General features: G+C 37.5%; 4 protein-coding genes across 8 annotated transcripts in view; 2 read left to right on the forward strand and 2 right to left on the reverse strand.

Annotated features, from left to right (window-relative positions):
- Window positions 1-2,977, reverse strand: part of CLEC7A (C-type lectin domain containing 7A) — a 14,371-nt gene extending 11,394 nt beyond the window's left edge. Inside the window, exons 1-3 of one of the 2 annotated variants that reach the window (XM_079143172.1) lie at window positions 2,773-2,977; window positions 1,214-1,312; window positions 1-40 (exon numbers count right to left, since the gene is read on the reverse strand). The exon at window positions 1-40 is cut by the window's left edge and continues 98 nt beyond it. In XM_079143172.1, coding sequence (XP_078999298.1) covers window positions 1-40; window positions 1,214-1,312; window positions 2,773-2,875 — 242 coding nt within the window. In that variant the 5' untranslated portion in view covers window positions 2,876-2,977. The remainder of the gene's footprint in view (window positions 41-1,213; window positions 1,313-2,772) is intronic. The other variant, XM_079143173.1, reaches the window with a different exon arrangement.
- Window positions 2,978-15,040: 12,063 nt separating this feature from the next.
- On the reverse strand, window positions 15,041-25,316 carry OLR1 (oxidized low density lipoprotein receptor 1). Of its 2 annotated transcripts, XM_079143161.1 has the most exons (6): window positions 25,238-25,316; window positions 20,797-20,898; window positions 18,908-19,153; window positions 16,191-16,330; window positions 15,923-16,038; window positions 15,041-15,625 (listed from the first exon to the last, which is right to left on the reverse strand). In XM_079143161.1, exons 1-6 carry the CDS (start codon window positions 25,311-25,313, stop codon window positions 15,475-15,477), a joined length of 831 nt encoding a protein of 276 aa, XP_078999287.1. In that variant the 5' UTR covers window positions 25,314-25,316; the 3' UTR covers window positions 15,041-15,474. The 2 variants fall into 2 exon arrangements, with proteins under 2 accessions (XP_078999287.1, XP_078999286.1); XM_079143160.1 differs by lacking the exon at window positions 25,238-25,316 and having other exon boundaries at window positions 20,797-25,216.
- A 5,949-nt stretch (window positions 25,317-31,265) lies between these two features.
- TMEM52B (transmembrane protein 52B) lies at window positions 31,266-40,451 on the forward strand. Of its 3 annotated transcripts, none has more exons than XM_079142472.1 (6): window positions 31,266-31,367; window positions 31,761-31,900; window positions 33,762-33,805; window positions 35,427-35,465; window positions 35,956-36,122; window positions 37,081-40,451. In XM_079142472.1, exons 2-6 carry the CDS (start codon window positions 31,817-31,819, stop codon window positions 37,323-37,325), a joined length of 579 nt encoding a protein of 192 aa, XP_078998598.1. In that variant the 5' UTR covers window positions 31,266-31,367; window positions 31,761-31,816; the 3' UTR covers window positions 37,326-40,451. The 3 variants fall into 3 exon arrangements, with proteins under 3 accessions (XP_078998598.1, XP_078998599.1, XP_078998597.1); XM_079142473.1 differs by having other exon boundaries at window positions 31,311-31,391; XM_079142471.1 differs by lacking the exon at window positions 31,266-31,367 and adding an exon at window positions 31,374-31,525.
- Window positions 40,452-51,763: 11,312 nt separating this feature from the next.
- Window positions 51,764-60,291, forward strand: GABARAPL1 (GABA type A receptor associated protein like 1). Its single transcript, XM_079143034.1, has 4 exons — window positions 51,764-52,126; window positions 56,467-56,545; window positions 57,523-57,641; window positions 58,929-60,291. The coding sequence occupies exons 1-4, from the start codon at window positions 52,037-52,039 to the stop codon at window positions 58,992-58,994; spliced, it is 354 nt and encodes a 117-aa protein (XP_078999160.1). The 5' UTR covers window positions 51,764-52,036; the 3' UTR covers window positions 58,995-60,291.
- Window positions 60,292-71,819: the final 11,528 nt, after the last annotated feature.

Below are 71,819 nucleotides of genomic sequence, written 5' to 3' on the forward strand. Positions count from 1 at the left end.
TTTTCCAATTGATTGCTGCCTGAATTTGATCTCCTAAATGCTTTATATACCAAGAACAATAATAGTGACAGAAAAACAAAAGAAAACCAAGTTATTCTGCTACATTTAAAAATTAAAATTCTGAAACTCAAATTGTATTGGAATATAAAGGGACACATCATTGATGACAAATAGATGCTATATTGTTGGTGGAATGGTAAAGTGATATATTTGATTGATAGAATAGAAACAAATAACTTCTATAAAGAAGTAATGAAAAAGAAAAATGAATGCAGAGGAAAGAGAATGACAGATGCAGTTAGAGGCAAACAACATGGAGTTAACTGGAACCATGAGAGATTGGAAACAGTGAAAAGTCTTGTATTTTTTTCTGTAGTTATAAATGAGAGCTCCTGGAGAACCTGTCCGCACCTATGACATAAAATGTACTCAGTAGACATTGACTAACTAAGGAATCTCATGAAGACTCTCTGAAGGAATTATACTACTTTATTGGCAAAAGAATTCATGAGATATAAAATCTAAGAAAATCTATTCATCCATCACTGAATATCTACTTAGAATGCAGTAAGGGCCTCAGGCAATTCCTGGTATATTCAAAGGAGCTTATATTAATAATCAGGTATAAAATAAGTCCCATCACTCATAAGACTCATTAAAATAGCACATAATCCCTTCAGTGAATTTCTTTTTCATTAGAAAGATAACATCATATTGTATTCCTTCTCCAGTTCCACAGGTTTCCTTCCATTAAAGTTATCCTTCAAATTCCACAGTTTTCAAACCAGCTATTCCAGGGAGACAGTAAAGGACTATATATAGTTAAGGCTATGAATTTTTTAGACGGATCATCTAAATTTCTAATCAACACCCCACTACTAATTACTTATGACCCTGTAAAAGTAAAATAACCTCCAATCTCTTACTTCCTTTATAAGTAAAATAGGAATTAATAGCAACAACTCAATATGGCTGATGATGTACAGATTACATTAGATCACATTTGCCAAGTCATTAAAAGAATGCCTAGCACATATTAAATACTTACTGTCTGTGACTATTATCATTATTATTATTTTATTTTATTTATTTTTATTTTTTTGCAGTGCTGAGGATTGAACCCAGGGCCTTGTGCTCATGAGGCAAGCATTCTACCAACTGAGCTATATCCCCAGCCCTGTGACTATTATTAATACCACCCCCGAGTACTCACCCAGGACACCCAGGACCACAGCGATCACCAGTGTTACCAAGCATAAGATTCCCAAAGTCACAGCAATCAGCCGCCAAGGAGGAGATGCAGCCTGAGCACCTGAGGAGCCCGAGGGAGCAAGAATTGAATGCAGAGGATGATGAAAGGTAGAACACTTTAATCCCACAGTTTGTTAAACTCCTGGCCAATTCTCAAGAGAATCATTCATCACTGATGCCTACATAATCTAGACATTTAGGGTGAGTCTCCATTTTTCCCCACCTTTAAGATACTTCTTCAGTTGCTGGAACTGTAACTGTCTATAGGTCCTGATACTACTCAGGTCCATGAAATCCCACCCATTCTTAGAAGAAACAGTTTAATATAGGGGACCTAACACTGATTACCAAGGATAATCTTTCCTTCTCATTTATTTGCTGCCTGACTTAGACATATTATTTTCTCTTTTGTTTTTCATTTCTCTTTGTGAAATTGGGATAATAATACCTGAGAGGATTCATGTGGAAAATAAATGAGATGACACATATAGAAGCACCTCCTTCAGAAATCAGCAAGCACATATAGGTCTCTCGTTATGTGTCCACACATATGCATAAACATACTTGCCTCACTACCTCTTCCCTCATCCAAGTTTTCTGCTCTTTGTCAACAAGTTGCATAAAAAGAATTGCATAAGTGGTGATGAGAGGGAAATAGCTGCACAATGTGAATACCAGAAAGCAGAAGAAAGCAAAATCTGATGTCAAAGCTCATGAATTGTCTCCTTCTTGAAGATAACAGATAACTGATTTTGTATCAGCATCACCACATCAAAAACATCTCTCTGCTTCTTACTTGTAAGTACTGAGAGCAATTCATAGAATTGTCAAACAAGAGATTCATAGGGGACATTAAACTACTCATTCTGTGAAGGGATAGATTCTTTAATGCTCTTTTCAATATTTCCTTCCATTTACATTTTGTTTAGTTTCATATCCAGCTAATGGGAGCTTTTCATCTAATATATGTTTTCCTTCACTGACACTCCAAGAACTTCCTTCAATCTCTTACCATAAAAAACACATCAGTTTTGAAATTCTAAACCTTATGACTTCTAACTTCCCTTTGGTTTTCACCATAAAATTGTTAGATTTTTGGCTTTGTCATGTGTCTTCTGTCTTTCCAATCTTCTCTTTCTAATCTCCTATTTTCTGATGTTGCTCATATGCATTTCTACAGGGTTCCTGGACCTCCCTCCTACAATTGATTCTTTTCTATCAAACCAGGAACAAGTAACTCTATTGAAATCCTTTAGCTTTGTGTAGCTTCACACTTACTGTCAACATCCCAGGGATGAAATGTCTATTCTATAGAACAAACTTCATTTTCTGCCATGAAACAAAATTTAGATAACAAATAGTTAGTCCCTGAATACATTCCATGACAAGAGTCTTAATGAATATTCAAGTTATCTGCAGTGACTTCTAAAAATCTTTAAAAATGTATCAATGAAGATTTTCCCTACTTTTAGTATTTTAGTTGCTAAGAATGAGGATACTAAAATCAGTAGAAAAAAATACCTTTCGTTGAGACCACTGGTCTTCTGGTGATGCCTTGAGAGGTGAAGTCTAATCGAGTATACCCATCTTCATCCACATTTTCTAAATCAGAGTGATATTCCATTGTCTTATGTGGTCCCTAAAAAGACACAGTATGAGAGAGTTATTTATTTCCTTTTACCTCCCAAAATGACTGTCCTTGGGCAAAAGAGGATCTATAAGTCAAATCATGTGGTGTAGGCATTACTGAGGTTTAACAAGATGAGATTTAGTCCTTCCAGATACCCAAAAGCAGGAAATGAAAACTCTGCTGTAGTAATTTCCCATTTTTACCTTTATATTCTATTTCTGAGTCTATAGACTCTTATAAAATTAAAAGATCACTTAGTAAGTAGCTAAGTCCTTGTTCTAGACAAAGTATAAGACAAATGCATGAAGTCTTATGCTATCTTCATGATTCCTAAAACTGAATTTGATACCATTAATTGACTTGGCCTGTGTAAACTATTAAACAATTTTGATACCTTGGGTTTACTATCATTTTGTTATAAATGTACATGCATGCACATATTCATGTATTTTTTCACCCAGAAAACACTTATTAAATGCTCAAAGTACTAGTTGGCAGGAGCTAGAGATGCAAGGAAAAATGATATCAGTGAAGAAGTTCATTGTCTAGTGGAAGAAACAATAGGTAAAGATAAGAATGATGCTGCAAGGAGGTTCATTATTGAAACAACAAAGAGAGGAAATAGTTCTCATTGGGATTCATCAGAGATGAAAAAGACAAAGCAGTAATCATCATTGACCACTGACTATGAACTATGTGCTAAACATCACTTATGCTTTCTTATTCAATCTAAGCATTCCGAAAACTCTATGTGGTAATATAATTCCTATTTTCAAACAAAGAAAATGAGACATTGAAAATTTAGTCCTTTGCTGAGGTTTAAGAAGAAAATTTTAAAAATTTGAGCAAAGAATTAGATCAGATCCTTTTGCTGCAAAACTCATGGTCTTTTCAGCTATTCTACACTACCTTCTTTCCTTGTTCAGTACACTGATACTGCCAAGTAATTGCTTATGGAGCACTCTGGGACCAATATATTATCTTAATTTTCTCATTTTGTTCCCCATTCAAATTTTCATTGAAATGCTCAAATCAATCAAATGAACATACTCACCATTGCTGGAAACTTAGGAACCCAACTCACACACCTGATCAAAGTGGGCAGAATGCAGGGGACATTTGACTACAGATGAATAAAGTCAGACTTTAAAGTGGTGAGGACATTTTTCAGTAATACTATGTCAGCATGGAAGAGGGAACTGAACTGAACTTCTCCAAAATAAAAATCTGAAGACTTTCGAAAGGCACTAAGGAAAAGGCACTGGGGTGACTGGGATTTGTTAATTGACACTTATTCAGAGGAGAAAAGAATTTCTTCTATCTTTATGTCAGGAGGCAGTGGTGCAGGTTGAAAAAAGGTGTCCACCATCTAAATTGGCCCTTATTCTCCCACAGTGCCTGGGAGAAAGAGTAAGAATTATCTTCCTGAATATTTGCTTTTCAAAGAAACAGGTGCTTGAAAAAACTGTTCTGTGTGGTAGATTTACATCGCAAAGGACAAAAATGGATTTAATATTGCAAGTCTTCTAAAATAACTATCATGAGAATAGATTCAGGGACTATCTGTCTGTCACCAAATTTTAACTAGAAGGAAAAGTAAATTCTTCTTATCATAAAGAGCTTCCTCAGGAAGGCTGCCAGGAGTCATCTTGTGAACAAAGCTAGAAGCCATGGCCGTCAGTCGCATCTCTTGGTGCAGAGGTTTGGGAGGAGATAATATGCCTAGGACTCTGCAGTTCTCACTGTCAAAACACTGATCAAAATCTAAGAGAGCTTATTGCAGAATAAATAAATGAACTTCTCCTCCTTGCCCAGCCTACCACAAAGTCTTACCAACTTCTTGCTGTTGCAAAGATCTGTTGCAAAGTAATGGTGTCAACATTCATCAGTAGTCCAGTTCAGTAATACAGTCTTTGGCAAACAGGGTGATTCAGGACACCCTACTCCAAAAAGTGGCTTGTTAGCATTTGAGAAAGCAGCAGAAGCAGGAATATCACCCTCAACTTGGTTTTGATCTTCTCCTTGATATGAGTCATAAGATTGTCATTTGACAGGTACTCTTTGAATATCCAGGAGAAGGGAACATACTTATCTCTGAAGACAAAAACACAAAGAGGTTTGAAACAAATAGCCCTTTCTAAGTCCCTCTTCCTGGTTTTTTATCATTAGATCATATTTCCTTTGTGCAATGTAGGGGAGAAAAAATATCACCTTTTCTTCACTCATCAAAAAATTCATGACCAAGACCCCTACAACAACAACAACAACAGATCAATGAGAGAAAGCATACTCATTTTAAATGACACGCAAGAGCCTTCCAAAATGAAGACCTACAGACACAGGACAAACTGTTTTATGGATAGTCATTCAGAAGTCTGACTGGAGGACAAGAGGATAGCAGCTAATGGTAAGAGACTGAGGGGAGTTCAGTAATTCCTGTTTGTTCACATTCTTTTCTGTGTCTTCTTGTGACATTCTCTCCTGTGTATAGGTCAGGACACTGTCAACTGTGGGTCTTCAGGGGAGAGAGGAAGGAGAAGGTCAGAAAGTGAAGGTCTAGAATTTATGGCATGCATCAGGGAGGAAAAGAGGGAGAATTTCACTTTCTACAGCCCACTCCAGGAGAGGAGAGGCAGGCAAGATCTGCCTACTTTTGCAGTTTTCCTGATTTCCCTCTAGCTTAAAATATTCAGAATGCGAGGGTACCATATTTTGGGCGTGACCTTGACAACAATTTTATTTCCCAATGACTGTCTACTCTTCGACAAACTTAAACATAAAAATACAAAGATTTTCTTGTTTCTTTAGGTCTTCTTTTCCTTATGAAGATTACTCTGACACATACAACATATTAAATGGAAGTACGTGATTTTCCTATATTAATCAGTCTTGTTACAGGTACCTCAGCCATAAATGTAGCCATCAGTGTGGGGAAAAAAAAGATCTTTCCTCTCCTATAATGAGTACAAGAAATAAAAACACTGGATACCTTGGCCCAAGGAAGAAAGGCCAGCTTACTAAATACAACCAGAGAACAGAAATAACAGACTACCTTTCAGGCAGTAATAAGAAGTTTTTTCTTACTAGTCAATTCAGATCCCCAAAAGGAAAGACTTTCCCTACATAATGACTCTTATAAACTTACATAAACTTTCATCTTCTTTTCCTCATTTTTGTCTTTCTTTTCTTTTTCTTTTTTCTTTTTTTTTTTTCTTTTTTTTTTTTTGGTGGAAAGTGCCTTTTTGTCTAGGATAAAACAAACAACCTGAGTAATCACAAAGATGATTTGCAAACTAAAAATCAAAATCCTTGGCAAATTCAAGATAATGGGTGGAAGACCGTGTATTCAGAGAAAAATACTCCCTATTAAATACTAATGTAAGAGGAACTGGGAATGCGGCTCAGTGGAAGAGCATTGCCCAGCATGCGTGAGATATGTGAGGCTCTGGGTTGGATCCTAACACTAAGGAAAGAAAGAAACTTATGTCAGCTGTAGATGAAAAACAAACCAACTTAACCAAGTGGCAAACTACAAAAACCAAAAACAAGCAAACAAACAAAGACAGACAATAATAATTACCTAATTCATATAGTCAGTGTAATATGATGAAAATTGCACCAAAGAGTTAAGACTTGCCTGTGTTATTCATTGATGTTTGCTAATACTCTAGGATTGTTTCTGATTCATCATAGGCTATCAGTAATTTGTTGGGTCAATATATAAATTACTGCATTCTTGCATTTATATATATTTTATAGATATTAAAGAAATACTTTTCAAAAAGAAATTATCATTCTTAATGTTGATCATTATCTGATTAAGTTAATCATCTGTATTTGATATAAAAATAAATAATTTATAAGTAATAGTACATAAGCAATATATATGTCTCCATGTATTATAGTCTGAAATCCATTGTTCATTACAACCAGTTTTAGTTTATAAATTTCAAAATAATAGGCACTCAGCGGGCCTGATGGTACAAGCCTATCTATAATCCCTAATCCCAGGTACTCAGGAGTCTGAGTCAGGAGGATTGCAAGTTTGAGGCCACCTGGGCAATTTAGTGAGATCCCATCTCAAAAAAATAACAAGGGTTAGGGATGTAGCTCAGTGGTAGAACACTTGCCCAGCATGCATGAGTCCCTGGGTTTCATCACTATGACTTGGGGCAAGGAGTGGAGGAGGGGATTAAGCACTCTGATTTTACAGGTATTCTGAGTTCAAGATCTAGTACAATGTCTTAATCATCTTCTATCTAATGCAGGAAATAGATAAGAAAACAAGCAATTTACTTATGAAAGTCATCACACTAACCAACCAGTAATTTCAATTTCTAGTTCCACATTACAACTGAGTTGTCTCTAAATTGCTTTTGGAAGACAGAAAGAAAATAAAAAGGAATGGTAAAGAGTTTTTAAAAGTAGAGATAATTAATTATTTTAACATTTATATTATTTTCACTTGACAAATCATAATTGCTTCACACTCATGGAGTGTAATACATATTTTAATAGGTTATACAATGTGGAATGGGTTTTGTATGTATATTTTTTGTTTGCCTTAAGTGTTGTTCCTCTTCTTCTATTCACAGTGGCTCTTTTTTTCCCCAATGCATTTATTTTGTTACCATATTAGCCATCTATATTTCAGTCAGATATGTTGACTCTATTTTCTTTTTTTCCTATATCATGTTTATTAGAAAAATATAATAGAACGTGAGACAGGAGAACCCAAATAGGAGAGTCTCATTGGCTCTTCCAGTACTGATTCAACAAAAGCCTCCCTGTAGTCATTTGTTTTGTATTTGGGAATTGAATATACAATTTCACTTAAAGAAAAATAATTGAGCTAAGGAAAAAAATTGAAGTCACTCATCTGGTATATTCCATTCATTTTTAGAGAGAAAACAGCCAAAGATAAGTGAATTGAATCACTAGCACAGTTTCTAAATTCAGAGTCCATGTTCCACCTGATAAACACAGCACATGGTGTGGTTGCTCCTGTGAGTGACTAAGTGACTCTAAAGGTGTCATTTTAATTACTGTGTTTGCTTCCTCGCCAGTACAATGATGATGGACCTTAAATCTCTACTGGAACCCCAACGTGAATTAGAGAGGTATAGGAAAATTGATAAATGGAAACATACACCCTGTGGAGTGCTATTTGAGCTCTTAGTATGAATTAATCAAAATGGTTTAACAGCCTCAGGCAGGAGTGACTGAGGGACTGGTGCCATCTGCTGTTCTGTTTGGGAAATTTCAAGGCAGATTAGAGGAAGTTAAGGTATTTTCTTCATTTGACAGTAAAGATGAAGAATTTAAGCAGGTGGGACATGAATCATGATAAAAACGCTACTTTCATTTTGCTTAAAGTTATCTATGTTTCTATTTCCCTAAGGAATTATGATTGCTAAAAGTTAGTTTTTGTTCTAAGCTCCTGCCAAATTCCTTCAATAATTACCATATGTGCTTATTTTATTTTTAATTTTAATTTCTGTTACCAAATTATAAGTTATCAAAAGTAAGGGAAATTGACCTATTTAGTACTAACCTAGTGACTATAGTAGCTCTGGTACTATATTAAGTAAATTAATAAAATTATATATATTCAGCTTTTTGTTTTGTTTTCCAGTACTGGGAATATAACCCAGAACCTTGCTTGCTGGGCTAGCACTCTACTACTAAGCTCTGGTACAACCCCAGCTCTTTTTCTTCATATATTTATTTTATTTTTGAGATAAGGTTTCCCTAAAGTGCTGAGTCTGACCTCAAATTTGCAATCCTCCTGCCTCAGCTTCCCAAGTAGCTGGAATTACAGGTGCGTACCACCACACCCAGCTATACATAACTACTTTTAATTTACTTCTTTATTTTCTTCCTCCATGCTAGACTGTAAGCACCATGAGAATAGTATCTATGTATGTGCATTACAATCTGCACTGTTAGCACTAAAAAAAGAGCCTTCCTGTGAATTAATCCTCACTAGAGAATTGTTGAATGAATGAATAGATGAACTAAAAAAGAGAGAAAAAATCCATATTTTTGTCAAAATAAATTAGAATAATTTTTACAAAGCAAAAATATTTGAGACTATGATGTCGATATCTAATTTACTGAAAAATATAGTCAGCTTTTAAAAAATTACATAGTAGACATTCTACATCATTTCCAAAACATAACATATGTGCTTAATAAGATGGGCATGACATTTATATAAAATGATCATTATTTTAGTATTTAGGGTTTGCTGTAATAAGATAGTGCTACATAAACTATCTTAGAAAAGAGCTTAGTAAGGACAGATGATTTCATATTTAGAAATATATAGAAGTAGATTCTTGCCGTCAGTTTTATGGGACACTTTACTGAACATAAATTATTTATATTATTATTGACTTGTTTATTTTCTAAGAGTTGAATTATACATTATCAGCTTGGGAAGAGAGGAGACATGTGGCCATTGGCTAGAATATAACATGAACAATTAAGTTTAAATATGTTATAACCAAGAGAGAATTTAATAATTGTGAAAATCCTCAGGTTGCCTTGAAGTCCAAGAACAAGTGATATGAATAATACTTCCATTTAGAATTCTGAATTTCCCAACTGTATTAATGCTTAGAATTTGTCACTGTTCGCTAATTCTTAAAATTTGCTCCCAGGAAACCAGTGGTCTGTCAATTGTCTGGTTTATGGTCTCTTCCACAGGCTAATGCTTTGCCCACTGTGGGTTGAGATCATAATAGGGAGGGGTGGGGTTTCAGAAGATTTTGGAAGTAAATACAGGCATAAAGGAAGTACATTTGGAAATATTAAGATAGAAAGACTGAATATTTCAAATTTGCCCATATTTTCGTGCTATGTTTAAAATATTTAGCAGACTCAAGAAAATGTACAGATTCTAAATGCTGCCAAAGCAAAACAGGTTAAGGTTGCTGCACAAAATACTCCAAATTAATCCAATCTTTAAAATTACATTCATTTATACATCTTCTACTCCTATGCTTATGTGAATGTTCTTTTTTAAAAAAATAATTTAGTTGTTGATGGACCTTCATTTTATCTATTTATTTATATGCAGTGCTGAGGATTGAACCCAGTGCTTCACACATGCAAGGCAAATGCTCTACCACTGAGCTACAACCCCAGATGGTAAATGTTCTTCAGAGCCCTAGCAAACCTCAGAAAAATCTCTACAATGAAAAAAAAAAAAAAAAAAAAGAAGAAGAAATGTTTAACATTACTTTTTAACGTTTCATTTTCTATTACTGTCTATTAATTGTACAGAATAATGGGTTTCATGGCATATTCGTAGATACAGGTATCATACTTTAATCATATCTGACCTGTTTCTCTGACTGCCTTCTTGCTCTCTGACTGTCTCTTCCCAACCTACCCACATTAGGCATGAGAAAAAATGTGATACTGCCCTGAGTCTGGCATATTTCACTTAGCATTATGCTATCCAGGACTGCTACTTTTTATGGTTAGAGAAACATGTGCCAGTACAGACTACATTTCACAGCACACTTTTGAACAAAACAACAAAAAGAATTCTAAGCAATCTTTACATGTACAGTTGAACCTGAGTTAATAAGTCTTCGGGTTATCTTTGACCAAATCTAAAGACTTATTAACTCGGCTTGACTGTAGGTTAAGAATCTACTAACAAAAACAAAACATTTTTAGGGTGTTAAAAAAGACAGAAAATAATGAATAAATAGTTAAGATTTCTTGAACTCTTATGAAATTCTAGGCTCTATATGAAGTGATGTATAAACATTATCCCTTTAAATCTCAAGTACATTAAGAAGTAGCTACTAGTGTTAGTCTTGTAAGGAAAAATGCAGCTCAGCTCCGGACCGTGGTAGTTCCAGCCCCTCCGACAGAACTGGCGCTCCGTATGCCGGGTCTCAGTTGCGGCTCAACAAAAGCTCCCAGAAATCCACAATTGACCCAGGGCCTCACGCAAGAGACTTTATTACACGGAGGACTAGAGCAACCGCTCAGGGGTTGAAAAGAAGGGAAAAGAGAAAGATGGCGTGGATGCTTCTCTCAGATATTGGAATCTCCCGGGCTGGAAGGAATCAATAGGGGAGGAGAATGCTTGCAAGCTGACTGATGAACCAATAGCTAGCTAGCATGTTCAGACTGACAAGCTAGGACATAAAGTGGGAAGCAGGAAATGCCTGAAGAGTAGGCTGGAAATTCCTGTAACATAAGGGGGGGTGGGGGGGAGCATAGATTGACAAGTGGTTGGGAGGCATGGAAAATTGCTGCACCTGAAAGGGCTGGGTATCAGCTTTGTATTACAAGTCTCATTTTCATTTCAGGAAAAAAGTCATCAAGAGGATAAGAAACTTGCCTCAGATAACAAAGAAAGTAACTGACTAGAGTTTGAATTCAGATTAGTCAAATTCAGAACCCTTGTGCTAGACCATTATGTTCATTTCTAATTAAATAAATGCATGCATAATCAATAACTTATTTACATCAGAATCAGGAAAGTTTTATGAAAGGAATGAGAGAATAAATATTTTGAAATTTTGAAGTCACAATCTTTGCATATATATTTAAAAAAAATTCTCTAGGGATATAAAAACCAATCAGCTCACAGGGCATTCAAAAACAGACTGAAGGGCAAGAGTCATAGAGATCTGATTTAAATTACATCAAGAACGGGAACACTTAAGTAGCTGGGCAGTATAAGAAGCAGTATATAGAGATGTCTCCAGAAAAGATGGGATCAGGAAACTTGCAACTGAAGTGCTAAGGCTCAGGAATCAATGTGCAGTTGTCTACCGAGATAGGAGACCCAGGCGGTAGTAAGCGTGAATGCAAATGATTCGCAGGCACTGTCAGCATTGCTAAAGAAGATAGCCAAGTCAGTTTTGAACTAGAAACTACCAGACACAAAACAGTCAAGAAATTCATCTGCCAGTTTTAGACTAGACTTTTTTTCTGGGAATGCTCTTGGCTCAACATATCCTTGTTCAGTGATACAATAACTCCAACAAAATGGGAAGCTTGAAAGTACCTACCTAAAAAAAAAAAAATACCTAACTACAAAATAATTATCTTGAACTCTCACTTAAAGTCAGGATTTTGTGAGAAGGACTGGATTTATCTTCAAGTCAACCATAAACAAAAATGGAAGTATACTTATTTATAGATGATATGATTCCCTATATAGAAAATCTAACAGACTATACAAAAAGTATTATTTGGAGAATGAACGGAGTTTATCAGTGTTTCAGGATACAGAATTAGTACAAAAATCCCTTGTGTTTCTATATACTAGCAACCAGTATTTGCATATCAAACTTACAATGATAATGTCTACTGTAACTTCAAAAATATGAAATACATAATGATAATCTAATAAAATGGGTAAAATATCTGTACAGAGAAAACTACAAAACTTTACTTAATGAATGCCTAAATGAATGGAGTAATGTACTTAGCTTAGAAATCAGACAAATCATTATTTTTGAGATGTAGTTCTCCTTAAGTTTATCTGTAGATTCAATCATATTCAAAATTCCAAAAGATTTTTACAGAAATAGATGTCAGTTCAAAAATGAATATGGAAATACAATGACATAAATCAGCCAAAACAACTTCTTTGAACAAGAATAAAATTGAAGGATTGTCAATATGTGATTTCAAGATTTACTATAAAAGTGCAGTATTCAAAATAGTGTGCTGGTAGTGGTATAAAAATACATCCATAAAAGAGAGTAGAGAGTCTTGAAATTAATACACATGCATGAATAGCAGTACTGACAAAGGTGCAAAACAGTGCAGAGAGGAATAACCTCTCAACAAATGTTGCTAAAACAATCAGATATCCATGATACTGCCAATTACTGAGTCCTGCTTCCTCAGGTGTTGAAGTATAACACCAAAGAAGTATGCGGGGGCAAGTGTAGAGTAGAAAGTAAGCTTTATTAAAGAAAAGTAAAAGCAGACTTCTCCTGGGTGGAAGAAGGGGACCCAAAGGCTGATCTATAGGATAAGCAAATCTTGTCCTTTTTATAGGTTTTATTCTCCCATTCTTTCCCCCTTCTCTCTTTCCTTCCTGCCTAAGGGATTAGGCCCAGTTTTGCATAAAGTGAGAAGCAGATGGGCAGGGGGAGGGCGAAAGTAATTCAGGCAGGTAAGGGCTCAGGGGACATCAATTAGTATTTCCTTGTCTGTAGTCCTGGACAAGGGAAGGTAAATTGGTTATCAATGGGTTCTGCAGGTCCTTGACATTCCATTTTCCCAGGACAGTCCAACTTTCAGAGGCAGATGGCTTTCATGGCCCCCATTTCCTGGATCTGACCCAATCCCCTATTTCAACACTAACTGCCTCTCCCCAATTCTGGCTTCATCCACATGTAAAAAAGTGAACTTCAATGCCTAACTCATAAATTACTCCAAAATGAGTCAGAGACTTCGGTGTAAGTCCTGAAACTGAAAATTTCGAAAAACAAAACAGGAGAAAAATTTTGTGGCCTTGAGTTAGGCAATGAATTCTTTAAACAACAGAAACATGGAAGTGCACTTCATCAAGATTGAAAACTTCTCCTTTTGTGAGGGCACAGTTTAGAGAAGGAAAAGAAGCCAGACAGAAAAGCAAAATTCTTGAGTAATATATCAGATAAAGGACTTTTATCCCAAATATACACAGATCTCAAAACTAAAAACTAAGTACACAGATAACCCAATTTAAAATCCTCAAAATGCTTGCATAGTTTCTTTATTAAAAAAAAAAAAAAAAAAACATACTGATGGTAAAGAATATAAAAATGTTCTATATCATTTACCATTTGGGAAATGCAAATTAAAACTACACTGATGTACAATTACATATCTGCTAGAATGACTAAAATTACAAGATTGACAAGGCCACATTTTGACACAGATGAGATGAATTGAATCACTCTAACACTGAGAGTAGGAATGTAAAAGGGCAATATTTTGGAAAATTGTTTAGAGGTTTCTTAAATAGATAAACACATGCCTACTGCATGATTCTGGCATTCCACTCCTAGGTATTTACCCAAGACAGAAAAAATTAGATGTTCATACAAAGATATGTATACAAATGTTAATAGCAGCTTTATTTGTAATTATCAAAAAATGAAGACAATCTAAATGTCATCAACAAGTAAACAGATAACAAACAGGTGGTAGTATTTTTATACAAGGAGGTACTCAACCTTAAAGAATGAAGTGATAAAAACAAGGTGGAAATGCATGAATCCCAAAATAATTATACAAAGTCTACAAAATGCAAACTGATAACAGACCGGGTCGCTGTCTGGACAGGAAACTGTGGGAAGGGCATGATAAATCTTTTAGTGGAGATGAATTGTGTTCACTATTTGGATTGTGGTGACATCTTCACCACAAGGGAACATTTTTATATGTGGGAAAACATCAAACTGTCTAATTTAAATATATTCAATTCATTATATGTCAATTATATAGCAACCAAGCTATTAACAATAGAAAATATCTCATTTTCCCAAGGAAATGTGTATGTGTATATATATTTATTTATGATGCTGGATAAAGGCTTCCTTTAAAAAAGAATAGACTGTGAATGGGGTGGAAAACTCCGAAAACAGAAGAGAGATTTCCAATTTCATCTGTTTCTATTCAGCAATATTATCGTATCTGACTCCATTTGTTCCAGAATTGAGTGTCTTGATTTTTGGGTCTTGTATGTTTCCAAAAGACAGCATAGCAAAAGAGAGTTGTAGAGGAGAATGTACTTTAGGGGGGAAAATTCTATTATTATTGCCTCTGGGTCACACATCCTGTGATTCTAACAAATACTGTTTTGAGGGGTTAATGCTATTATACCGTTCTTTAGTAGAGAAAAGATGAGATAATGACTGATTCAGAAACTGATAATGGGTTTGAATTAGTACCTATAAAAGACGTTGCAATTGCTAATTATTTCCTGGGGCACCACAATTGTTCCAAAATGTGTGGGGGAGGTGGTATGCACATGTGTAAATGGTAGAGCCTGGAAATAGGTCAAAATTAAAAAGAGAATGGCTTTTAAAGTTGAGAATGTGAGCTTCTTGGCTTTGGTGCATTTCTCCAGTTCTCCTTCATGTGCACTGTTTACAGGCCCATTCCCCACCCCCCCACCCCCCCCCACCCCCGCCACCTCCTTTTTTTTTTTTTTTTTTTTCTGCCTTCTGCCTACAGTTGGGCAAGTTCTCTATGTCTTCTTTGCAGTATTAGAAGGTGGGGGAAGGCAGAGAAAATTGAGCAGAGGGTTCCCAAGGTTGGAGAGAAGTCAAATTTTAAAATAGAAAAGGGAAGAAGGGTTGAAGATTAGCAGGGAGGCTTGGGACAGACCAGTTGAAAAACGACAGACGATGATAAAAGAGTGAATCCATCACTTTTCTTGTAAAGGCAGTAGGCATCTGGATTCCCAGTCTTAGTTTCTGAAAAAACCCTGTCTGTCTCTGTTACCAGCTGATCACTTGCAGTTCTCAGGACTGTCATAGTTTGTACCTAAGTGATGAAGAGTAGCTTAACTTCCAGGGTAAAATTTAAAGGCCTTCTTTTTTTTTCCAGATCCTTCAAATTCCCTGTGCTTTCAGTAGAATTGCCTTCTTCTGACATATACTGAATGCAACTAAAATGCAGTTTTCAGCAAAAACAGCTCCCCGTTGTATATATGCACAGGTGCCTGAAGGGTACATCTGGGAAACGGCACCCTGGAGTCTAAATCTGCAGGCGAAGGAAAAACAAAAAAAAGTTAAATTTACTGCCACCTTGTGTCAGGATCTTAGCTTGGTCTTAAAGATTCAAATCAATAAATATGGGAAGAAAAGCTCTAGAGAGATCTGAAAGTGTAAGTGGGCAAAGCCCTCTGTGAGAGAGGTGAAGAAGGAGACTTAGACAAATTTTCCAAGGTTCAGTGTGGCAAATGAGGACAATAGTAGAATGTGGCAGTAACTTCAGAAGTAGATTGGACAAGGAACAGAAAACTTAAACAAGGGGCATCAAAAGGAGTAGGAAACTTACAAGTGGGACATCAAAGGAGAGCCATCCTCCCAGAACCATGAGTACTTGGGTTTCCTCAGTGACAATCCCATCCAGAACGGGAAACTGGAATGGGAGATTGCTTCCTGGATGAAATTCTGTGGAGAGTAATGTCTCTGAGTTGATTGAACTGCTGTTACAAAATAGCTATTTTGGTTCTCCAACAAGTGAACCTCCCCCCAGGTCCTAAACCAGATTTATGTTAATATCAACCAATGCTCTAGCCCCATAATTATTCATAAACACTAACCAGATCATCAGTGTTATTAATTTTCAGCAACTGGGCATCCAGAGACAAGCAGTTCTCTCGGCTTTTTTCCCAATTAAATGGTCCAGAGGGAAATAGGTAACAACTTTCTTCATGCCAGATCCAATCTTGAGGACAAGGACCTGGGAAGTGTTGTATATCTAATCAGTGAGTTATGTTTGAATACAAGTATTTCTATAGTTATTTAACGAATTATCCCCTTAGTCCTCTCACATGCGTACCATTTCTTCTTCATTAAAATATATCCATACTCTACAAATACCTAAATTACATCTTAATTTCAATTTTCCTTGTGGCATAAACCAAGATGATTTAAGAATAGGCTTTATCAAATAGGATAAAGCAGGAGGGAACTGAACAAATAAAGCAGGAAAGTGATTGAGAAGGACTTGGAAAAGGTCAGGTTGAAAGCAACACATGCAACTTTCTTAGCTTCTTAACGTGCCTGTCTTATTATGAAAGTGTCAAAAATATCAGTTTTGTGGTTGAAAGAAAGTTTAGGTAAGTTTTACAAGCTTTAACAAAATAAGAAAGACACACTCAAAATGTGGCATTGAAAACAATCCTTTTTTTTCTGTGTGTGTACAAAACATACATGTAACATTACATAACATTACAACACTGTATAAAATATACATAATTACCATATAATATTATGAGATATAAACTTGAAAAAACACAAATTTTATTTACCATGTGCCAGAAAGCACTGGAAGTACTTCATATATATGAACTCGTTTAGTCTTCAACACAAGTCATTGAGGTAATTTCCGTTAATACTCTTCATTTCTCAAATAGAGGGAATAGGAATTTGAACCTAGTCAGTCTAACTTTCAAATCTACATTTTTAATCACTGTGACACATTACCTCTCAAATTTCTAAGTTTGAACTCTTTAAGGACACATTGCTCAGTGAGACTCACAAGACTTTCTGAAGCAAAATCTTAGGGTCAATGTGGAATCTGCCACTTTTAACAAGTGCCTTGCAAATGAAGGTCTGAGATCCATTATTATTTCTGACACTAAGTATAAAATCCATTACTGTGATGCTCCTGCATCTCACCAGCTGGATGACCTCAAGCAAACACATGGTAGATCATCACTCTCCCTCTTCATATATGCATTGAGACACACTCTTATCTATAAGACAAGTAAAACCTGCCTTAAATTTGAGAAAACTGGCATATTTTTCCATATGATATTTTAGTATTTTTATATATTTATTGAGAATCTTCTCAAAGCTAATTGATGAAAGCAAAACTTTATTTAGTATCTCTTCTAACTGTTCTTTATCTGACACTGTCAAGGAGTGGCATACATTACCTGGTGTATCTGCCAGCACTGGACATATCATTTATTATGTTTGATTAGTTGTCTATGTTGACATCTCTGGAAGATGGTTCTAAATGGTCCTGACACATATTTAATCTCATAACTTGCACCTGATAAAGACAGAACTGTTTCACAGCCTTACCTGTGAAATAAACTGTTGGTTGGTACATAGCTAAGTCTGCTTATGTAAACATTCCTGTCCTTGATATATAGCCTTATGGTCCTTAACTCTTCTCTGAGACTCATCATTTATTTCCTTGAAAGCTCCCTTCCTAAAAAGATTAAATATATGTAACTAAATATCAGTCTGTCTAGAAATTCCTGCTTATTTTGGAAATTTAAATTACTCTGTAAACAGTGAAGGGACTTCATGCAAAACCACTATCATTTTTATCATTTAATTTTATCTTGGTCTCAATTTTTGTAGAAAATGAAGGGACGGGTATCTGTGAACTATTGTTATATCATATTTATTCTAAGAACTTACATATTTGAACTTAAGTGAGCTGTACGAGCAGTAAGCTAGAGAACATCTGTGTATTAGTGGCACTTAGTTACTAATCCTGAGACCAGGGCACTCATGCACTTCACAGAAAGCAATGCATCTCTGAAAGTGACTCCATCTCACAGCTTCAAACCCTCCTAAGACTAAAATCATAAACCTGTTTGGATTACACACCATAGAAAGACTAAATAATGCAGATAGCTTCCATAATAATATCAAAGTTAAAAATAATCTTGTAGATGCTACTATTTCTCCCTGCCTTCTAGATTCTGAGTCCTGGGCAGTTGGAATCAATTTAATTCTTTTTACATAAAGGGAGTTTTTGGACCCCTCATATTTTTATCTATCGTGAAGTATCTACGTAACTCTTCCACAAAAGCCTACCTCAATTGATTCTATGTAGATTGATGAAGTGCACTTTCACATAGTATTGCAGAATGAAGTCGAATGCAGAAGTAAGGGTAGAGTTGCAAGGACAAGAAGACTCCTTAGAAAAAGAAATCTGATGATTAAGATACGTTGGAATACAAAGAGGTAAGTATCTATGGCAAGCAGTGAGGATGACAGGGTTCTTCTAGACAAATCTAAAAACTAGAATTTTTTAAAAGAAACAAGTTCTTTTTTTTAAGGAAGAAAATCTTAAATCCACCAAAAGTCGCAGTTAATTAAATCAGATGTATCCAGGATTTGACGTGGGGTAGGGTAGAGATGACAAAAATAGAGAACTTCCAGGTGTAGACCATTATGAATGAATAATGAACGATACATATGTCAGTATGACAATTCTGTGCCTAGAAATAATTATAAAAAAATGAAAATTGAACAGAAAACCTGCTACTCCCCCTCTTTCTTCCCACAATACCTGAAAAGTTTTCCACTTTCTTCAGAGCTTCTTGGAGATTCAGGTTTTGCTGGTGAAGCTCCATTTGCTTTTTGGATTTTTCATCCAGCTTCCAGGCAAGGGTTTCTATCATTTCCTTGAGTTCCTTCTGTGACTTCTGAGAAGCATTTTCTGCCTGCTGCTGGGCTAAAATCTGTCCCTCCAGGATGGTTTCCTGGTGCGTAAGGTTGGCTTGGTGTTGCTGCAGGAGATCAGACACCTGAAATACTACATCAGAGCTGAATCAATTCCAGCCCCCAATATAGAGTCACTTAATTTTCACAAAATCAAATAATCGATTTTGACAACGGGTAAATGTCTACAATAACATTTTATGAACTGAGAGGCAAACAGCACTTCAAAGTCTATTGGAAAATGATTCTGATTTCACCAGAAATTATGAATTTGGAAATTATTCAATACTCCTGTAGTGTCTTTTTAATGTAAGGAACTTTCTGATACTTATGGTAAAAAAAATTACCAATAGTTTGGTTTTTCTATTGAGAGTTATACACAAATTTAAAAAAAAAAATAAGTCACAGCACAGTGAAATAAATAAAATAGAGACAATCTAAGACAGTCAGACACCCACCAGACTCAGTGACTATTAGCAGGAATGTCACTAGTGGTTTAGTCTATTTGTGTCTTAATTCCTGTGCTATATCTCCTCTGTCTCCTCCCATTTTGTCTACCTTTCCAGACTTCCTAATTTTATTTAATGACCAAAACCCTTACCCTATTTTGAGATAGTCACCCACAAAATTATTTTAAGTTACTGTGTCACTAGAGTCTCAAGACATTTTTTGATTTTTGTTTTTGCCATAACACATTTTAGGAAGGGTGGAGATGAAACTAAGGTTGTGAAATCAAGCAGCAATGAATGTTATGGGTCAAAGATCTCAGTTCTAGAAGATTGATGGTGCAATCCCAAGCAGATCCCTTGCCTTGAAGCCAGATTTGAACCTGTTGGAAAGCGATAAAGCCTCAGAGAAGATTTCTGCCAAGCAGTGCTGCCTACTCTCGGACACTTCTCCCAACCAGTAAGAAAAGGCCCTTAGTGTTGAGGGACTGAAAATAAAGCTGGGTATGGTAATGCATGCCTGTACTCCCGCTACTGAGGAAGCTGTTGCAAGTTCGAGGCCAGCCTCAGCAACTTAGCAATGCCCTGTTCACAAAATAAAAATTAAAATGATCTGGGGATGTAGCTCAGTGATAGAGCACCCCTGGGTTCAATTTCTAGAACCAAAAGAAAATAAAAATGTCTTATGAACTTGAAAAACTCAGAAGCAAATAGCACTTCAAAAACCTTAATACGTTAGATCCCACTCAGTTGCAATAGCTGGGATCTACTATCTAAATATGCAGACAAACTAGATGGATGGATATGATTTTCTTAGCCACTCTGGTCCTTATTTTCACTTCTGCTTTTTCTATTAATACACCCTCTTTCCTAAATGATCATGTTATAAATTTAAAGTACATTTAGTTTAAAATGCTTTACTTAGACTGTTTCTGATTCTTAAGAAGGGTATTTAATCATCTCCATCGAACCTCAACAAGAGTTAATGAAATTCACCTTGGGTTTGTTCAGGAGAACTTGTGGATTAGTTCCTTTAAATAATTTTACTCCCCATCATTCTTGGATTAACATATGCTTTTTCGTCAAAGTTATGAAAATTTAATAAACCACTACCATGTATAATCATCATCTCATGCCTCTAATCCATTTGAGGGATTAACACAATATACCCATTCATCTTCCCACTCACTTTAAATACCTTTTGCCTAAAATGAATCTGAATCAAGGCTGTTTTGTAGTTTTTATGAAGCAAATTCAAACCCAGACTTATCCTACCTATTTTAGCACTTACATTTCATCCCCAGCATTATGATGGTCACCAGTAATCCCGTGCAAAGGATCCCCAGAGTTATAGCAGCAGGACACCACCAAGGAGAAGAAAGAAAGTGAAGACCTAGAGGGAGAGAGAGAGAATCAGAAACACAGAAACGACGGAAGCAAGTCATCAAACCATTCTTTGGATCTTGTCTGTACTTGACTCCTTCTCTCTCATCCTCCCAATGGCTCTGCAAACAATTCTTCATACTTACAGATGAAAAATGTGAACAACTAAAGAATTTAAGTAATTTACTCGTGGTCACACAACTGGTCATTTTAAGAGCTGGGATTCAACCAGATATCTGACTCTAAATGTCTGATTCTGAAGTCAATACTTTGTCTAGACTATTTATTCATTTTTCTAAATATTTTTTAGTTGTCAGTGGACCTTTGTTTTATTTATATGTTGTGCTGAGAATGGAACCCAGTGCAACACACATACTAGGTAAGCACTCTACCACTGAGCTACAACCCCAGTCCTGTCTAATCTCTTTATAATGACTCTTTTTTACTGAAAAAGAAAAAAAAAAAAACATATATATATTCTTTCTTTGTTCTTTTTAGATATACATAACAGAATGAATTTTGACACATAATACATACATGGAGTATAATTTATTCTATTTTTATTCAATTTAGGATCCTATTCTTGTGGTTGTACATGATGTGGATTTACACTGGTCATGTATTCATATATGAGTATAGGAAAGTTATGTCCAATTCATTCTACTGTCTTTCCTCTTCCCATCCCCCTCCCTTCCCTCATTCCCCTTTGTCTAATCCAATGGACTTCTATCCTTCCCCTCCTCCTGTTCCTTTGTTGTGGGTTAGCAACCACATATCAGAGAGAACATTTGGCCTTTGGTTTTTTGGGACTAGCTTATTTCACTTAGCATGATATTCTCCAGTTCCATCTGTTTACCAGAAAATGCCAAGATTTAATTCTTCTTTATGGCTGAGTAATATTCCATTATGTATACAAACCACACATTTTCTTTATGCATTCATCTGTTGAAGGGTACCTAGGTTGGTTCCATAGCTTGGCTATTATGAATTGAGCTGCTATAAATATTGATGTGTCCATGTCACTGTGGTATGGTGATTTGAAGTCCTTTGGGTATAGACCAAGGAGTGGGATAGCTGAGTGAAATGGTGGTTCCATTTCAAGTTTTCTAAGGAGTCTCCAAACTGCTATCCAGAGTGGTTGCACCAATTTGCAGTACCAACACCTATGTATGAGTGAAACTCCCCTCCCCCCCACCAGCATTTATTGTTACTTGTATTTTTGACAATTGCCATTAGGACTGGAGTGAGGTGGAATCTCAGTGTAGTTTTAATTTGCATTTCTCTAATTGCTAGAGATGTTAAACATTTATTCATATATTTTTTGGTCATTCGCATTTCTTCTTCTGTGAAGTGCCTGTTCAGTTCCTTTGACCATTTATTGATTGGGTTATGGGGGGGGGGTTGGTGTTAAGTTTTTCAAGTTCATTGTATATCCCATTCACAATAGCCTCAAAAAAAAAAAAAAAAAAAAAAAAAAAAAAGAACATGAGAATCTATCTAACAAATGAGGTGAAAGATCTCTACAGTGAAAATTACAGAACACTGAAGAAGACCTCAGAAAATGGAAAGCTCTCCCAGGTTCCTGGATAGTCAGAATTAATATTGTCAAAATGGACATACTACCAAAAGTACTATATGGAATTAATGCAATTTCTATTAAAATTCCAATGACGTTTTTTATAGAAACAGAAAAAACAGTCATGAAATTTGTTTGGAAAAATAAGAGACCCAGAATAGCCAAAGCAATCCTTAGCAAGAAGAGTGATGCAGGAAACATCACAATACCGGACCTTAAATTATATGACATAGCTATAGTAACAAAAACAGCATGGTATTGGCACCAAAACAGATATGAAGACTAATGGAACAGAAGACAAAGAGATGTACCCACATAAATACAGTTATCTGCTACTACACAAAGGTGCCATAAACATACATTGGAGAAAAGACAGTCTCTTCAACAAATGGTGCTGGGAAAACTGGAAATCCATATGTAGTAGAATGAACTGGAACCCCTAACTATCACCTTGTACAAAACTTAACTCAAAGTGGATCAGGGACCTAGGCTCTAGACCAGAGACCCTGCACCTATTAGAAGAAAAAGTAGGCCCAACCCTATCACGTTAGCTTAGGAACTGACTTCCTCAATACAATGACTCTTTAAAGAACTCTCAATCCATCTTGGTTGGCTCAACTACATCCACAGCACAGAGAGCCTGAAGTTGTACTATAAATCATATAAATCACAGTGTTTATAAGTAACACAATATAAATAACAGATGTCAAGCAAATAAACTTTAGTAAATGAATAACCTGGGATTTCCACAAAGAATCCCATGCATGATTTTATGCTGAATTCAATTTTTATTCCACTAAAATTACATCTCGAACTTGGGGTTATTGACCAAAGAAAAATAGGAATGAAAGCTTGATATTCACTTGGTTTATATTAATAACATGTCCTACAACTATATTATAAAACTGTATTAATAGCATGTCACACCAACTATAGACCTGTTATTACAAGAGAAAAAATTATAATTGTTATGAAAACAAGTCATGAATACCACAAGTATATGAAGGTCTGCTTATGTTTGAGGTTCAAACTCAAAAAACAGAGGTTACTAGTTCAGCAGGAAAACATCCCATACAAGGAATTTGGTCTCCTCTTCTTGTGAAATAAACGAAGAAAGCACTGGTATTTTTCACCTCTATGAGTAAAGAGGAAAACTGAAAAGTTGAGTAATTTCCTTAAGAATATACAGATAAAACCCAAACATAGGTCTTTAATCCAGTTTTCAATAGCCAGACTGCATGGAATAGTTACATCCCAAAATTTCCAGTGTGAATGTGTAACCATCCAAGTCAATCAATCGTCAAATATTCACAGAATTCTCGAGTGTCAAAAGAAAAATCAAAATTTTTATAGGAAAGAAGATAACTCATTTAGTGATTCAGTAGTTATTATCTCCTTGCATGTGTGTGGCAAACTGGCAGAGAAGAAGTAGAAAACAGTTTCATCTCTTGCAAATGATGCCTAATCCTAACTGATATCTCTGTAAGTCCCAACCGATCTATCTCTCTGGTTGGTATTCATTCCAAATTACAGGACATCAAATATACCCACCACTCTTGAATGATGAAACTCCTGAATTTTTAGAAGAATAAAAAAAATCACAAGGACCCACATGTGAGAAAGAAACGCACATTTCCTATTATCTAGAGGACCCTTTGTTCTGCATAGACTACTAATTCACCCCCTACTCCTATTTTTTATTTTCTCATCAGAAAGTAATCAGGTCCTTCGAAGTAGATAACTTATCTAATCAGGATCCTGAAAAAAGAATTAATTTTACAATTACATCAAAAGTTAGGCACTCAACATTTACTACATGAATAATGAATGAATGATTGAGTCGATGGATGAAAAATGGATGGTTAACTTGTAAGTCTACCAATAAATGTTTCATTGTTTTCATTCCAAGTTAGTTGACTGACACAAATGTTACATCATTCCATGCTCACCATTATTTTACCCATTGAAAGAAATTTCTGTTTTGTTTATAGAAACATGGTCTGAAATTTATTCAAATTTCTTACGATACTTCTCTATCTTCTTCTCTTTTATTTCCTTTTCTTCAGAATGAATATAAAATAAACGGGAATTTATCCAGGTTGCCTGTGGAGTTGGGCTTATGAATTAATGTATACCTAAGTGGTTTAATTTACTGTGTGTGTCAAACAGAAAGTATAACTTTTTTAAAGCAATTATATACAATAGAATATAATTTATGCTAAACCATACTGTGTGTCACTTAACTTGTTTTGGATAATTCATAAAACATTTCAGGTTTTTGCAGTGTCTCAAGAATATACAAAAATTAGGACTATATACACTAGATGAATTTGTTTTCTAAACATCTCATGGGATTCTGATTAAATGGGAGTTTGTGATACAGTCCTAGCTTTACTATTTACTAGCTCCATGAAAGTGGGGGATTTCATTAATCCCTCTGATCCCAAGTTGGCACTTAGTAAAAGGGAGATAATAATATTACCAATCTCAAAGTGTTATTTGAAGATTCTGAGAAATAAACATTTAAATAGCATAGAGAAGAGCTTGAAGTAAATATTCAGTATAAGTTAATCATCATCATCATCATCACCATCACTACCACTATTATATTCTACTTGTTTTCCTTAAATGGTACTAATTTTCATTAAATGGCATTAATTCTATTTTCCTACACTTGGATGTTTTGTCTTTCTAACTCCTTTCTTCAATAAATTTACATTTCTGAACTAATCCTGGAATTCTTTCTCTGTACGAATTTGCCCACCCCTAGTACCTTTAGCTTTCTCTCCATTTAACTTCTGGTCAGGCTGATCCTTCCTAGGCTTCATTTTGAGGTCATCAAAAGTCATTTCCAAATTCACTCCAAGAATGAGAAAGTGTAGCAGTCAAGGACTTCAACAAACTAAGAATGCATGAGCTTCTGCTGGAGTGTTTAAATAGCTACTGTTATCTAATAGAAAATGACTCAATCATCCCCGGGAGGAAAGGGAGGCTTTGCTTCATATTGGGAAGTTGACTGACGCAAATTCTTGGTTTATATCTATTGCAGGTGGGGAACGTGGTGATTCTAATATTTCACTAAGCAATTTATGAAAGGAAAAACTGTATTTTCCATGAGCCTTAGAGGGGAAATGTTGTACATACTTATTAGATAAGATGCTAAAATTCAAAATGAGTAAATCACACCAAATTTGTGGAAGAAGGTGCATTTGGTCCAATGTTCACATTTGCTTGTTAATTTTACTGTGGCAAACTATACATAGTGTCTTATAATAAACACTTTTTAAAAATTCTGCTTTAATTAACAATAGACTTAGGCATGTGTGGTGAATCACAAATGACTTTCCAGCAGGTGCCCTGGGTAATTTTAAAACTCAGTTTGGGGTACTATTTTATCAGTGGCAGTATAACTTAGCAGCAGAGAGCAGTCTTGAACTACATGTTAGTTTCAATATCTCCCTTGGTCTTCCATCTTGGGGAGTTACTTAACACTGATCTATGTCTCTGTCTGTAAGCTGGGGATGATGTCTACTTGATAATGTTGCTACAGGGATTCAAATGAGACAGTGAGTGAAAGTGAAAAGTCTTGTATTTGAAATATAATATGAACTCAATAAATAGTTGTTATAATTATTATTAGTTCTAATATTCAGCACAGTTAAATTGCCCAGCAAAGAATACATTTTGGTCTAACCAATGATTGACTTGAGTCACAAACACTCTGTGCACTCTCCTTAAGTATGTCTATATGTATTCATGGATAAAATCCTCATCTATTTTCCCTTCACAAGCCACTCATTAGAAAAGAAATATCTCTTTGAAGTTATGTGCATTTAAAAAAAAATCCTTATCTCCTAAAAATGTTTTCTGAAGTATTTACATAAAAAATAATGTGATTCTAAAGTTTGCTTTAAACCAGGTCAGGAAAAAAAAAAAAAGGAAAGGAAAAGAAGGAAAGGATAACTACAAGAACAATGGAAAAATAAATAAAATCTCTAGGAAATTAATTAGTAAAAATTACCAATTAGGATTCCATTTTCTTCCTTTCCCCTAAGTTTTTCTGTATTCTCTATTTCTGTGCATGGTATCAAATACCAAATCAAAACAGCTTCTCTGCAATTTAATGTTACTCTATGACATAGTTCACACACAAAAAAACTATCAGCATGTAGCAAATACATCCTTATCAAATCAGCTGGTAGCAAGTCAGTGTTACTTACCTCTATCACCCAAACCCCTTGCCAGTTCCCTGGAATGTTAGGCAGGAAGCAGGGTCCTGACTGGAAACATTTCTGCAACCACCATGGTGACTCAAACATGAGTAGAATCTTGGAAAATTTCATGTAATAATGAATTAATAGATACTGAAATGAAAAGAACACTTTATTATTCTCACATGACTCAGTAAATTCACATGCCACTAACTTTTCACAACATAAAACATAACCATTTCAGACATACTATTCGCTATGGAATTAATTAAATTTACATAGTTGTATAACCAGCACCACAATCCACCTCCAGAACTTTAAAATCTTCTCCAACTGAAACTCTGTATCCATTAAATAACTCCTGTGATGGTTCATTGTATGTATAATCTTTTCTGGGCCATTGGGTGCCCAGAATAGGGTGTTTGGGGATGGAATGAACATATTAATTAGTAAAATATACCAGATTTCAAATCATAATGTGGGTGGATCTCTTCCAAAAATTGGACTGACTGAAGAACAAAAAGACTAACCTCCCAACAAATAAAAAAAATTCTCCAGCAGATAGACTTTGGGCAAAAACTACCTCTCCAACTCTTCTGGATCTTCTTTACCTGCTGGCCTTTGGAGAGAAATTGTACCATCAGCTCTCCTGCATGTTGCCACATTTGAAATCCTCTTGAGGTTACCAACTCCCAGGAGTAGTGGATCCTCAGACTACTGGCCCCCACTGCTGATTTGGTCTTATCAGCCTCTGTAATCACTTGAGCCAATTCCTTAGAAAAAGTTTCTAAATGTATGTACACATCCTACTGGTTCTGCTTTTCTAGATAACTGATTAATACAACTCTCTACTCCTTCCTCCTCTCTGGAAACCACTATTCTGTTTCCAGATTTAGCTAGAACTATGTGCCTGTGCTAACTTCTCATCACTGTGACAAAATACTCGAGATAATCAACTTATAAGAAGAAAGGTTTATTTTGGCTCTTATGATTTCAGATGTTTCAGTCCATGGTCTGTTGACTGTTGTTTTGGGTCTGCAGAAAAGCAGAACATCATGACAGGAGAAGCAAAGCTGCTCACATCATGCCAGACAGGAAGTAGAGAGAGAAAAAGGAAGGAAGGATCCAGTATCCAAATGTCCCCTTCAAGGTCATGCCCCCAATGACCTAATTCCTACACAAGGCCCCACCTCCTCAAGGTTCCAACATTTCCCAATAGCACTACAGGCTGGAGATCAAGCCTCCAACACATAGGCCTTCTGGGGACATTCCAGGTCTACACCATAGCATATCTCATATAAGTAGAAACAAAATATTTGTCCATTTTTGTTTGAGTCATACTTAGTATAATATCTTTAAGTTTTATCCATGCTGTTAGTATATCAGAACTTCCTTGTTTTCTAAGGCTGTATAATATTCCCTGTGTACATATAGAACGAATTTTTTTGTTCATTCATCTGTCAATTGTCATTTGCTTCTCCTGTTCTTAAACATTCATGGAGATAGTTTCTATAATCCTTGTGTGGCAGATACCTGGGAAGACATGAAATACTTAAGAAGTCTCCAATTTTCTCCTCTTCCTTGTATTCATGGTCCAATATAATCTCTTCCCTTTGAGCATGAGCAGGACCTGTGACTTGGAGAGCAGTGAAAGTGGTAGAATGTATGTGATCATGCATAAGTGATTACGTAAGATACAGTGACTAGTATGCTAAACTCTGTCCCTCTCCTATCTCTATTTCTCCATCTAGATGTAGAGAAGCAATCTTACACTGATACAAAAGTCACAAAGAAATCATTCTGCCTGAGGGAACTTGTGGGTGAATCCTTCTTCTACTTGAGCCTTCAGATGAGAATGCAGGTCAGAAGCCACCTTGATTTCAGCTTTGTGAGACCCTAAGCAGAAGATTCAACTGAGTTGTGCCCATGCTTCTGATTCACAGATGCAAGACAACAAGTATGTGTTGCTTTATATTATTGCTCAAATGGCTCACGGTAATAAGTTACATAGCATATGAACCTCATTCATCCTTTGATAAACTGAATCCTTCTGCCTTTTTCAACTTCCTTAAATCTACTCCCCTTACTGACTTTTAGTGCCTGTGAGGTTGCCAGTCAATATCTATGTTATGATCTTGGCTCATAAGACAGATGCTTCCCAGAGGTTTTAAGATGGTACTAATTTGTGCCATCTCATCTATTCTTGAAATCATGGTTTTGGCCCAGTCCACTGATCAGCTCTTTATAGCTGATGCCTCAGAGCAATCATAATCCTGAATTCTATTTCACTGAAACCCAGAGAGGGGGGTGACCTGAGTTAGCCAAGGTCAAAAGGAGAATAACCAAAGGAAACAAAAACAAGCACTTCTTTAGCTCAACTTGTTACAGTGGTTGTACAACAATTCCCTGAAGCATAAGCAAGAGGGTGCATGCACTTGCACCTTGCACTAGTTCAATCCAAGTCCTTAACAGCATGGTGCAAACTAATGATTCACAGGCTTAATGGAACTACACAAGGTTGTATAGGATTGTAATGAGGTCATTCCCCACTGCTGCAGCTCCTTGCCCTTCTGTTCCTAACCCACGTGTGCCTTCTTCAGTACTCTTTCCTTTGTCTTCACTCCCTATATGGAGGCTTTGATAAAAATTGACCTCAGTGTTAAAACTGTCACAAGACATAATCACACTCATCAGGATAAAAAAAAAGTTTTATTTCTCCAGGAAACACTTTGGTGAGAAAAAAGAAATGGCAATAGTAATTCCAAGAAAGAAAAATATCGAAGCAGTCATTAACAGAAGCCTATTTTGTTCAAACCTGTTAGGAAGCTGGAGGGCAAAAAGATGATGGCAGTCACATGGCAGGAAAGTCAATGAGGGGAAAAGCCATGTTAACTGGCAAACCTGTTCATGCAGGTGGAAACTGGCCTGGTTGCAGGAGGAGAAGGCCAGACTAGTAAAGGAAAACACTCAAGAGCTAGATTGTTAGAAAGAATAGAATGCAGCTTAGAGAGGGAGTGGTATAAAAATACAAGAAGCATAGAGGACATTATCCAGCATGTTGGAAGTGCAGATCATTTGTAAAATAAAAGTTTAAATCATCTTAGCTAACACATAAAATACTTATCAGGACTATTGTAAATATTTTATACATATTAGCTTATTTAATCTCTATAAGCCTACAAAGTAAATATTATTATTCCTCTTTTTATGTAAAATAAAACTGAGTCAATGGAGATAAGTGATAACTTGCCCAAGGTTGCAGAGCTAATAAATGACAAAGTAAGTAACTAATTGCAGGCATCCTAGCTGAACTCTAAACCACAATGTTTCAGAAAGTAAAAGGAAGGGACAATTTCATGATGATTTCCACATACCTGGTTTCAATTGAAATATTCTATTCAAAATAACTTCTTGTCTCTGATTTTATTTCCTCTTTGAAATAATATCTAAAGCAGGTAGAGTGGGCACTCCACTCCTTTATTAATGGGACCACTAAGGACAGGGAAAAACTACATATTATTGAGCTTTTTGAAGGACCACAACTTAAGTCCTGCTCTTCCTGTCCTGTAGAATACCTTCCACCTTGCCAAGTTTTCTATCAAAACTTGGAATAGACTCTTCATCCCAATCCAAACAGCCTTATATTTTAAAAAAAGAAAGTCAGTGCTCACAGTTTTGAAACTGATAGATTTTAAACAACCAGCATCACACCAGGGTATTCTCTATCTTACTTCACTAAGAAAAGAAATAAAGTTTACATTCTCCATTTTCATATCACATTTTTATGGTTGTGAGGGCCCTTTAGAGTATGTTTGGTGCAACCCAGCAGTATCCCCTCAACAATCCCATCATAGAATTTAGACTTCCAGAGTCTGTAAGGATTTAATGGGGTTTTAGTTAATTCTTATGAGATAGATGCATCACTGTAAACTAATATCTAATTTTCTTATCATATACTTTGTATTAAGTAAAATAACTCATCCATACAGTATTTATTCATTCTTACAGATATGCATCTTTGCAATTATTTTATATCCTTTCCATATGTGCTTAATTTTTTCAGATCTTAAGTTTTATTTTCTTGAGAAGCAAGATTTTTTTTCATTTACTTTTAATTTTATTTATTTATTTTGAAATGGGGTCTTCTTATGCTGTCCAGGCTGGTGAACTCCTGGGATCAACTGATCCTTCTGGAGTAGCTGGAGTAGATGGAGTAGCTGGAGTAGCTGGCACTAGAGGTGCATGCCACTGTGCCTGACTTTTGAGTGGCAAGAACTATTTCTTAATCACAATACTACTTTACCAAGGGAGGGGAATGTAGGAGAAAAAGAAGGAAAAAGAGAAAATAACAACAAAGAAACCCCAGAATCTAGTTTTTAAAACCATGCCTGTGTCTAACTTTTCAATGGGAAATGGACTTAGTGTGGACAACGAGACCATTAACAGCACCTGGAAAGTCTAATTTCCAAGCCTGCCTACTCAAAAGATGGGACAACTTTCCAGTTCATCTGGCAACCTTTCAGCCCTACCCCAATGTTTAGAAATAAATGACCCAGAACCAGGAGAGTTGATTATCAACATAGAAGGGGAGTGCTCCAAAGAGGAAGAAGGGGGGTCGTGAATCACATGGAGGGGGTGAGAGGAGATTGGAAGGGTGACTTTCAAACTTCAACAGTCACCTGGAGTGCTGTGGTGAATGACCAAGAGAATTACTAGGTTTTTGAAGAAAAGAACATATCTGGTCACCAGCAATCTGCCTTTGATCTTCTTCAAAGTCAAATTTCTCATCACCAATTAGAACAATATCTAATTCAGAGGACAAATGTGTCCTTTTAGAATGTCTTCCTTCTGTGGGTAGTGAGGAAAGAAAGTTAAAAACGCAGAAAGGAGTAATAGTAGAAAGAAAGAAGGCAAAGGGAAGCAAATGTGAGGACTATAAAACAGAAATAGAAAAGAAATAGAAATCAGGAGGAAAGAAAGACCTAGACAACAAACATCAGAGGGAGTAGGAGGAAAGAGAGAGAAAGAGAGACAGAGGAAAACTGACTTATTACTGAGAAAAGCTTCTTTCCTTAACAATTCTAGATCAAGACGTCAATGATGGCTCAGAGCATGGAGAGGAGGCAGCAGATACTCAGAGCATGATCCTGAAGAAGCAGTTGTTCAGCCTGATGGGAGTCCCAGCCCAGGTCGTGATGGCCTCTGCCCTGGCATATTTCATCCAGGTAAGTTCAGTTACAAGGGGAAGGAAAAAGGTATTTTTCCCCCTCAAGTAAATCAACTCTCAGAAGAAGCTGGGAGGAAATGGAGTGAAAAGACAAATATAGAACTTAGCCAGTAGTGCAGTATTATAGGGTTACACAGATGCATGTATGACTGGTGGTAATGCCTGTGAAAGAGGGGACAGAAATTAGGGCGATTACAGATACAGGTAGACTATGGTACTTTAGAAGTGCCACTTACATGTGTTTCTTTTAGTATCTTATTACCCATTTCTTGAAATTCCAAGTAAATTATACTAGCTACTTAATTATACTATATGGAATTTCCCACATCAGCTCTCATACTATTCCAGCAGTTTGGATACCTTCATTGCAGGAACAAGTTAAAAGGAAGAGGACTGCAAAAATTCTTTGGGCCCTTTTGTTTCTCTCCCATTAATCAGAAGTCTGTGAGTAATCCATTACTGGGAAAGGTGTCATGAACTGAGGGGTTCTGAACAATTATCAAGGAGCAGTTTGGGTAGCTTAGAATTCTAGAAATGCAGAACTGGGTTGTATCATATCCCTGTTCAGGGAGTGACTGTCTGTGTTGCTTCCTATGTACAGTTAACCAATATCTGGAAATCCAATTTTTCTTTCTTTTTCTGGTATTTTCTCTTTGCTTCCTCATCTCTCTGTTTTCCTCCTCTCTCTTTCAGTTCTCTTTTCTTATTTTTCAATAAGCCCCTGAAGAGTCATTTTATTCTCCAAGTACTTGGGGTTTCTCCTTCCTTTAATGAAGAAAGTGAAATGGAAGTACACAGAGATGGGCTGAGGAAACACAGAGAGACATTCTTTGTGGTAACCTCTTTTAGATGAAAATGAAATGATAGCAGGAATCTCTGAAAGTTGGCTGCAGAGGATGGTTGTTAGTCCTTCTAGAAATCTTTTTTCCTTGATATATCTTGAATATGCATGTTCCCCTACCCCCTTACTCATCAACATGAATTCCCAGTAGGTACAAATGAAATATCAGGTTGTTCAAGATAGAAATGCTTTCTAGAACTAGAGTTTACCTAAAGGGGTCTTTGAAGAAGGAAGTCACCTGAGATATAAGAATGAAGGAGTAGAAGTTTTCTCTGTTCTGTTTTGTTTTCAAGGAGTACAAGGAATTGATAACAATGCCAAAGGTTGTTAGAACAAACTTGTCATCAGCTGTATCAATTCATTCAACACATGTTCAGGATAGAGTCTGATTTGAATTCTGGCTGCATCAATGGGTATACATGTTGGTCACAATACTTTAGACCCTGTACCTTAGTCCCTTTGTCTATCAAAACAAGGTTAAAGATATCAACCAACAGGATTATTGTAATGAAATGTTATGAAATATTAAAAATTCTTAGCAGTCTGACTGGCAAATGGTAGATATTCAGTAGTAAGCTTTCTTTGGTTCCTTTCCCCTTCCCTGCTTTTTATGGTGAATTATGGATGTACTTTGGGCATAAAACAGGGCAGTGAGGTAGAATTCAATTTGCAACTGGGCAGGAATAAAGAGAACAATCACGATATCCTGAAGGACAGATCAAGAAAGTTCTAAGACAGACAAACTGGTCTAAATGTCGGCCTCTCATTCACCACAGTGGTGATGCTTACCCACTAACAAAAGAAGAGATATTTGCCCTTCCAGGTTCTCCCATTTCAAGTATAATAGCACACATGGGAGTGATAAAAGTAACTGTCCTAAATATGAACTGACCTTCTGACCATGTCCTCATCTTTACCAATTGATCTAACAGAGCATAGCTCTGAGAGGTGACTGATAGGCTGCTGAGCACAGCAGATGAAACAGTTTCCCTGTCTGAGACTATTTCCCTTCCTACAGCTTCGCGGGGCAAGATGTGAGGAGAACTGTGCCAATGCTGAGCAGTAAGTATCTGAGAGTCCAACCTGGGAGGACAGAGGGTCAGACAAAAACATCAATACCCAAATGCAGGTCAAAATGTCATCAGATGTCTATGACTTCCCTTTATTTCTACTTAAATGGACATCCACCTACAATCAGAGACATGTATGTCATCCTAAGTACTCAAAATAACACTGCTGACAGTACGTTTTCCTCAGCTAATCTTCCCATCAAAGCAGAACAATGAATCTCAATTTATATAATCACAGAGACTTGCAAAAGACTTTCTTAGCCATGTTTCTCAGTGACTCATCAGGATTCAATATCTAATCACTGGTGTATCTATTTGGGTGATTTCCAGAGAAACATATTCTAGTTTTTAGAACATGTTAATGTTTATTTCAGACTTCATTTAGCTATCGCTTTGATGGAGTTATCCCTCAATCTAAACCTGCCACAATTAGGTCTCATGCAGACACAGAGCACATAAAGATAAAAAATGCAAGAGATTCATTCTACTTGGAGGAACTATAAGAGAAGATAAAGTAGAGAGTGAATAAAAGACCTGTTTAGACTGAAGGAAAACACATTGTTAGCCATTGGGAGGGTTTCCCAAGAGCTAAGAAGTCTGGGAACCTGGGGGAATTGGTGATTTTAGCCTTGGTTATTTGTCACATGTGCATTGGACCTTGGCTACTTGACACACTATATCTATATCCTGGGAAGAGTCCTTTCCCATAGAACCTGAGTCTGATGAAGAACTAGAAGAATTTTGAACAAATAGTAAATGTGAAAAAACCAAGAGGAGACATTGTACAGTATAAAAACAAACTGTATTTTTTATGAATATATAACCAAAGTAGGGATATAGAAATGGGCTTCAATAGATCTCAATAGGACAAGGTATTAGAAAATATCATTAAATGACAAAATATACATATCTACAGAGATGCACACATACTTTCTCCTTCTTCTATTCCTGATCTTATCTCATTCTTTCTCCCTTGCAATTCCTATATTTTCATTCCTCCAGAGGAAATTTAAAATTATCACAGTTAATTCAGAATATTTAGTTCACTATCATCATAGCAGAGTTAGACTCTGCTTTTTACTCCCTCCTTTTCAGCCTCAGTGAATATCTGTATCAGTTTTGACCGTGGATGTGATACTTTAGGTCCCTTTTCATGGTGAGGGTGTTGTAAGAGTTTATGAAACATGAATTCCAAACTTGATAGCTTTTATGCTCTTAACTGAAATTTTCTTTATGTTTACTTTTATTGACCTCAAATATATGCAAATTTTAATGTTCATATCCGTTTTCGAACTTACTCTTTAGGAATTTGCATTCCAAGTTCCTTCCTGGCAATTTTCACCCTAACTATTTACAATAGCCATGGATACATTTTCTGTTATGGATACACTTTTCATGACCACACTTTGGTTTGATTTATAGTGATTTATGAAATGATTTGCCCAATGCCATCTATTTAAAACATTATTAGGCATTACATTTCACAATAAAATTGACTAGTTATATTGAACTTTAAATAATATAACCTGTGATGTGTTTATTATAGCATGGTATCATGCTGCAATTTATATTTCTGATTTTTAATGTAATAAAATTTTATTGTTTCTTCATAGTTGCCTGACCACAGACTGGGTACACCTATGGTATATATGGTAAGTTTCAGTTATAACACCTACAAAAATACTTCATTTTTTAGGCACATTAACTTAAGTTTTAATACACATTGTGACCAGGAAGAAAACGTGCATACCTGACATTTCACATCGTTCTTTCCTCATCACAACCTATGTGATAATATGCCAGGATTTTCTATTTCATTTTGATCTCTTCAGCCAACATCAAAAGATTATTGTGTACCTCCTTGGAGTCTGCTTGAGAAATCTCTCTACATTGGGATTTAATTCAGTGAAGTCAAAAGCAACCCCTTCAACTTGTCAAAAACACCTTATTATTTGCTCTAATGAACTGATTTAGTCTTGCTGACAAAATAAGAAGGTATATAGCCTTAGAATTAAAATCTAATAATTATTCCATAAAAATATCCATGAGAATCGAAAGACTGATGTTAAAGGCTGATGACGCCAGAAACAAGGGAAACAAGTCAGGTCCCAGAGCTTGGACCTGCGCCATGCACTCTTGCAGGTTGCTAGTGGTGATTGGCGCGTTGCTGCTCCTGTGTGGCCTGACCTCAGTTTGTTTCCGCTGCTGCTGCCTGGGTCAGCAACAGGGTGAAGATGGGGGCCCGCCACCCTATGAAGTGACTGTCATCGCTTTTGATCATGATAGCACCCTCCAGAGCACTTTTACTTGTGAGTACGCTGGCCTTATGACATGGGAAAGGAATCTAGGTTGAAAGGAATGATTCCAGGGATACAGAAGTATAGAACCACTGATCAAAGACTATTAAATATTCTAGGACTAGGGTAGTTTTAATTTCCAGAAGTCCAGAGGTGAAGGGACCTGGGCTCTCACTAATGCTGTATTCTCAACTATTTGTCAGGACGATAGAGTGAAGAAAGAAGTGAGATATTAGGAGATATATTGGAGATGATTTATAGAAAAAAATCACCCAGTTTATAAATAGTTATTTTGCTAAAACTATTTTATGTTCTGAACATATCCCCTTTTCAAAATGTCTCAGATTTTGCGAAAACCTCTATTTTCTATTATCTCTTCTATTTTATATCTTGAAAGAAAGTAGTGTTGCCCACTTTCAGTTCTGTAGTCTTCAAATCTTAGTACTCTAGATTTTAGCCCCAATGTCCTTTTGATGATTATTATAAGACACTCTCATTTTTTCCCTTCTGTTCTTTATATTTCCTAAAATTAGGGAGTAAATACAAAGGCAGAAAACCAGACCCTGATATTTATTTTAAAAAGAGAACACTGTGATATGCTGTTTTTCACCCTCCTACCTCCCCTTTACTCTTGGCCATCTTAGAAGTGACAAATAGGGCCAAAATAAATATCCCCAAGGACGCTGTACTATCATGGGTTGGTGTAAAGGAATCTGAGTCTCCAAGGGGAAGGGGCAGGCTTGTGAGCTATGGGAACACAATATAGATTACTCAGAGACATCAGAGAAGACAGGATCTTGAAGCAGATTGTAAAGTTCATTTCTAAATTAGGCTCACAGAATTTTCATAAACTTTGTGGTACGGAGTGACAATGAGTTTGGACACTTCTTAAAAATGAAAGGACGTTAAGTGTGATGTAAGCCTGTGGTGTCTGGGGCTCCCCCATTTATGCTCCTTTCTTTCCTTACAGCCCTGCAGTCAGTGTTTGGCCCTGCAGCTCGGAGAATCCTGGCTGTGACTCGTTCCCACGGCTCCTTGGGCCAGCTGCCCTCCTCACTGGACACCCTCCCAGGGTATGAGGAAGCTCTTCACATGAGTCGCTTCACAGTAGCAAGGTGCGGGCAGAAAGCACCTGATCTGCCCTCAGTGCCAGAAGAAAAGCAGCTACCTCCTGTGGAGAAGGAGTCTCTTCAAACAGAACACCCTTTCCACTGAGGGAACTTTGATTTTATACCGGGGACTGAGGTACCTTGGGGATTCCCAGACAAATGGAACATTTTCTTTTCTAATTCCTAGAAGGCTTAGTATAGCATCTAATCATTATTCTGTGCAAAAGAAGGGTTCTCATTCTTCATTTCCAACCACATATGTTTTCTGATATGGAATTCTCTAGTCTGGAACTTATTTTTCCCCCCACAATGGCCAAAATTTGCACCTCTCACTATGTTGTGACCAAACAAGGAAATCATCAAGGTGTCTTGAATTACTCCAAATACTAAGTGCATGTGAAAATTCTTGTACCTCTATGATAGTGTAAGCTGCTTTATTTCTGCTAGATAATAGACTGATAAACTTCAGGAGAAACAGTGTACATACAGCAATCGACATGAATGCATGAACACATGCACCTTTCCTCCAGAGAGAACAACCAATTTTATGCTGACTGACAATAATCATCATATTAATACCCACCTGAACATCCAGAATTCAGGGGTGGAGCTGGTAGTATGGACTAAGAGAACACAATACATAGTATGTGCTTTTCTCTCAGTGTGTTTCTTTCACTCTTGTCCCAACCACCAGATCTATGAAAAACTTACTGAGTACAATAGCAGTACCACTAATTCTAAAACTTTAAGAAAGTAGCATTACTTTGCTTCTTTCCTCCTTTCTGCTTAGGCCACTTATAGCCAAATGTCTGCATTGACTCACACTCTCTAGTGGTGGTCCTCACTGCCACCTAGTGGAGCCATGGTGGAAAACACAGTCTCTCCCTTGAGCCCATCTTCTCTCTTCAGTTCTTGGAGTGCTATGCAAACGAAACCTGGATGCCATCCCTCCGACCGTGCCATGCTACTGAGTAGTGCTAAGCTACCTTCAGAACATACTGAAGCCAGAACTGGGGACAGGCAGTTAGTGTAGAAATAGGGGATCGGGTCAAATCAAGGAAATGGAGGCCATGAAAGCCGTCTGTCTCTGGAGGTTGGAGACTGCCCCTGGGAGAATGGAATGTCAAGGATCTCCAGAGCCCATTGATTACCAAATTTACCTGAGCTTGTCAGGGACTACAAACAAGGAGCTGCTAATTAATGCCCCCTGGGCCCTTGCCTTGCTGAATCACTTTGGTCCTCCCCCTGCCCATCAGTTTCTCACTTTTGCATCTCACCTACAAAACCAGGCCTAGTCAGGAAGGAGAGATAAGGGCGGAGAGAACTGGAGAACAAAAGAGACCTTAGCCTATAAAAGATGTAGGGCATGCTCACTTCTGGGGACTCTACAACATCAGCCATGGTCCCCTTCTCCTTCCTGGGAGAAGTCTGTATTATTACCTTTAAATAAAACCTGCTTAATATGCTTGCCTTGGCGTGCTTCTCTGATGTTATACTTCAACACCTGAGGAACAGAACTTGTCACCGGTAAACCGCAGTATCGATACTACTTCGCAGAAGTACTGTTATGGAAAAAATCAAGGAAGTGAACCATAGTTGGAGACAAACTACTTGCCTTAAAAGTTACTGAAATCATTAAGGCAGTTTTCTCTTCTATAAAATAGAGAACAATAACACTTCACAGGATTGCCATGAGGATCCCAGAAACTAAACCTATGTGACATGATTTGTAAAGTACCATCCATGTTTCTGTTAGTATTCTTACTATTGTCATCTAATCTTCAACTGCCTGCTAGGATTCCTCTGAGAATTATGTTCTGCCTTGCTCTTCTGCCAGCCAGCTTTATCATTGTGAAGTGGCTTCATTTTATCAATAAACATTTGTTGACTCAGTAAATGACTAAAGATATGTTATTCTTCTTAATATGCTTTAGTAGAGGTAAGGAATATTTGAGAAAGGTAGTTGTTTTTTAGGCAATTAGCTCCAGTGTTCAGAGGAGGCACCACATACCCAGGGATTGGTTGTTTAGTGGCAGTGCCTCACTAAACACATTCCTGAAATGCTCACTCAGCCAGGAGGGGAAAATGTTCTAAATGAGTATAATCTGCTAGTGATCTGAATTTTCCCTGCATCACTTAGTAAATTGCCTCAGGAAATTGTTGAAATGCATGAATTGTTCACTGCACCCAAGGTGGCCTTATTGTTCCACTACCAAATGAAGCATCGAGTCATCACTCATTCCACAAATAATTTTTGGCTCTTTAATTCTTCAAGACACTACAGACTTGAAGAAATTAAAATGTTGATAGATATTAAAAGACCTTGGAAGAAATGCTGCCAGTTAGGACTCATTCGAAAGAGAGTTCTCCGCTCCCATTGCCTCCTTTGACTTATGGAATCACTTTTCATCCATTCTGTCCTGTCAGTGTCTCCTTCCTTCATTGTGCTTCTTCATAATCTGCTTCACGTGACTAATCTAATGACAACTCCTCAGCTACATGGAGTCTTTCACTCCTGTGACCTCCCACTTTGTCACAAGCTGTAAGAACCCTTTTGGCATCTCTTATTCCTCTACTCAATCTGGGACATGTGTTAATCACCTCGATCACTTTCACTATAGTTCCCAAATTTCTAAGACCCATTAGTGTTTTTCACACCTATTTTTCACATTTTGAACACTGGTTCAAGGATGCTAACTATTGTTTCTCCAATGCCTACACTGCTGAGCAGTGCTGTGGAAAGTCTCTCAAGTGGACTAATTGTAGTTAACAATAGGGCCTTCGAAACCACTTAGACCATTTAGCATTCCTTTCAAATTTTCTCGGGTAATTTCTGTGTTCCTTTTAGTAAGCGAATTTCAATGACTATCTTCATATCCCACACCCTGCCATCAACTCCTTACTTCTAGGAAGGGGACTGGTTCTTCTAGTTCAGAGTGGGAATCAAAGTCTTCAGGTGATTTCCTGCCCCCACACCTCCAAACCTGTATAGATCCATACCTATCTTTCCTCCCCAATCTCAGTGCCACTGGAACAGATGTACTTTATCCTCCCCAATATCAGTACATCAATGGTGCTTTGCATTACATTGATTCAGCAGGATTTGTGTCAGCAAGCATTATTTAACAAAGACTGCACCAAGAATAGGGAAAGAGGCATCTGGGGAAAAGAATGTGAGAGATGGAGTATTTGACTCTCTTTCCTCACAGAGCTTAATAATATTTAAAAAAAGCAAAAATAAAATAACAAACTTTAAATTTTTTTTGTTTGTTTTGTTTTGGTACTGGGGATTGAACCCAATGGGGCTTAACCACAGGGTCTTGCTACATTGCTTATGGCCTTGCTGAGTTGCTGAGACTGGCTTTAAACTCATGATCCTCCTGCCTCAGCCTCCCAAGCTGCTGGGATTATAGGCATGCGCCACCATGTCCAGCAATACAAGTCATATTTGATGCTGTAGGAGAATGGACTGGAGAAGAACAAGTACAATAGCAGGAAGACCAGTGGGAAGCTACTGAAGAAAACAGATAAGAGATGATTGCAGAGGAACACAAGTGAGCTTACTGAGAGGAAGTGAAACATCCACTTTCAATATATTTCCTTGGCATATTTCCTATTGATTATTTAGAGAAACTGCACAGGAATGACTTGAAAAAGCTGCCCTTTTGTAAAAAAGACATTTAATCTCCATTAGTAAAGTAGACAGCAGACATATAAAGCCTTTTCTCATCTTCTCCTTTCTTCCTAGGAAGGGTGTTTTGGGGCGAGGGGAGATAGGGTGTCAGATACCTGGCCCAGGCAGAGATCACCAGAGGTGGCTGCTATTGAGAGACCTCATATACATAAAGACAACCCTTGCTTGCCAAGCAGATCCTCTCCACAACCTTCCATAGCATGCACCACCTCCCTTCTGCCCAGATGCTCAAGCCCTCTGTCTTTAAACTCTACATAATGCTCAATCATCTTGCCCTTTTTTGAGTCTCAGTCCCATGCCTTAAGCATGTAATAAAATTTGTAAGTTTATTTTTAGACTAAAATTACCATAACTACAGAGTAAATTTAAGACCTCCCCCTATGAAAACAGAGGCAGAAGCAGAGATTAATATAGAGATTTAAGAGATAGGGGATAGGGGATGGGATCATCAGGACATGCTGATGAACTGGACAGGGATGTGTGTTAAGGGAAGAGAGTCGATGCTGATGCAAGCAGTTGGGTGTAGCTATTTATTAGGATGGGAAAGAAGGAAGACCAGAGTTAGAGGGATATTCAAGACAGTAACTTCTAAATATAGGGGAGAGGCTTTTGAGGGTGAAATATATACCAAGATAGGCTAAGGCAAGGCCTACTGCACCAAGCCACAGGAAGGACTTGAACTGCCAAGGGAATGAGTCAAAGTGTTCCTTGGAATTGACTGAGGAAAGCTTCAATTTGAAGAGGGCGTGGCAATTTAGGGATTACTCTCTGGGACTCTGTGGCACTGACAAGGGGATAATACATTTGAGAGCCATCAAGCTAAGATGTGTGCTTACACGTGGGTATAAATGAGGCCGTCTCTCCCCATCCTCACTCTTCTCCTTTCTCTCATTCATTCTTCAATTGTTCACCTTCTACTAGTTTCTTCTCTTCAGTATACATAGCTCTTTAAGGGGTGTAGGTTATAAAACGGAGAGGGCAGCATGGAGTTGAAGATGAAAAGGGGCACACTGTAAAACCTGGTGCTGAGCAATCTGGACACTGGACTTGAAGACAACGAGGAGCTGGCAGGAAAGTTCCATAATACGATCTGTGGTTAAAAAAAAAAAAATGCTGACAAACGTTGGGGTTTCAGCTGAAGTACAAAGAGGCACGTTTTAATTCCAGAAAGGAGCATAAAAACCCTAGTTAAAAATGAGAGAATGAAAAGGAGCATGGGTGGGAGGTATGGAAGGACAGTAATCACTGTTTCTTTTTAACATCATTCTAAGTTGTACTCAAATTGGTGGGGGAGGGGCAGCTAGCCAAGCAGTTATGATATGATGTGAAGCAGTGGAGATTCACTCGCAGTTCTTTCTCAATTCACAGGACCCCCTTACAACTCTACTTTCTTTCCTCTACAGCTTACTCTGGGCTTTTCTGGGACTGATTATACTGGATGAAACAACAGCGATAAAAACAAACAAAGAAAAAAAAAAAAAAAACTGTGTTCTCCATTGCTTTTTACTTGTCAAAGCTGAAAGTGCTGCAAACAGGGAGCACTGTGTCTAAGAAGCAGCTCATATCTGAAGGGAGGTGTCAATATCTACATGGCAGGAGGAAGTGACCCTGGCAGCACAAAGCTCCTAATCTGAGAGAGACCTGAAAGATGGGCATGTATTCATTTACACAAGGACAATTCAGATTCTCCTCTGGGGGAAAGCTGGGTTTGAGCAAGCACTGAGTAGGCTGTGGCAAGTGTTCTGTCTGTGCATTGAGGGTATTAGGACAGCAGAGGGAACTTTGCAGTGACTGTTCAATTCAGGTTTAGGTCGGGAACTGAAGCATAACATTCTTATTGAGTTAGTGTTACAGGTGCAGCTACAGATCCTTATTAGAAGATCTAGTTAGTTTGTATGAGTTTATTTGTGTATGGGAATATGCAAATAAAGTTAAAAAGGAATTGTTTAACAAAGAGGCAGGGAATTAAAATGGCAAAGCCTGGGAACATTGAGCTTTGTTTTCTTTTCCTTGGGTGAAGCAGATTGGCTGGAAGGTAATAAAGAGGACAGGGGGAGAAGTCTGCCCTTGAGCAAGCAGTCTGGGAAAACAATTTCAGTGATTTATGGATTGTCCCAGTTACTTGAATGTTCAACTGTGGAAAATATTCGACATGCTGTCTCTGAGTAATGTTGGCTGGTATCCATCCATTGGCACTTCCATCTTGGTTCTCCCAGAATTGCACCATCTGAGAGTTCTTCACGATTGTAAAGTTTAGAAAAGGTGCCATAAAAGTGGTAGTGTCTGAATCTAAACCCCAAGTTTGATGAAATTTTAAACATCAAATGTATTGGAAGTTTGAGGGCAGCCTTGGCAATTTAGAGGGACCCTTTCTTAATAGAGTACCCCTGGCTTTAATTCCCAATACCAATAAATAAATAAATAGCATAATAGAAGGGTATTTTCTGTCTACAAAGCTTAAAGAAACAATGAGAATGTGAATTATAAAGAATGGTAAAAATTCCAAGTGTGATAATAGAAATGAATCTGGAAAGACAAGTTGGCATCTTTTTACGGAAGGTATTAAATGTGAGCTTAAGCAGTTTAGACTTTGTCCTGCATTCAGTGAAAACCTGTTAAGTTTTTGAATAGGGAAAAGGGATATATAACTTTTAAGATGCACTGCTTGTCACAAGAAGATGAATAAAAGAAAGGAAATACAGATGACATGGTGACCATGATGGCTATTGAACTCCCCCCCCCCACAAAGACAATACTACTTTAGTTTCCATGATGTCTTATTATAATCAAAGTTATAAAATAAATTAACGCCTTTTCTCTATATCTTAGCTTTCCAGGAGTCATCCTTCGATTATTTATGTTGCCTTGTGGTTCTCCCTACCCGTTTGATAAATTATAGCCAAGTACCTAGACTTCCATGAGTTCCAGTTTATATGTCAAACATGCCTATTCAGGATCTGCCTTGCACTCTGTTCTTGCACTGGACTAAAGACCTGCTCTCCCCTACAATATTAATACTAATTGTTATAAGTAGTGGGGTTGAGTACTCTACTCTCTCTCTCAAAGAGTTGTAAATACCAAAGTAGATAAATGTAAACCCAACTTGAAGGGGTCATATTTCATCAGGAGTCAAATAATTGGTTAGTAGTAATCATCAGAATGTCCACTGTGTATATCTACTACATGACTTCATTTAATTCTCCAGACTATGCACTTGTTACTTGCTCCCTCCTTCATTCTTTTTTTTTTTTTTTTTTTCTTTTCTTTTTGATACCAGGGATTGAACCCAGGGACACTTAACTACTGAGTCACATCACCAGTCCTTTTTATTTTTTATTTTGAGACGGGGTCTCCCTAAGTTGCTTAGGACCTCACTAAATTGCTGAAACTAGTTTTGAACTTTCAATCCTTCATTCAGCCTCCAGAGCCACTAGGATTATAGGTGTGCACCACTGTGCCCGGCTTCCTCCTTCAGCTTTGAAGGCTGAGTTGCAAGGAAGTAATATAATTTGCAGATTGCTAAGTGAGCCTGATTTACACTCAGCTTTCTCAGACTTCTAACAGAAAACTGATAAACTCTTTGCTCTTATTTTTAAATTTGATTACATTACTTGTAACACAATCTATGTATCTACTTGGCTTGTGAAGAAAAATTGCATCTTCCCACCAAATATACATTGTTTATTTCCTACTTTTTAGCTAATAATTTAAAACTCGTATTTCTGTAAATACTATGCATATGTTGGTACTCTTGATTTTCATTTCTAGTTTGGAATATAAAGCTATTAACTTTCCTCACAAAGAAAATGACACCATTTTCCACTGTGCTCTTCCCTGCCTTTGCTATTGTTACATACATGGATTGTCTTTCTGCTTCTCCTTCTTCCAAATATGGTTGTATTGTAATTTGATTAGATGAGTAAATTGGGGAGCAGGAAAGAAATCATGAATGGTTAAAAACCTGAAACCAGGGCTGGGGTTGCGGCTCAGTGGTAGAGTCCTTGCCTAGCACATGTGAAGCACTGGGTTCAATCTCAGCACCACATAAAAATAAGTAAGTAAAGGTACTGTGTCCATCTACAAATAAAAAATATTTTAAAAAACCTAAAACCAGACTTTATGGATCAAAATTTTGGCTTTGCCCTTTGATTTCTGTCCAGTTTTGGTGCAATTAATCATCCTGTGCCTCAATTTCCTCATCTATAAAATGATGATACAATGAATATACCTACATTACCTTATCACATGAGGATTGTGGGAGTTTGTATATATTAACATATCAATAACTATTAATCGCTTTTAGTATCTTATAGATTATCTTCATCTCTCTCTTAACTTAAATCCTATTTCCTGTATCCCATGTCTTTTCCTTTCTTAGTTTGCTTCCTCATTTTGGGGTGGCTTACTGAAGACAAATACATGAGAAGCAAATTGCTGGAAAGTTTCCATGTCCAAAAAAGTCTAGACCTACCCCTATGCTTAAACAATCGTTTGGCTTAGAATAAAATTCTAGGAAGAAAATAATTTCCTTTACAATTGTGAAAGCACAGCTAGCTTCAAATAAAATTTGACCTCTCTCCCTCATTTTCTGTTCTTTCTCCGAGACTCCTTGTATTTGAACCAACATCCTCCAATTTACCTCTCCTACCTCCTTTTTCCCATCTCTGTTCTATTCCTTTCCTTTCTGGGAAATTTCCTCAACTTCATACTCATACTTCTGAATTTTCCCTTTTCATACTCTTTTATTTTGTAAATTTTTTTCTCCAAATAATATTTGGTTACAACGGTCTTTGTTTCATGGAAGCAACATTTTCTCTTATTTTTCTGAGGATATTAATGACAGAAGTATTTGATGTATTTCTCTCCCTGAGTATTCTTTTTCTCTTTCTTCAAGTTGTTTTTCCCTGGTTTCACAGATCCTCAAATCCATGGCTATCCTTGACTCCTTATTTTCTGCTCATATTTAAAAACTCTAAAAAGCTCATGAAATTCTGCATGTGTGCAAAATCTTGCTAAGCGTGGTCTTCTCCTGAGTGGATTGCCAACTGGGCTGTAAGAATTGTGGGAACAGAAGAGGGGTAAGAAGGCTGGTCAAGAGTCAGTAGGAAAATTCTCAACTGTCCTGTTCTCTGTGTACCATCTTTTGCTAGGCCTAGTTTTTCATCCTGTACAAAGAATAAATTTCCAATCTACACAGGATGGGAGAGAAATAGTCGAATGACTGAAAGAGGCTAGGGACGTAACCCGGTAGTAAAAAATCCTAAGCCTTTCTAAATTCTGTAATGGAGAACAGGCTACTTTAATTTTTCCTTTCTGCCAAGTTCAGATTCCATTTTTTCAATCTATGCTGTCAGTTATCATTATTTTTCCTCTTAAACTCCAAAATCAATTTGTTTTCTCCTCTTCTCTTTGTGAGTTTTGTATTTCCTTTTTTCTTTTACAGTTTATATTCATTTCCTAGAGCTGCCATAGCGGCACCACACACTGGGTGGTTTGAAAAACAGAAGTCTGTGGTCTCACTGCTCCAGAACACAGAAGTCTGGAATCAATGTCAGCAGCATTAGTCTTTGTGAGGACTCTGAGGAAGAATGTTTCATGCCTCTTTCCTGGTTTCTGGTACCCTCTGGTGTTCTTGGTGTCTAGATGACATTATTTCTGTGTCTTCCCATCCTCTTTCTTTTATGCATCTCTCACTGTGTGTCCAGATTTCCCCCTTTTATAAGAATACCTATTGTTTTGGATTAGGGTCTACTCTTACAACCTAATCTTTTCCCCCCATATTAATGACCTACTCTTAATTTAATCATCTGCAAAGAGCCTGTTTCCAAAGAAGATCACATTCAATGGTACTATGGTTAAGATTTTACACTTGGGCTGTGGGTGTAGCTCAAGTGGTAGAGTGCTTGCCTAATAAGTACAAGGCCCTGGGTTTGATCCCCAGTGCCTCCCTAAATAAATAAATAAACTTCTTTTTTGATACACCGTTCAATATATCAAAGATGTTTTAGTGAAGTTTCAGGAGACAACAAAGCAAAATATATCTTTCCCATACACTATTTTAAATCAAAAGTCTACCCTTTGTTTTCTTGATTACATCAGATTGCATTGTTTGAGTCTTCACTTTGGATCGTGGGTCACCCACTGAGCTGAGGATATAATTTTAATATAATATGCTCTTTTGTATTCCCTTAAAAGACTGTCTGACACATGTGGCCATAAGAAGAGACAGAGGGGAAGCTCAGGAAAACAAAGTTGGCTATACTCACAAATACTAGACACAGAAGGCTTCCCACGCACAGCCACAAGAAGACACCAGAATGGTCAGGAAGTAGAAGACAGGAGCAAGGGAAGGATTTGACCAAAACCTACACTGGTGTTTCTCTGGGAAAGACAAGGCAGAGCAAGGTCCACAGTTTAGGACTGATTAGTTTGAATAATTCCCATATGTTCTAAACTAGAGGAGTGGTCTCTAGTTGCCTAGTATCTGGCCCTGGAATGGTTGAGTTAGAGGAATGTTGCCTCCTGGGGAGTACAGGCCAGAGAGAGGAGGTATGTATGGCACTGGGTTGGTCAATTTGCTTGTCAAGGGAAGATCAAAGGAAACTCCTGGCTGAAACTTTTGCTATCTCTAAGAATTTGCCAGACCTGGAAAGGACAGAGTTTCTCCAGCCAAAATGGAAAGCTAATTCTTACATAAGCCATCAAAGAACATACAGTCTATGGGGAGATTGTTGAACCAGGGACCTGAATTTTATTGCACTCCCTCAAACTCTGTATTTCTCTCTCTCTCACTGTTGATATATCATGATTCTCTGAGTGTCATCTTCTTTATCTCCCTTCTTTGATGACTGCATGAAACTAAAACATGCAATAACCAGTGTAAGTCTCTGATCTCATATCATCTGTCACCTGAATGTCTGTCTCCCAGATTTGTATGTTGAAATTCCACCACCCCTAGATGACGATAATAGGAGATGGGGTCTTTGGGAGATGATTCAGTCATGAGGGCAGAGACCTTATAAATGGATTAGAGGTCTTATAGAGGTCTGGGAGAGACCTCTCATCCTTTTCTTCTGCCTGTGAGGTTAGAGTAAGAAGATGACTATCCATGAAGAAATGGGCGTCAATAGACAATGAATCTGCTGGTGTCTTGATCTTGAACTTCCCAGTCTCCAGACTGATAAATAAATGTTTGTTGTTGCTACAGTTTAAATATGGTTGGTCCCCTGAACCCATGAAGGGGTTTAACCCCCAAAGTATTATGTTAATGTTGTTAAGAGGGTGGGAAAAGTATATATGTAGAGAAAGAAATAGTAAACAGATCATAAATACTCTATTTCTCGCCTAAGTAATCTGAACTTTCTTCAAACTCTACAGAGAACTGATGACCACTGACTGATATGAGCAGAAATGACAAGATGAAAATATGGTATTATTACATTTATTTTGGTATTGATAATCTCTCTTGTCTAGAAGTGATGAGGACATCATTGACAACCAATTAGAAATGGGTTGGTGTTATAATGGTGGTTTTAAAGCATGTTCATGGATTCTTTAACATTTTCCTATCTAGAAGTAGAGTCTATGGTCCCTTCCTTTGAATATAGGCCAAACTATGTGATTACCTCTAGGAATAAAATAAGGCAAAAGTGTTACTGAGGAACTGTATTAGTCCCCTTCCCATTACTATAAGAATATACCTAAGATAAATAATTGTAAAGAGGAAAGGTTTATATTAGCTTATGGTTTTAGTCCATGGCCAGTTAGCCTTGTTGCTTTGGGGCCTATGGTGATCCAGAACATCAAGCTGCTCACAGCATAGTGGCTAGAAAGCAAACAGTGCAAGAGATTAGAGTCTTACAGTTCGCTTCCAGGGCTTGTCCCTAATGACTTAAGATCTTCCATTAAGCCCCACCTCCTAAAGGTTTCACCACCTTCAACAGTGCCACAGGCTGGTAACCAAGTCTTTAGCACAGGGACTTTGGAGTCACATTCAATATCCAAACCATAGTAGTGGCTAAAAAGACTAGGTTTACAAAGGGTCATGTGCTTTCTCTCCGGAAATTTATTCACAAAGGCTCTAGAAAGCCATTAAAGAAAAATGGCTAGGTATGGCCACTATGTGAAAAAGTCCTCCGGTAAGACTACATACTGCAGCTCCTTCTGTCTTAATCTTCCTAGGCCAGTTACCTAGGAAGTGCTAGCACTTCATTAGAAGTGCTAATGAAGAAGCCTTCAAAGAAACGCTATGCGGAGTTATTTTCTAACTAAAGAGTCCAAGAGAAATGCATAACTGAGAACCATAACTCCAGATGTGTGAGCAAAAGAGATATTGTTTTAAGACACTGTTTTGAAGGGTTTATTATATAGCAATAGATAACCATAACTGTATGTCAAATCAAAAACAATAAAGACTAAATTATGGTAGTGGCGGTTGCGAGTTCAGCAAAATGGGTACATTCAAATTATTAACAAAGATTCATTCCTGTACAGTCCTAGGGGCAAGAGATATTCCTGGTCTTGAAGTCAACCAGCCTCATCCTGATAAATATTTGGCACTCATTTTGTACACAATAGCCTATTTAAAAATTCAAATTAAATAATGAAATTCTTTGTTTAAATTCTAAGTTTAGCAAGTGAATTTAGCATGTGGTTGCTAGTTAACTGAAACTTTAGCTATTTATGTTTCTCTTTGGAGATCAAAACCACTGAAATTCTGGTTTTAAACATAATAAAAAATACCCTGCATAGTATAAAATTCTGAATAAAAGAAATCAGACTTATCTATGTGGTCAGCTCTAACTGTTTTCAGATTCTAGGGCTGGACTGAGGAAAAATTATACAAAGCATGTAAAGGCAACTGAGGAGAAATGATTATAAACTCTACATAACATCAAATAATTTGGGAAAATATTGGTAACTTTTTTAGGTGTAATAGTAATGTTATGATTACATAGTAGCATGTTCACATTTGTAGGAGGAATATACTGAGTATTTTGGGGTGAAGTATCATGTTTGTAATTTACTATCAAATGGAAAAAATAAAAATAATGGGTATATTGGTATTCATCAAACTAATCTTTGAAGTTGTTTAAAAATATTCATAAAAGATTAGAAAAAATTACCACCATTGAAAATATAAAAAAATTAAGATGATTACAAGAAAATTTTGAAAAGAACATTTGAGAAAATGAGCTTTTTAAAATAGCATTTTGACTGGCTGAAAAGGGAATTTTAAAATATTGTGACTGATTGTGTTAATTTACATAAAGAAAACTAGCTTCTGTATAATATTTTAAATGCCATACTGAGAATAAATACAAAAAGCACACTTTGGCAATAGATTTTGTATTCTAACATAAAGTATTAGTATTTAGAAAAGTCTTGTGGCAGAAAGATTAATCAAAATTTCAATTTCAAATTATTTTTCATATACTGTATAAATTGTCATTGTGCTGAAGTATCTTTAAACTAAAAGTTACAATCAACATTTTAACGAGTCATGGATGTTTCCAATGCTCTTAAATTTTTAATTTCCACTATAATTGTGCTCAACTGGTTGTAAAGTCCTCCTTTGGAAGATTTAGCTCTGTCCGGGTCAAAGTTATTCAGTATGAAAATAAGGCCTAAAAATTATAAACGTAAAATGTGATACAATAATTCATCGATTTTCACATATTGAAAAAAGGTTGAGACACCACGGAGAATAATAAATTAACGTTAAGAAGTGGGGCTTTGCAACTGATTTTCCAGTTTCAATAATGAAACTTGGTTTCTTTTATTTTGTGGCTTTATTTTCTTAAAGAGAGACACTGAGACACTTACCAGAGAGTTGCTGCTGTTGTCCAATATTTTTCCAAAACTCACCTGAAATGCAAATGGCAAAGCAACCCTTCTACTCTACATATTCACCATTTTTCCACTGCCCTCCCCCTACGGACTCATGGAATCACTGCCAATAGGATCAGTTGGAAAGGTCTTAGTCCTTTGGTTCTAGGAAAAGGAGTGTCAGAGAAAGGCCTTACTTCCCTCAACTGCCCCACCACCTGGAGCCTTCCCCCAGCATTCCAGCAGCGTTCTCAATCCACCTGAGGTCATTTATCCTGTAAAACTATTTTTTTTCGGTGAATTTTTGCAGGAAAAGTTGGGCATCATAGTTAATCATCTAAATGAGTTGTTTTTATTTTCCAGAAGAGAAACCTAACTCCTGGGTAAACAGGGGAAAGTGAATCATGTCTATATTTGAACGTGCACGGGGACAATAGTAGTCTCTGATACCGTTTCTTCTCTGAACCTATATTACACTTCATGCCCTTCGCTTTGCACATCTCTTCAAATTCCTGAGTCACGCTCTGTTTATGTTGCTGTTCTAAGAACAAATTGCAGCACTCGATCCAAACAAAATGACGCCAATGTGGGGAGGGAGGGATCACAGAGGAAGCCAGCCTAGCACTTTGGGATGCCAAGGCGGGTGCAACCGTCAAAGGTCAAAATGCAAGCACGGGACATCTCTACCTCCGCCAAGGAGATCCCAGGAGGCCCGGTCGCTCTTCCCTCCTCTCCAGATCCCAGGAAGGGTGAGCGTCCTGTGTATTTGTTTTGAGGCCCAACCAAGAAACGCGAAGGAGAGGGAAGAAGACATTTTTAGAATGTTCTTTTGCTTTGAAAATAACCCGTAATATTACAGTGACAATTCAAAAACAATTATAACGAAGCCCTGTTTTCAATGGAATCGATTTGGGAAAAGCGTAGACACCCAGAGAATACACTGAAGCAGAAAACGACCCCGTCGACCCCCGCCCCGCGGCGCCCGGAGGCTGGGGGCGGGGCGGGGGCGGGGCGCCGTGACGTCACAACACAGACGCGCTGCCTCCGTGTTTTTGTGTTCCCAGCTCTTCGGAAAAGCCGCCTGGATTTCTTTACCTGGCCATCCTACAGCTCCAGGCCAAGGAACCCAGGATCCTTTAACAAACGCTGGGCCAGACAGTTGAGGCGGGAGCTGACGTTTCTGGAGCGATCCGGATAACGCTGACATTGGCGGAGGGTAGCAAGAGGCGACGGACGCAATCGCCAGCGAGGGAGGCAGGCCCCGTCCGGGTATCTTAGAAATCCTGCGGTCCGTCATGAAGTTCCAGTATAAGGAGGACCATCCTTTTGAGTATCGGAAAAAGGAAGGAGAAAAGATCCGGAAGAAATATCCGGACAGGGTCCCTGTGAGTGCGCGGGGAAGCGGGGAGGAGGAGGGGAAGGGGCTGGGCGGGGGCGCGAGGAGGGCGTCATGGCTGCCCCGAGGCGCAGGAGGGTCTCGGGGGAGGGAGGTCTCCGAAATCACTTAACCCTGAACGCCCTTCACTACTACAAGGGGCCCTGGACGTGCAAACTGCGGACCTTCGTAAGTCCGTGTCGCCAGGACCGGTACCCATCTTCAGAGGTGTCTGCATCTTTGGAGCGGAGCCTACGCGTCGAGTGACTCAGCATATTCAGCACATGTGTAGCTTGAAATGTGCACTAAATAGGGTCCGCTTGTGCCAGAGATTCGTTTGGGGGCACAGATTCACTACCTTTAGGAACGCACGAAAATTAGGGTAGCATCTGTTACTTCGGGGTGTGCTTCCATCAATTTCTGCTTTGGATGGTTCTCTGGATCATGTTAATTTTGGTCCTAATATCTTTGGGCAATGGAAGAAAAAAATTCAGCGCCCAGATTCTTGTATTCGCTTAGGAATGGGGGCGGGGGAGCGCCACAAGACAGGCCCAGAAAACAAGGTCACGTTCTCCTCGTAACAGCCTGCTAGCCTCACCATTCTTGCTCCGAGGCCAGGTGCGGCGGCCGCAGGCCTTCACCGGTAGTGAGTGTGGTCAGGCTGCCCAGACCCAGTGGCAGGACTGAGGCATTCTCCTCTCAGATCTGAATCTCGGAATAAGTGGTCAAAACTACTGCAGGCAGTGAGGAAGAACGAAGAAATATTAGATATCTTTCAGCATCCGGGCGTTTTTCCCCCCCCCCCCCCCCCGCCCACTTCCCTGTTTTTTTTCCCCACCCTAATGTAGGCTGCTTAGCCAAATAGCAAGGTTTTTAAGTGTGGTAGAGGAATCAGTGGCTATTGGGTTTGGGGATGGTGGAGCAGAGACTTTAAGGTTGTGCTCTTTAGCATCACGCAGGGGCATTAGAATAAGTATTACCCGTAATTTAAAAGAATTGGAATTACCTGATTTTTTTTTTTTTTTTTTTCTTGACCGTTGGGTGCTCTTTGGAGTTCTTGCACAATCCCTTCTAACTTTCATGGCCTTTTAGCTACCAGAGGATGCCTGGGCCTTAGCCCAAAGTGGAAATTCCTTGCACCCCTTTTTCTATAAGGAAGCGGAGATTTTAGGGCTCCACTGTGTTCCCCAGGAATTATACACATACTGCAAAAACAGGAGAGCTAACCCTTACCTGGTACATGATCCTTTACAAATTACTTACTTAATCTCTGGAACTTGAATGACTACTTGAAAAATTTTTTCTCAATTCTAGTAATAACAGTCCCATTTTAAATAATATTTACCTCACACCATTATAATCCCTATTCTACAGATGAAGAATCTAAAGCACAAAAAAATGAAATTACTTATTAAAGGCCTGTGGTAGTAGCAGGAATTCCAACCTTAGCTGCTGTGCTTTGGGAGCCCTTAACCTCCATCCTTTATCATTTTAAAATTTCTAATACAGTTCTGTTAACCAGAATTAGTTAAGTGTGCACTGTATGGTTTACATTTTTGAGTACCGAAAATAGATAAACTGTTGTTAACCTCAGGAGTAGCCTGGTGCCAGCAAGGACTCTTAAAGCAAAATGACTACCTTTTATTCAGAACTTGCTAAGGACAGCTTCTGTTCTTCCAGTAACTTTGCATAAATCACAAACTCTTGACTCTTGTACCTGTTTGTACAATCTACTTAAAATTCCCATATATTTTCCCAAAATGAAGCTCTTCACATTTTATTCACCTGCATTCACTCAGGATATTTTAATCTAATCCTCCCTATTTACCTGCTAAAGGTTTGCTGTTACCAGTTTTACTTTCATGATACTTTATAAGCAAGACCATTGGTAAGATCTCATGGTCCCTCCAGTTATACTCTAACCAGTGATGAGCCTCCCAACTGCTCATGAAGTGCTCAGCCTATGACCCTCTCCACTTGTGACGCAGGAAAAAGCTCTACTAAGTGCAGAGATGTGTGCCTTGTCTGTGCATGCACGGTGGGACCGAACCCAGGCCTTGTACTAGGATGTAGACAAAGTACAACTCCAGTCTTGAGCTATACCTCCAGCTCCAGATAGTTGGTTTAAATCTGTGCTTTAAGAGGAATTTGCTGTGCCTTTGGGCAGAACCAGTAATCCTACTTTGCTGAAATGTCCTTTGTACAGAATAGAGTGTAAAACATTCTTCTGAAGCCCCACTCTGATTGCTCATACAACCTGAGCTTAGCCCCATCAGTAGGTGCGCTTGTGCCCTGGGATGGGAAGAATTCATGGGATCTTAATAGCTACAACATATTGAAAACCTGCAGCAGCAGGAAACTATTAGGAACACATGATCTATTTTAAAAAATTTGTTATTAGTACTATGGAGGATTACCCACATTTCACAGATGAGGAAAACTGAGACCCAGAATGTCTAAATGTTTCTATGGTCTGTCACTGTAAGTAGAAGAATTGCTTTTCTAGAGACCTGAATATTTTCTGATCAACCAAGGCCTTAAATCACTTTTCCTCTTCCTGTCTGCTGTCCCCTCTCCCAGGCGCCCCCAGTTGTCACTGTAATCAGCTTTGTTGCTCTTGTTCTACCTCCTGCTTTTGTGGTTTCCATTTCTTCTTGATAGGAGCTGCCAGGTCTCAGAGCGCTTGTGAGGAGCTCTGCCAGATCTCAGAGCACAATGTTAGGCTCCATCTGTTACCCTTTGATTTTTATAAACTGTGCTGTCTCCTGTCCATCTTCATATTTGGACCTTCAGTGGTTTGTCTTTGAAGCTCTTCTTTTTCTTCTTAATTACTGGCTCATATCTGTATATCCCAGCTTTTATTTTTATTTATTTGTTTATTTACCTTTTTGGTACTCCGCTTTGAACCCAGGGTCCCATACAAGCTAAGCATATACTCTACCACTGACCTATACCCCCAGCCCTCCAGTTTTCTTTTTAAAATTCAAAGTGTGATTATGCCCAAGTGTGCTCTTCCTGGTGTAGGAATCATTTTATCTGTAAACACAAAGTAAGTTTTTTACTGTTTTCATATGTTCCCTTTAACTTAAGAGATTTCAGCCTCTTCATTCAAATTAATTTTTATGTTTAGTGAGTTTTTTATACTTAATAAAGCATTTTCACATAAAAGTTATTAATTTTATATCATAATAATACCATGAATTTGTGAAAGATGAATTTGAAAGTTATCTTTTACTCATTGGAGTATTGAGTCTTAAAGAGGTTGAATGACCTATTGAAGATCACCCAGGGATACTTGTTCAGTATGTTTCTCGTTCACTTAAGTTTTTGATACTTTCTATATTTTGTATCTGGAATGATTATATTTTCTGAACTAAAAAAATCTAGAGTTAATGATTTTACATTAGGTATTTTATAAATTTAAGTATATAAAATAGTTTGATATTTATATCTTTGTTTTTCTCAAAAAAACATGATCTTCATAAAACTTGAAGATATTTTAAGTATTATAGAAATATTTAATGTAGACATTGAAAACCCTTTAAAATCCTAACAATATTGCCTAATGGTTTAACATTGACATTCTATTACAAAGTGTCATTTATTTTAAGAATTATTTTAATATTTTGTTCACTTAATAGTCTTAAATATTTCTTTGCATTCTTGAAAATTTTGGTGAAGTATGATATTTAAACATAACCTGTTTGTGTTAGTAACCTCTTACTAAAATAAATACTTAGTCAACTTATAAGAGAAAATGTGTATTTTGGCTCATGGTTTCAAAGATTTTAAACTATGGTCAGTTGGCCCCATTGTTTTGGTCCTATGGCAGCAAAGGATTTATTGTGAAGCAAAACCATGCACCTCATGGCTGGAGTATGAAAGAGCAAAGGTTTCCATAGTCCCTTTTTAGGACACTCTCCCATAGTCCCCTTTTAGGACTTGAACACTCCTACTAGGCCCCACCTTTTTAAAGGTTTCACCATCTTGCAGTAATGCCAAGCTAGAGAACAGGTCTTTAACACATGGGTTTTTAGAAGACATTTAAGATCCAAACCATAGCACTGTACATTGGCATTTTTAAAAAAGAATAAAGCTAACAAGTGATTAGAACTATCTGAGAAAACCCAGATAATCTCCATACTCTAATTAAATACCAGTGTCCTATATGTCCCTTACAGATAATTCATAATTACTTAAAATCAAGTACATTGTTGGATGGGGGGATTAAAAAGTTGTATTAAGCCTAAGCAGTCTCAACTTCCATCTTTACAACTGTGGGATATGGAAGGAAAAGCAACATGTTGGGTTCTGTATTTATTTATTTCCACTTCCCTACTCTTCATCCAGGTCATTGTGGAGAAGGCTCCAAAAGCCAGGGTGCCTGATCTGGACAAGAGGAAGTACCTAGTGCCCTCTGACCTCACTGGTAATGCTCTTTCTCTTCCCTGACCCTTCATTTCATGACAAAACATTTTTGGTCCTTATCACATGCATGAGAGTTGGAGAAGATATGTGGGATTTTCAGAGTTATCCGATTCAAAAAATGACATAATAGTTCTCTCATCTCCAGATTCCTGTACCATTCCCCATCACTGATTTAGTTACAGCCAAGCAAAAAGCTTTGAAAGAAGAGATCAGACATCTATCATTTAGACTGCTTTTAAAATTAAGCCTTATTGTGATAGCAGTTTGTTCCAAAAAGAAAACCAGCCCATTTTGTGATGAGATCACATTTTAAGAGATTCTGAACTAAATACCTTATCTCCTAATGGTAACAGGAGATAACAGGTTTCGTAGATTCTCTTTGGAAACATAATATATTCACTCTCTACCATGAGACTTAATGGAATACCCACTGCATCCAGGATACACTAGAGAGATTTTTGTAGATACCTTTGGTCTAGGGATAATATATTTAAATATTGGCCTTCTAGAACTTTTTCACCTTTTTTCTGAAGAGGTTAATTATTGAACCCATTCATTGTCCCAACACTGAATGTCTGTGCTATGATTACCAGAGTCCAGTGGAACTCTATCATTACTTTGTCTAAGGGTACAAGTAAGGATGGAAAGGTATTTCAAGTTAGTTGTAGATAATAATGGAAAAGTTTTGGTTTGAATATGCACAGTGTTCCCTCAGTCTGAGTGAATATGCTAGCATTAGGTCTGAAATTGAGTAATGAGAAATTACTCCACTGTGGCATGCCAGGGACTACATAGGTTCTTAGAGTTTCACTTTTTGTTACTAAAGCTCTTGGAAAGTATTTGGCTCTGTTCAGATGACATATAAAGCTGAGACTTACTCTAAAGGGGGACAGTTAAAATAGAATTTTTTTTTCTGGTACTTACCTTTCTACTAATACTTTGTTTTCTTTTTACCTCTTTTCCTTTTTCTTTATCCAGTTGGCCAGTTCTACTTCTTAATCCGGAAGAGGATCCACCTGAGACCTGAGGACGCCTTATTCTTCTTTGTCAACAACACTATCCCTCCTACTAGTGCCACCATGGGCCAACTGTATGAGGTAATGGTTCTGGTCACAACAATAAGAATAGTCTGGCATCCTCTAGCTTTTGTTCCAGTGTATGTCGATAACACACCTGGGAAGTAGAGCGGAGGTGTTATTTATCAGGATCCTCTTACACACAGCAGTGTATGGCGGATGAGACACCATTTGTCCTTTAGTGATTGAGCACCCTGCTAGATTTAATCCTTTAGAGCTCTCCTCTGTTTGACCATAGTGTTTTAATACTGGATTGCTTTTTAAAGCAGCAGTAAATTGTTTCTGATAGAAAAAAACTTGCAAAGTGTCTACCCATCACAATTCATGTTATTCTTCTTGGTAACATAATTTGTGAGAGAACTATGTATTTCAACCCCAGTTCATTATGCTATTCCCATTTACCAACAGATTGAGCAAAAATACCATGGTAAAGGTAGCCCCTTCTCACTCTGAAGCTAAAATCCTCAAACTAAAGCAGAATCTTCACAGTTTATTCTCATATAAACTCTAAAAAGTTTATTTAGGACAACCACATAGGGAAGATTTTCTTCTTAAACTAAAACTAAGACTATGGAGGAGATTTACTATTATCTGGACACAGATAAAATAAAGTTTAAAATTAAGACAAAGTCTTTATAAATTGATTCATTTGCCTTAACAGATAAATCTAGTATTTTATGTGATTTGGTTGTTTAATAGCAAATGGTAGGAATCTAATTTGAGAAAAAGTATTGTAAAGGCTATTATCATACTGTGGATACAACCCAAGATTGTAACTATATTATTCCTTGAAGGGTTTCACACAGAGGTTGCCTTTTCCTGAGCTCTGTTAGTTAATTACGTGAACATTTAATAAGTGCTAGCCTAACCTTTATTCCATAGCATATGTACACTGTGAATATATATTCCAATTTGTGTATCTTTTGGTATCTTCATTCTTTTTGCTAGAATTAGCTATTTAAGAGTAGTTATCTTCATATACTGTGACCTATGTGTATTCTTTTCTCCATCAAGTCTTTTCTGTTTGTGAAGTTAAAGCTCAAAGTTTAATTCCAACCACTTCTGTCTCTGTCTTTGTTGTTGATTTGTTCCCCCTATTGTTTTTGCAGTGCTAGGTTTGGAACCCAGGGCTTCCTGCTTGCCAGGCCAAGGGCTCAACCACTGTGCTACATGCCTCACCCTGTTCCTGTTTTTAATGGGAGCTAATGATAACTTCCATACTTAATTTACAAGGTTGTTCAAGGCTCAGAATTCTAGGGATAATGAACATGGATATTTTCTAAACTGTCATCTTGTCTTTTCCTGTAGGACAACCATGAGGAAGACTATTTTCTGTATGTGGCCTACAGTGATGAGAGTGTCTATGGGAAGTGAGTGGCAGAAGCCCAGCAGATGGGAGCACCTGGACTTGGGGGTAGGGGAGGGGTGCGAGTGGGGCTTGGGGAAGAGAGGGAGGGCTCCCACCGCGGAGGAGACAGAAGGTGAAGACATCGGGAAACATTACACTGCACACACTGTCATCATATTTTCACATGCTCAATTGATGTTTTTTGCTCTTTCTTCGGCCCAGGAAGAAAGTATGTCAGGATAGAGCTGTTGAATTGACATTGATACAGGAGTGGGGATGACATGATTTCGCAGCAGTGCTGAGAATTAACTTTTGTGCAGTTTTCATAGGAGGTTCAGGAGGTGGGCAAGTTGAGGCTCAAGATTAATGCAGTCCAGCAACAGCTCCCATCTCTTTGGGCAGAAATTTCTTTTTCTTTTTTTTTTCTTTTTTGACATTTATACAGGATAGGTAGGGAAAAGGAAACAGGAATGCTTTAGGACTTGTGGTAGTGGACCATACCTGGGGACCAAAAGACATCCACTGTAATGAAGGTTTTGTAGCCCCTGATCTCTCCTATCTTTCCACTTCCACCCCACACACCCATCCTAGTCTCACATACAGATGTCACTGTATCACCCTGGTGGTGGCAATAGACATCCACACAGACATTTAGATGGAGTTCTCCTACCTTTGGAAAATAAAGGGCAGGCATGAAGGTGGTTATGATTATGAGATAGCTTTGATGGCTTTAAACTGGAATCGAATGAGCATTGAGCATCTCACTAACCTGTTCTTTCTCTGGTACCCCTTATTCCACACCTATCTTGGAATTTCAGGAGCCTCAGGCATTTCTAGTCACAAGCTAAAGCCAGTCCTTTAGCATTTCATTAGCATTTTCCATGTATTGGGACAGAGGTATCTTCCATATGGAGGGGGCAGATAGAGGAAACATAGATTATCTTCACTTCCCACTCATCCAGAATTCTTGCTCCCCTGCTGCTGCCCCTTCAGTCTCACAGGCACAGGAATGCTGTGTGATGGCCAGCTGCTCCCCTCCAGTTTTCATCAATTGCAGCTGCTAATTAGAAAAGTTCCGGAGGGATGGCTTAGTAATTCATAGGGATTTTATTGATTTTTCTTTTCATTTAGGGTTTTTTGTGGGGTGGGGGTGGGGAGCAGGAATTGCACTCAGACATGACATTTCAGTTCATCTCTGCTGATGATAATGATTCTTCCTGTTGGGGAAAATCTGTGTGTCTGTTCTGTCAGCTACAGGTTCTTGTATAATGAAGTCACTGCTGTCAGGCCAAGGAAATAAAATAATTGCTTATCTTAAAAATATACCCTGAATTCAGAAATGTTGCCTTTATTGGGTATGTGTTTGAATAGACAGCATTTTTCTTTGAACAAAAACTTCGCGTGGGGGTGGCTATTAGCAGTGAATACTCACATAAGATCAGGTGCATGTTTACTCAGCCCTCCACTGACCAGGTAGTTGCTGTCTGAGGGTGAGTGTTATGGAAGGCAGTGTGCCTGGTGCCATGGTGATGTGTACATGATTTTCTCCTCTGCAGATAAGTGCTGTGTCACTGTGTTTCTGAAAGCTGAGTTGGAAGACTGCCTGCATTAGAGTATTGGGATGGGGTAGGGGTGTCCTAATTACAAATGAAGATGTCTGGGCCTTGTCCCAGTTTTAGCTGACTCAGAATCACAGTGTTGTAGGTGTCTTAATTTTTAACAAGTTCCTCATATGATTTCTGCTGTACACTGAAGTTTGCTCTCTGCACCAGGCTGTGCTGGAAGTTCCAACCACACTTTATTTTTTTCCACTACAGTTTGGTCCATATAAGGCCACCATCTTCCAAAGCATCAGATAGCAATAAGTAAAGCTCCTGGCATAAGAACAAGTTTTGTGTCTTCTGACTATCTCAGCCTTCTGTTTATTCAGAAACTAGTATGTGGGCCTGTAGGTGTGCTATGGGGGTACAAGTTGTATGAGAGAAGAAACAGCCAAGAAATGAGTAGAATCTCCATTCAGAGAAACACGAAACCCAATTCTAACCTTCCTTGATCTTTTGGCAGCTGTATCCCCAGATGATATCTTCCTCTGTAGAGTTTTAAGGAATATGACAAAGTTACCAGAAAGGAAGTAGGAAGTCATAGAAGATCCATGACAGCATTATACCACCCACAACCAAGCTATGCCGGCTGTGTTGCTTGGGAAAGTTAAGTAAGGTTCGAGAGGAAAAGAAGCAGCCCAAACCCAGAAAGCACCATGTAATTTTTCAGAAAATGGAAAGCTCTGAAGGAATTTCAATCAAAGCATTGAAAATGGACATGTCATTATTGACAAAAATACCGGGGCACTATTCCATAATAAAACTGAAGGAAGCTAATATTTGATTTACTGAAATATGAACTGTATTTGGAAACTTAGCAAACTTCCCCACAACTGGTGAATGAGAGTGGATGAATGTTGTAAAGAAAACATGGTGGATCCAACCCCTCCTTGCATACCTGAAACAGTCCCTGTGGTAATGGAGATTGCAGGCTGTAGATAAACCAAAGGGTTACTTTGAATTTAGAGGCTCTGTCTCTCTCTGGAGGTCTTTGCTTATTTTAGTCCTACTCATCTCTGTTGTCCAAGTGGGAAAATTGTATCCTTGGATGGGGCATTACATTCTATTTTAGACCTGCTCTCTGATTTAAAGATATATAAAATTTAACAGCTAAAGTTCAGAGACAAAGCCAGGCTGGATGGATACTTCTCTGCTCTTATTGGCGTTTGATGCTTTTTCCTGAATGTGTTTGTCAGCATTACTTTCTGATCTAGCTTTTAACACTTAGTGTTCTCAGGCCATTTTGAGGCTTCTCACGGACTAAAAACAGTTGAGAAATTATCTTTCCATTAACTTGAACTCTGTTTTCCATGCCCCTTTAGATTAATCGACTTATTCCAATGCTTCTACCTGGGGATGAAGTTAAAATGATGTTTCAAAAAAGTTTTCATTCATTCTTTGGAGGGTCAATAGGACATCATCCTCAGAGATGAATGAGCCTTTAACTCTTCCCATATATATTAGTAGAAACTTCTCAACTATATGTGGATAAGCATACATCCAAGTTTGCCAAGAGTATAGCTGATTTTCATGTGTTGTCCCGATGGACAGGGAAATGGTTCCTTTTTTCACTGTCAAGTTCCCAAATAGACAAAACATGCTTGCTGTCACATTTTACTTAATATAGAAGTTGAAGCTGTCTCTTCTGTGAAAAGACATAACAATACCTGTGTCATCCAGATTTAACACACCTAGTATGGTCCTTTATGTGGAGACTAGAAAAAGAATTTCACTTTTGAAATCTTCTATTTACTTTAATTACCCTCCTGCACCAGAGAATTATTTTCTTCCAAAACCGTACACATCATTTAAGAGTTTATACACTATGTTGTGCAATCAGTTAAGATTGTTAAAGAACAAAACAAATAGTGGTTAACTGTGTCCACGTGGTAACTGAGCAGACAAGTTCACTGCCTGATACACTCACAGCAGTCCTTATTTAATGTCAATACTACCTCCCAGGATGGCATGTTGCAGTTCCTAGGCGTTGCAATGACCCTGTGGACACTACTGTCAGTTACTGCCAGCTGCCTTGGGAAAGTTATACTTAATAAGGTTACAACTCTATGCTCTATATTGTGTCATTAACCCATCAAATATGATAGATACAGTATGATTTTGAAGCTTTGTTTACAAATCTTGTCCATGAATACAGCATTAAGTCAACTACTGTAGCAGTGAAAAACATTGACACTCTTGTAAATAACCAGGTTGATAATTGATTTCATGTAATAATAGACGAATACTAACAATGTAATACATTCTTTATCAAGAGCCTTGCATCTGCTAGGCAACTACCTGAGCTACATCCCAACCTTTTACACTAAATTTTAATTAGCTCTTTCTAGCTGTTATTTTTTTTTTTTTTTGGGGGGGGGGGTTGCTATTTTTACTTTGACAGATTGAACAAGCCCCAGGCATTCATGTTCTTTTATTATTTTTAGCTGTATGAATCTACCAAGTATTTTCAGAAACTGGTCTATTTTTCCCTTGATGCATTCTGAGTCTAGGTGGTCTCAATATAGCACTGAGAATATCAAGTATTTCTTAGATCATGCCTGCTGCCCAGCTGCATACCCTACCCCTTCATTTATCTGAATATTAGTGATGGTGCAAGATTTAGAAACTTTTAGTCAGCTCTAGCCTGTGGTGTAACATCCCCGGGGATGTCAGGGATGTAAAATTTGTTCTTCTAGGTTAACTTAATATATGGGGGGAAAAAAAGACAAACATAGTCCTTGTCCCAAAAGCTCTGAGACCAATAATGTCAGCTTAATTGCCCTATTGTGTTACCTCATATTTCTTTTTTTTCCCCTATATTATTACAGTTATAGACACTTTGGTACTTTGTAAACACACGTGGCTGATCATTTTCCAGGTGCACATAGCAGGAAGTGATCATTCTCAGGAAATCATGGAACACATTTCATCATGTGCTAGTGCAGGTGTGCATAGTTTTCTACAGTGACTAAGGAGAGACTTCAGTCATTTTGTATATTCAGCAGGCTGGTGTCATCTATTCTGACAACAGTTCTCTTTTCAGTGTAGCAATGTACTTAAAATCCTTATGAATTCTGTTTAGGGTACTTAGCTCCCAAAATTTGCATAAAGTCATTCAGAATTCATTCATTTTACACTTCTAGTAGACTCAAAGTTGCCTCACATCAGTTAGCAAAAACATAATGATTGCTTATTTCTTGATTTAAGCAATATGCACATGGTATTCAAAGAATAAAAGTAAATCATATATTATGTGCTTATATTGGCTAATTCTCAATCTCCTTCAGGTCTCAGCTCAGGTGTCATCTCAAGGAGGCCTACCCACCAAGTGCTTCTGTAATATTTCAGCACACCCACCCACTCCCAGCCCTTCCAGTCTTTATTACATTACTCTTTGTCTTTTTTTTTTTTTTTGCTCAGTACTGATCACCTAACATAATTTTTTTTGTTTATCATCTGTCTAGATAGTAAGATTCATGAAGGCAGAAACTTTCTATTTTCTGATTTACACAAAGTGGTCAGCAGTGCCTGACATATAGTTAGTGTTCAAAAAAATCATTTTCGATAGTACTGAAGAAGTAGGTAATTCAGTTGTGAAATTAATTATCCAGAAATCCACAAATTACAAACAGACCATTCAGAGAACTTTGGGAACCCAGCAATGCTTGCTAGAAATTTGACAGGAAACTGGTAATTCCAGCTCTGCCACTTGACTAGCTCTGTTAATAGGCCAGTTTATCACCTGTACAAATGAAATTCGGAGTTCTTTTCCTATCCAACAGATTGAATAATTACATATTAAGTTGTTAGGGATATCAAGTAAATCCTTTGCAAACCATTAAACATATTACATATTAAGAATAAAATTCACTTTAAAATGGCAAAAACTTGGACTACCTAGCAGGAATCCTCTCCCAAATTTTTACTTTTCTTATTCATTGATAATAACAGATGCAGGCTGCAACTTGGGCTAGGGAAAATGAAGCAGAATATGTTGAACTGACATCTCAAAGTTTTCAGACTTGACATGAAATAGCAGCAAGGGCATTTTTCCTTTCTGTTAGATTCCCTTTATAACTGATTCTTTTGATGCCAGTAGCTGCCACCTATTCCTAAAGTTGGTACCCTGTGTCTCCTTTTCTATAACAGGTGAAACCTAGATGTGGGGACAGGATAGGCTGAACATGTTTCAGCTTTATTAGGCTGGAATCAGTATCATTAAAAAAATTTTGACACTTTGAGCTAAGTAATATAAAATATCCAGACAAATATAATGCTATATACACATTAACAATGTAAGCAACTTCCATTTATTTAGGTTTTTACCACCCAGAGCAAAATGGACTATAAAACTGTGCCTTCCAAAGAGGGTTCCCTCAGCTCAGGCTCCTCTTGAATCCAGAGCTGCTTGCTTGGTGGAAACACTTTCTCCCTTTTGTGCTTACTCTAGTGTTGGGGAATAGCTAGTTATGAAAGCAAAATCTGTGTCTTATTTCGCTTTCTTGGCTTTTAAGAAACATAGCACATGCCTATAATCCCAGTGACTCACAGCCTGTGGCAGAAGGATCACAAGTTCAAGACCTGCCTGGACTACTTGGCAAGACCCTGTATCAGAATAAAAAGGTCTGGGCATGTAGCTCAGTGGTAAAGGACTGGCCTAGCAAGTACAAAGCCCTGGGTTTGAATCCCAGTAGTAAAAATATACATAAATAAAACAAAAAAGAAGCAGGGATCACGAAAGATTTGCTAACTATGACTAGCAAAGAAAGCATAGAGTGAAAGACACTTTTTGCCATTTCCTGACTAACTGTTCCCCAACATTGGACTGAAAACAGGAAGGAGATTGTTTCTGCCAACCAGGCAACTCTGAATTCAAGAGGATGCCTGATCTGCGGGTGCCTTTTGGAAGGTTCAGTTTTATAAGAAGGAAAATTGAGGGAAAAAGATAGGGAAAGAGATACCAGCCAATTAGATTTTCCAATACCGATGATGTGAAAGCTCAGTTTTTTTTAATGAAGACTGGCTGCTCAGACTAAGTTGTATATGTAAGTTATTGTGTTAGATAAATAATCTTTGACAATAAACTCTAGAGTGAATATTAATTAATTGTGACTGCAGGAGGAAGGAGAAGAGTTAGTTTTTCCTGAAGAAGATAGCTAACTCATGTTGAATGCACACTTAGATACGAACTCAAATCTCACTGAATTTCATGCATGGGTCCTCACCATGGTCAAAACAAATTAGGGCCTTTGAGTGAGTCCATATGAGGTTTTGATAGAAAATACTGAAGCTATAAAATGTTTCAGTTTTTCTTTGCTATTACAAACAAGCCAGGTTATTTTACATCCCCAGCCCATCACTCACATTGCTCTCAATCTTGAATACCCTTTTCTGTCTGACCTGCCTAGTGAACTCTCTCCAGGAGCACCTCATGTATGTAAGTTAGGATTGACTACAAGTGACATAGTGGTTGTAAATGATAATTTATTCTGTGCTAATATAAAAGCCAAGGTTTGGAATGAGAGCTGTCTCCTCAGACACTGGCTGTCCCTACTCTGTTCCTCACCAATTGGGGGTGATCTCACTTGTATAGTCACAGGCAACATTTCTGCTCATCATTGGGCATAAGAGAGAGGAGGATAGATCAGCTTTTTTTTTTTTTTTTTAACACGGTACTGTACTGGGGATTGAACTCAAGGCCTTGTGCTTGTGAGGCAAGCACTCTACCAGCTGAGCTATCTCCCCAGCCCTAGCTTTTCTTAAAGAAGTTTCCTTGAAGAATCTAAGGAGAGTTTAATTTACTTCTAGCTAGAACTTAGGAATAACCACATCTAACTGCAAGTAGAGCTGGAAAAATCTACTCTTTATTCTGGGTGGCCACTTGCCTGGTTCAGAATTTTATATCTATGGAAAAAGAGCATAATGAATTTTTTTTTTTAACCAGTTCCTAATATTCCTCCAATACTCTCTTGGAAATTTGCAGTGTGATTCTTTTTATAGTCACTGTATCCTATATCACAATATTTTCATTAAGGCACCCATACATTTTATTTGGCTATTTGTATTGCCTAGTTTGTTTTGAACCTACATCACTTCTCAAATTGCATTTTTGGTCCTGCCAGGACTAGGACTATGCCTTCTCTCTGTGCCTTGGAGCCAGAGTGCCTTGAAGCTAATGATTGTTAGATGAAGGAATGAGTGAATAACCATATGGATGAATGTACCAAGAAGTGAGATTTACTTACTTTTAGAGTATTAGCACCTCAACTTTGCAACTTATTTAAATTGTTCTCCATTAAACATTAACTATTAATACTTTAACCAAGCAACTGGGAATCTTTTATCACAGCGAAATGATTTTCAGTAAGTTAGCCTTTTGTTGCTGTGACAAAATACCTAAGATAAATCAACTTAAAAAAGAAAAGATTTATTTTGGCTCCTGGTTTCAGAGTTCATCCACGGTTGCTTGGCCCCATTACTTTAGGTCTGTGGCAGCACAGTATATTATGGAAGAGGCGCAGGACAAAGGAGGCTGCTCATCTCACAGCAGCCAGGAAGCAGAGAGAGAGAGAGAGAGAGAGAGAGTGAGAGTCCGGGGTCCCTTTTATGGGCAGGCCTCTAATGACTTAACTTTCTTCCACTAGGCCCCACCTCCTAAAGGTTTCACCACTTCCTAGTACTGGTTGACCAAGCCTTTAACATGAACCTTTGGGAGACATTTAAGATCCAAAGCATAACAAGAGTTATATGCGACAAATACTATGAAAAGAATTTAAAATGTTTTTGTCATTGTGTTGTAATTATAAACAAATCAATGTGTTCTATGAAGTAACTACATTATAATAAAATGGCATTAATCTTAAATTCCCATGGTTAGTTTATTACAAGATTAGTAAGAGAATGAGCCTAGTTCCTTTGTCTGCCCTTTTTTTTTTTATCTACCTTGGTTAAGTCAAAATGGGCCTAAGATGGTAGACATTAAACAGAGTTAGTACTTCAAATCTGTATTTTGAGCCTTTCTTTCTACTTCTAAGGAATTTGAAACAAAGATTAAGTGATTTGCATAACATTTCCAGTTTTAATTTCAACCTTTTTTGGAAAGTTAATTATTGGCATATTTTATACTTAGTGAACACATTTGTATAAGTTGTTTTTAAAAGACAACTGATGCTACACTTTTTTCCCACAGGGACCTGTACAAATGACTAAATATGAAGGTAGTAGACAGAATCATTAAGAGTTCTAAAGAATCTTAAGAGTCAATTCAGGAGAATCATTGCAATGGATTTCTTAGGCAGATATATAAAATGGAGACTAGATTTCCCTTCTCTACATGGAGCTCCAGATAAATATGTCAGGTAGTTAACCCTATGAATTTCAGTTTTCCTCATTCATTAATCAGAGATAATGCCTGCTTTGTAAAATTTTGTATTTTATATATATTTCTATTGTGTTATTCCTTAAATACTCTTCCTTTAGATACTCTTCTTTTAGATATGCGTCTTCCATCACATGGAGTTCCTTAAAATCTGGATTATGATGTAATTCATTTTTTTGTCCCACTAGTACTTGGCTCTTAATACATTTTTTAAAACAGCTTTGAATAAATGATAATGAAACAAGCTGAATTTAAAACAGCTGTGCAATAATTAAGACCAAAGGAGTGTGGGCAGTTTTCATATCCTGCATACAAATCTCAAAATTCTCTAGCTAGTAGGTAGATGAGGCATTTTTGGAAGAAAGATTAAGCCTTCAAAGTCAAGTAAATTGTCAAATCCAGGATGTAAAATGACAAGTTGTGTCCTTGATGTTTCCTAGTGCACTCTGGCTTTGTTTGTGCTGTGGATTGGTTGCCTCTCTCAGATCTTCAGATGCAACTGAGGTTGTTTTCCTTTTTTTCTTTTTTTCAATAACCTCAAGACCTTCCAGAGATTTATCAAGAATAGATAATAGATGTCCTTCTGGTTGTTTATATGGTTACATTGAAATTTGTTCTCCCCAATTTCAGTTTAAACATTATTTTCTTGAAGGGTCCTTGAAACTTTTCATCTAGATTAGCTTCCTCTGTGCCATACTCCTTCAGGGAATGTTTAAACATTTCAACACGCATACACAGGGCATTTCTTTTCTCTTTCCCTCACTAGAATTCAATTTATGAAGGAAAGTTCCACACTGGATTTGTTAATTATTTTTCCTCATAGCCCAACATGATATTTGGCATCTGTCATAAGATTAATAAATTAAAATCAAATGAAAGAAATCTGCAATCTGAGTTCTGGGCAGCAGGGTCATTTGTTAGGAGAATCTGTTTCATTACCATTTATTCAAGGCTTCTCTTCAGGATGAATTTTCAAAAACTATGTTCTGTTGTCAACTTGGAAATATTTTCCCCTTTTTCTACTGCTTTGATGTATTTTTAATCTCCCACTTTACCATTGTATCTAGGACTGCTGTAACACATTACCACAAGCTGGGAGCTTTAAAAAATACATATTTTTCTCATGGTTCTGGAGACTTAGAAAGCCAAAATCAAATTGTTGGCAGGGTCATGCTCTCTTAGAAGGTTCTAAGGAAGGACCTTCCTTGCCTCTTCTGGACTTCTAGTGGCTGCTGACAGTCATGGCATTCCATGGGCTCCATCCCAAGTGATGGAATGGAGTGCTAGTCTCTGCCCTTTTTGTCACATATCATTCCACATTCTGTCATCACCTGGCTTTCTTATGAGGACCCCAGACGTTGGATTTGAGAGCCATCATAGTCCAATAAGATCAGAACTTAATTAATCACATCTTCAAAAACTGCATTTCTGAAAAAATTCACATAATGAAGTACCATGTGGACATGAATTTTGGGAGAATGCTACTCAGCTCACTACAACTACTCATATAAATTTAGTTGAGTAATAGGATAATGGACAAAGATTTTTGAGTCTTAGAGAATTTCATATCCAAATGCAAGTTTTCATTATTTTTGTTTTCATTCTGCAAAATTGCCCGCCTTTTTAAAAAGTAAATGTGAATGTATTAGCTCCAGAATTTTAGAAAAGCATCTTAATTTTTAACAGTGTTTGGGTGTGTCTAATATTTGTTCATATCTTAATATAAAAAAATCTAAAGGCATAATAACTAGTTTGAAATTTAACTAGTTTGTGTAAAGAACATTACCCACACACTACACTTACTTCACACACATTTCTTCCTAAGTGCCTACTGTGCTTAGTATATTTTACTAACCTGTCCTTCAAATGAACAAATATGAACGGTAAAAATACCATGAATACATTGCATGGTTCTGTGTTAACGTTTTACTCATTTCTCTTCTTGAACATAAAATTAGAAATGCAGTGATTTATCTGACATGAGCTACATCAGCACAAGTCCAAAGGAGGGAAAAGAAAAAAAAATTTCGTAATCCCAAGAGTGTAGGCAGAAGCTTGTCTTGATCTGTAGTTCCTTCTAGAACACTGAAAAAAATGGCACTTGGCTTTAACCGGGGAGGGTCATCCTCATGCATGTCCAGGGCTGCTGTCAACATAGCTGCTCTCCAGCGGGAGACAGCGCCATGCTTTCCTTTCCTCAGGCATGCCCAGTTCTGTGCCATTGACACTGCACCAGGACATTCCACTGACAAGCAGAAAGGTGAAGCTGGCATTTTTTTTCTTTTTTTCCTTTTAAGTTCCTGAAAAATAGTTGCAGGATTGTCATTAGCTATGCTCATTTGAATGAAAAACTGAATGCTGTCCTCTGTAAATATTGGTTGTTCAAGCCCATCCCTCAGGTAAAACAGAAACAACACCTCCTTGCCCTTCTCTGTGGACAGAGCTCATGCTTGCTCTTGGACAAGCAGACCAGCCCCTTGTTCCACCCCACATTACCTCAGAGATCTGAGTCAGGGGACAACTCTTGAGTTATCAGATCATTTGGAAGGATCCTCTGGGTTTCTTTCTTTCTTTCTTTTTTTTTTTTTTAATTAACCTGCTGATTTCCCTCAGCTGCAAATTGATTTGTGCTTATGCCAGCCAACCTACCAGACCATTACGTGGATAAGTACAAACATAATGCTTATGTTTTATAAATTCTTTTAAACTTAGTTGCCTCTTTTATCCTCACAACAAACTCGTATTTATCTACTTTTTTTTTTCCCCCTAATAAGGAAACACTGCCAATGGGTATGTGGTCAATAGATCAGGGTTAGGCAAACATCTGCTTTTCTCTCATCTGTAAATCAAAAGTTATACTACCTGCAGCTGTGTACTATTGAGCAAATGACATAATAGTAAAGTTCCAAGCAAAGTTCTTGACTCTGAGTACAAAACAGAACGGAATGAAGTTCTTTTCTAATGTCCCAAAAGGAAATAGGCTCAGAGGATGCATTAAATTTTTTAAAAAAAATCTGTTCCCAAGATAATCAACTTATAAGGGTGAAAGGATTATTTAGGTTCACAGTTTTAGAGGTTTCAGTTTATGGTCACTTGGCCTGGTTGCTGTGGGCCTGTGCTGGCACAGTACCTCATGGTGGCTGAAGTGTGTAGCAAAGGAAGATTGTTCGCCTCATGGTAGTTGTGAAGCAAACAGTGAGAGAAAAGGGGCTGAGGTCCTACTATTACTTCAAGGGCACACTCCCAGTGACTTCACTTTCTTCCATCAGATTCCACCTCCTAAAGCTTTTACTGCCTTCCAGTAGTACCACAGACTGACAACCAAGGCTTCACTCATGAGCCTTTGGGGTACACTTAAGATCCAAACCATTGCAGAAGGGAAAAACATTTATGTATGATTTCATTCCTAGTTATTGGCAGAGCTGGACTCTCATCAAAATCTTGTCATTTAAATCCAATGCTCTTTATGGTGTAAGATTCAAAATCCTTTCTTCTAGTGTTGTGAGATATACAGAACATAATTGTTACCTATAGTTACCCTGCTATGCAACAGTACAGCAGAATTTCTTCCTCCTATCTAACTGTAACAACTTTGCACTCAATGATTAACTCCTTACCACTCTCACCCTCCTCTTTGATTTGATTCATAATAGTGGGATTTGGTTCCCTCCTAAAGGCATGTGTTAGGAGTAGAAAGGAAAAAAAATCTAAGGAGAAGCTATATCAAAAGACCATCAATGAGGATGGGGTGGTTCTTCAAAAAGTCTAGTGATTCTCAAATTAAGAATGTGTAAGGATCAAAAAGAAAATAAGCTAGGCACAGAAAAACATATCACACAATCTTACTCATTTGTAATGTAAAAAGTTGATCT

This window comes from Sciurus vulgaris (assembly GCF_902686455.1).
Source record: "Sciurus vulgaris genome assembly, chromosome: 5".
NCBI classification, from domain to species: domain Eukaryota; kingdom Metazoa; phylum Chordata; class Mammalia; order Rodentia; family Sciuridae; genus Sciurus; species Sciurus vulgaris.

Excerpts from the sequence above, each read along its gene's own strand:
- OLR1 (XM_079143160.1), bottom strand. The coding sequence starts at position 21,097 with ATGACCAGTTGTGTGACCACGAGTAAATTACTTAAATTCTTTAGTTGT. Across the intron at positions 19,154-20,796 it reads CATAATGCTGGGGATGAAAT|TATTTCAGGTGTCTGATCTC; the intron begins GTAAGTGCTAAA and ends GCTCTGATGTAG. Across the intron at positions 15,626-15,922 it reads TCTCCTTTGATGTCCCACTT|ATTTAGACTCCAGGGTGCCG; the intron begins GTAAGTTTCCTA and ends CTTCGCCTGCAG.
- TMEM52B (XM_079142471.1), top strand. The coding sequence starts at position 31,498 with ATGTGTCCTTTTAGAATGTCTTCCTTCT. Across the intron at positions 31,526-31,760 it reads TTTTAGAATGTCTTCCTTCT|ATCAAGACGTCAATGATGGC; the intron begins GTGGGTAGTGAG and ends TAACAATTCTAG. Across the intron at positions 31,901-33,761 it reads CCCTGGCATATTTCATCCAG|CTTCGCGGGGCAAGATGTGA; the intron begins GTAAGTTCAGTT and ends CCCTTCCTACAG.
- GABARAPL1 (XM_079143034.1), top strand. The coding sequence starts at position 52,037 with ATGAAGTTCCAGTATAAGGAGGACCATCCTTTTGAGTATCGGAAAAAG. Across the intron at positions 52,127-56,466 it reads AATATCCGGACAGGGTCCCT|GTCATTGTGGAGAAGGCTCC; the intron begins GTGAGTGCGCGG and ends CTCTTCATCCAG. Across the intron at positions 56,546-57,522 it reads AGTGCCCTCTGACCTCACTG|TTGGCCAGTTCTACTTCTTA; the intron begins GTAATGCTCTTT and ends TTCTTTATCCAG.